Source organism: Myxine glutinosa, chromosome 4 (genome assembly GCF_964187855.1).
Source record: "Myxine glutinosa chromosome 4, kmMyxGlut1.1, whole genome shotgun sequence".
In the NCBI taxonomy this organism is placed as follows: Eukaryota; Metazoa; Chordata; class Myxini; order Myxiniformes; family Myxinidae; genus Myxine; species Myxine glutinosa.
In genome coordinates this window covers 132,003,489-132,057,916 of record NC_136264.1, presented here as the reverse complement: position 1 = coordinate 132,057,916, position 54,428 = coordinate 132,003,489, and the positions used below count along the sequence as shown (strand labels likewise).

General features: G+C 46.6%; 2 protein-coding genes across 6 annotated transcripts; one reads left to right on the top strand and one right to left on the bottom strand.

Moving 5' to 3' along the window:
- Positions 1-17,045: 17,045 nt before the first annotated feature.
- Positions 17,046-23,134, top strand: LOC137425230 (dynein light chain 1, cytoplasmic). 4 transcript variants are annotated; one of them, XM_078776431.1, is made up of 3 exons: positions 17,046-17,195; positions 21,661-21,811; positions 22,473-23,134. In XM_078776431.1, the coding sequence occupies exons 2-3, from the start codon at positions 21,680-21,682 to the stop codon at positions 22,608-22,610; spliced, it is 270 nt and encodes an 89-aa protein (XP_078632557.1). In that variant the 5' UTR covers positions 17,046-17,195; positions 21,661-21,679; the 3' UTR covers positions 22,611-23,134. The 4 variants fall into 4 exon arrangements, with proteins under 4 accessions (XP_078632557.1, XP_067969537.1, XP_078632556.1 ...); XM_068113436.2 differs by having other exon boundaries at positions 17,109-17,225; XM_078776430.1 differs by having other exon boundaries at positions 17,111-17,274.
- Positions 23,135-23,827: 693 nt separating this feature from the next.
- Positions 23,828-53,227, bottom strand: PRKAB1 (protein kinase AMP-activated non-catalytic subunit beta 1). Of its 2 annotated transcripts, none has more exons than XM_068113431.2 (8): positions 52,753-53,227; positions 51,149-51,286; positions 36,694-36,860; positions 36,328-36,421; positions 32,895-33,009; positions 31,169-31,302; positions 30,945-31,013; positions 23,828-25,234 (listed from the first exon to the last, which is right to left on the bottom strand). In XM_068113431.2, the coding sequence occupies exons 2-8, from the start codon at positions 51,278-51,280 to the stop codon at positions 25,157-25,159; spliced, it is 789 nt and encodes a 262-aa protein (XP_067969532.2). In that variant the 5' UTR covers positions 51,281-51,286; positions 52,753-53,227; the 3' UTR covers positions 23,828-25,156. The 2 variants fall into 2 exon arrangements, with proteins under 2 accessions (XP_067969532.2, XP_067969533.2); XM_068113432.2 differs by having other exon boundaries at positions 53,021-53,167.
- Positions 53,228-54,428: the final 1,201 nt, after the last annotated feature.

Below are 54,428 nucleotides of genomic sequence, written 5' to 3'. Positions count from 1 at the left end.
ATATTTTTTACAATCACGGCATGGTCAGTCATACACCGCCTGAAATAACAGGGGAAAATGCCGAGATATATTAAAAATTCGTCCATTTGATGACAATCGTCACGATGAAATATTTAATTTATACGTCGTCACAATAATGTGGAGAGAGGAGCATAGCTTCGTTCACATGTCGCCACACACGGGAAATTGCCGAGATATATTTTCACTTTGCACAAAAATAACATCAAGTAATCGAATCAATCGGAATGTCCTGTGCCTATAACATCGACGTTATAGGCACAGCTGCATCTAGGCATTGTGTAACATCGACGCGGCTTTTGTTTTAATTAAAACTTTTTGTACTTGTTTTTTCATAGGGTGACAAATCATCCATGTGCCTTAGACTCAGGTGCACCTTACACATGGGGATTTACAGCCTGCAAAGGTGCTGACCAACATCCATGAACCATGTTTTGATATCCCTTTCACAGTTAAGAGGTTTAAATTGTAGTTTCGTGTGATGTCAAAATCTATGCACCAATGGCTTACCTTTCGGAGTGCGTAGTTCTTTTACAGACCAACTTTAGCCAGCATGGAAACATGAATGGACCAATCGATTTCAAATAGTTGGATTTGGCTGGAATTGTTTTTTTTTAAATTCTCACTTGAAGACCAGATCCCACTGACTGAAGATTTAAATGGTTTGACATTTTGTGGCACAGCATAGTTTTCTCTATCATATCCACATGCAACGTTTCTGGTGGGGAAACAAAGTTGGCCAACGACCTTAACTCAAACATTAGAAGTTGTATGATAGGTTGGAACAAATTAAATCAAACTATCCTGGAGAACTTCAATTGACATTTCAACAACATCCTTTGGGTGTTGTATATGTAATTGTATATTTGATGTCTTACCCGTATGGGCTGATGCCACATGCCCAAGTTTTACGGTAAATTAATACACAACAGTTAATCTCTGCACTTTGTTTCGAGGCCTGGATATGAATGTTGGTCGAGCTATAAACTTACTGCTGGGAAATGTTTGTCTTCCACCACCACCTTCATGACAAAATTCCCAATTCACATTTACTACAACCAAGGAAAGTGCATGTGTATGTCAGGCAAACAAGCTTTAGCCATTTGGACTGACAAGGGCAAACTTTTGCTGATCACATTAAAAAGGCTGTTTTATGGAGCATTTTTGTTATACATACATGAGGGTGTCAGGTATCAGGCACCTCAACCCCAATTGCTACAAAGCAAACTGGAGAGTTCGGAGAACACATTATTCCACGCCGTCTTGAGAAACAAAGGCATGGGCGAGGTATACGAGCGGCAATTGTATTGGACACGTGGGGGCTTGCCACCCTGACACGTGGTGACGCCCCCCTGCCTCGTGGGGACTTGACTCCCTGCCACGTGGGAACTTGACCCCCTGCCTCATGGCGACTTGCCCCCCTGCCACGTGGGGGCTTGACCCCCTGCCACGTGGGGACTCGACCCCCTGCCACGTGGGGGCTTGCCCCCCTGCCATGTGGGGACTTGCCCCCCTGCCACGTGGGGGCTTGACCCCCTGTCACGTGGGGGCTTGCCCCCCTGCCATGTGGGGACTTGACCCCCTGCCACGTGGGGACCTGCCCCCCTGCCTCGTGGGGACCCGACCCCCTGCCACGTGGGGACTTGCCCCCCTGCCACGTGGGGGCTTGACCCCCTGACACGTGGGGACTCGACCCCCTGCCACGTGGGGGCTTGACCCCCTGACACGTGGGGACTCGACCCCCTGCCACGTGGGAACTTTACCCCCTGCCACGTGGGGACCCGACCCCCTGCCACGTGGGGACTTGACCCCCTGACACGTGGGGACTCGACCCCCTGCCACTTGGGGGCTTGCCCCCCTGCCACGTGGAGACTTGCCCCCCTGCCACGTGGGGACTTGCCCCCCTGCCACGTGGGGACTCGTCCCCCTGCCAGATGGGGGCTTGTCCCCCTGCCACGTGGGGGCTTGCCCCCCTGCCATGTGGGGAGCTGCCCCCCTGCCACGTGGGGGCTTGCCCCCTGCCACGTGGGGACTTGACCCCCTGCCACGTGGGGACTCGACCCCCTGCCACGTGGGGACTCGACCCCCTGCCACGTGGGGACTCGACCCCCTGCCACGTGGGGACTTTCCCCCCTGCCACGTGGGGACTTGCCCCCCTGCCTCGTGGGGACTTGCCCCCCTGCCACGTGGGGGCTTGCCCCCCTGCCACGTGGGGACTCGTCCCCCTGCCACATGGGGGCTTGTCCCCCTGCCACGTGGGGGCTTGCCCCCCTGCCACGTGGGGAGCTGCCCCCCTGCCACGTGGGGGCTTGCCCCCCTGCCACGTGGGAACTTGACCCCCTGCCACATGGGGGCTTGTCCCCCTGCCACGTGGGGGCTTTCCCCCCTGCCACGTGGGGAGCTGCCCCCCTGCCACGTGGGGAGCTGCCCCCCTGCCACGTGGGGGCTTGCCCCCCTGCCACGTGGGAACTTGACCCCCTGCCACGTGGGGACTCGACCCCCTGCCACGTGGGGACTTGCCCCCCTGCCACGTGGGGACTTGCCCCCCTGCCTCGTGGGGACTTGACCCCCTGCCACGTGGAGACTTGCCCCCCTGACATAAATTTTACTCATTAATGTTGCAAACATGGCCTGGAAACCCATCGGACCTGCTCCCCGCGTCTCAGACTCTGACATTACAGGCTAGGGAGTTCGAACACTTGGGACAGGGGAAGTTCCAACGCTACCCTCAAAAAAAATCTATCCCCAACCCGCTTCCTTGCTCTTCAGGACCCTCCATCTGCTCCGCCATGTCGTTCACGTCCGCCATTAGATTATGTGCTGGCCGGCAGATCCCACGTGCGCGCAATTTACCTCAGAAAAAAAAGGAATTTAAATTTAGCGACGCCTTGCGCTCTTTCCCAACACCGATTGTATTGAAAAAGCTTCCAGACCTCACTTCAAGATACGAGGCTTTATTCAAATCGATCTTTGGCATCCTACACAGCAGGCAATAATTTCATCAGTCATACAAAGCTAATAAAGCATTATAAAGCAAAGTCAAGTATTCTGAACATTAGTCATCAATCCCAGTCACTTCTTACCAAGATGATACAGCGCTCATCTCTGTATCTCATTCAGTAGACAAGATAATGGCCCCCTTTCAGACCGAGCGCTTGCCCCTAAATGGGCATTCAATATGCCCCACACATACGAAGGCTCTTCTTCTTCATTTTCACCACACCGATCAACGATAAAATTTGGGCCTCGGCACTACGATCACCTCACCCTCAATGAGAGAAAGACAACCGTTAAAAATTTTGAGTCCAAACGCTGAATGCAATTTGCACTCAGTGGGTGTCGGACTCGTAGCCCTCGAATACAGTGTCCAAATCCCACTACCTGACACCAGTTGTCACGTCCCCGGGGTTAGCACCCCTGGGTGACGGATGGCCAACCGAGCTTTAACTCAGAGGCGAAAATATGGCGGTCCCTTTATATGGCGCGTGAGGGAAACGGCGGTCTCGTCGTCTTAATTGAACGGATGGACGCGACGGGGGTTTTTCGAAACCACAAACAAATAAACGTACAGGACAAGAAAATTCACAATACAAGAATGAAATGCAAAAGCAAAGGATTTAATGAAAATAATTGCAAGAAGATGAAAATGAAAGGTGAGGTAAAACTAAAATCCCTAAATGAGGATCCTCCATCAGACACAATTACAGACAAGGGAATGATGAAGAAATAAAATAATGTTCTTTGTATTTGTAAACTGCCGGCACTCAGTTCTAGTCTATGAGGCTTTTAGGAGTTTGATGGTCGTATCCGCGGTATAGCCACCCCGTGCGGGTAGCACACAAGATGGCAAGGATTCGCACCCGTAGCCAGCCACCGCCGGTGTGAGGCAAGCAGACAGGATAGCCTCCTTTTGTTTGCTCCCTGTCTCCTCCCTCTCCGAAGAGCACAACCGTCAACCAACACCCCCTCTTCCGACGTTGCAAAGGTTCACCTAGCTCCACAAGTTCTCCTCACGATCGCACCTGAGACAAAGCGTGACCGCCCCTGACCAAAGGCAGGACACACAGAGACAGAGACAGAGAGAGAGAAACGCATCTTCCCCTCTTTTCGCTGACGTCGCACTTGAACCAATCCCCGCGCCCCACCACTTCAGTCCATGGCCATGACCAATCATTCCTTTTGGGGCGGGGCCTCACAGCCTTTCTTGACGTCCATCGAGAAAGTTCGGCTGGGTGGGGTGGTAATGTCCGGGTACCGTCGGCGATTATGGTGTTGGCAATTATTTGCCGAGTGCATGGCTGGCCGAGTATGTTTTATAAGAACAAAGGGAAAAATCACAAGGGCAATTACACAATTGGACTGGGAATTTATTCCTTCTGCCCTACCTAATTAGCATAGCTCCACCCCTTGCATGGAGACAATGCTTTCACGGACATAACTTAAATACATGAGGGTTTCTTCTTCGCGGCATTCTGGGCACGCTAATCTTATTATAATAGAGCAAACATATATGATTATGTATATTTCTTTGTATGTATTGTTGCGGAACTGGGGGTCGGCGCTCCCCTTACCAAGGGGGGGTAATCCCCTTGTCTTTTACACTGGCCGATCCTCCGTTCCTGGAAATTACACGCTCCTTTGCGGGGTTGAGATTGACCAGGGTGACTGGTCAACGGGTTCCCAGATACCTTTGCCAACCTCTCCGCAAAGCAGGGATATAATTCCCAGCTCGGACCCGGACAAGATGGAGTTTGCCGAGCGGTTAGCAGTCCGAAATCCGAGCCGTTAGCAATGAAACTAACCCGATCCTGAGCGTTCGCCAAATCGTACCACGTATATTCAATTGGGGACAGGACGAAAGCGATCGGATGAGAAGAAAGCAGATGGGTGAAGGAAGAACACAGAATTGATTGTACATTAATGAAGAGGAAACGAAAGAGGAAGAATATACAAAAGGAGGAAATAAAAGGACACAGGGCAACCTTATACACTCTTATATTATCACTCCCAGGACAGAACAAACACACTTACACGAAAAGGTGGTGGTGGTGGTGGGAAGGGAGAGAAGGGTCCAGGCAGGTGGTAGGTAGGCGTCGATGGTAGGCGGTGAAGTCCGGCTCCGACCTCGCGCTCCGGTCCACGCTCCGGGTGTTCACTCGTACCGCGGCCACGAGCGGCCGGCAGCTTCGCGTGGCGTTTAACGTGAGCGGACAATTATATCGCGGGGGGAAAGACTGGGATGTGGCGTACGTAATACATTGTCCCTTAGCCTTCGGCCAGTGGTGCGCCTCCAATGGTCCGTGACAACGGCAAGCAAGGACTCCTTTCTCATCTGTTCGAGTCGTTCTCCCGGGCACCTCTTTAGGTTTGACTCCTTCTCTCTCCCTGGCTCATCTCATCTCTCTGGCTCATCTCCTGAAGTAGTCCCACACACCCGCTTATATTGCCCACTCACGTATAAAGCCGCCTGCCTTTTGGATCCGCCTACCGGTGAGCTGGCCTCGGCCCTGACTGGTTGATGAGGGCTCCTTGGCTCCACCTTTGACAGCCAGTTGACAGGGGGCCACGCCTCCTCCCAGCGCTCCGCCCTTCTTCTCCAAGATGAGCACATGTCTAATGGCGTTTTGTGCAGCAAACGCTGCTAATAAAATCACGTGAGAGCATTGGGAGGGACAAACCCCGACTGTAGGTGCTACTGGCACTTTGGAGAGAGAGAGATTGGGGGTAATTAAAGGGGCCTAGGTTATTTGATTAATACAACGCAGATTCAACTATTGGGAACAGATCCTTACCTGAAACACATACTAACGAAATAACTAAAGAAGATCCTATGGTGTGCTACGTGTTGCTCGTGGCCTAACTAAGGTGTGACCTTTGACCTTTTACACCAAAAAATGGGAATATTTACAGGGGATTATTTATAAGGGATTATTACAAATATTTACAAAGTGGAGGGTTCTAAAAACCGCAACACAGCACCCTCATTACCTCCAGGGCCGGCCCGGCCCGACAGAACTTTAACTTAGTGACACTCAGGTGTGGTAACCCTCTACTATTAACTTCACCCTGAGTGCGACATTTTTAAAACAACTAAGTATGTCCCGCCTGCTGCGTTGCATTCTATCTATCAGACTCACGCCCACAGAATAACCGAATTACGGAATTAATTTTCAAGCTAAGCATTGACGGTGGGGAGCATTATTTACAAGAACACTATTTGGTATTTACAAAACTACACCCACAGGACCTGTCTTTTTGGGAAACAAAAAGAAGATGTTTTGAAAAGAGGAAAGGCATAGACTGCACTGCACCGATACCACCAGCACCAATAAGCACCAATACGCAAAAAGCACCAATATGCACAAAAAGGACCATCCGGTGCACAGTCATACATTTCAAATAATAATCAACAGATGACGTCTTCTCTGCTGGGCCGATGTTCTTGGCTGTTGGGCCGATGTTCCTGATGACTTCTTGCTTGCTGCCTAGTTGGTAATAAAAGGGCACAAAACGCGTCCACTTTTAAAAATTATGGCCAGCAGGGGCCAACTAAGGGTGGTCCACCTGCATGGCTTAGGTGCCACCTTTACCGTGGTCCGCAAGCAAGATCTCCCTGGCCACATTGGCCGGTCCCCAGCAGAGGTGCCAGGCCCCAAAACGTGGGGTCCATAAATGTGGTGCTCGGCCACAGACCTGTGGTCCATACAGTGGTGCTCGGCCACAACAACGTGCGGTCCATAAGTGGGGTACCGGTCCAGGCAGGCAGCAGCGAGGGTGCGGGCACACAACTGCGGGCACCTGCACACTTTCCCCTCGGCACACAAAGACCACGGTCCATGAGTGGGGAAGGAAGACAAAGCAGGGTTAGTGGTGTGCAAGGGCGCAAGAGTACACATTAACACAAAGTAATGCAGAGGTGAGGTGCGCAGGAGAGCGAGCTGAGAAAGCTCGTCCCTACCGTACGCCTCCCCCCCCCTCCCCCCCGTCACCTAATCTACCCTTGCCCTTACCCCGTATTTACACAATTTACAAATCCGTCGCTACGTCCTGTCTTCCCCATATCTCCCCTAATCCAAATTCGTCAACAATCCCTCTAAACCCAATTTGCCATTAATCAATTCATCATCAATCCGTCCTAAGGAGGAAGAGATGGAACATCAGCACAATGTCACCCCCACGTCATGATGCGTCTTCCATACCAGACATTTGCAAACAACGGTGGTGTGGAGTCCTGTCACCTTAGTGAGTGGATGCGGATGGTGCGAAGAGACTTACAATCCTAACTACCTTCTAAATGACTTTAACACACTTTACACTACCCGGGGTCTTTCCCTGCCAAACCATTGGCCATTTTACACTATGTGGTTCTAAAAACCAATTCCCATTGACCAAACTGTGGTGCTCACCAATTTGGGGTCTCACTCCCCCGATTCTACTCCCGGTGCCCTCACACAATTTCCGGGCTGGGTTGTGTGGTGCTCCCAGCAGGTCCACTCACCTGCACACCTCCGCCACTGCAGATGTCTCCCGAGCTTACCTGCTCCTCACTCTAACCTACCTGGGGAAGGCCCTCTCACCCCCTACCGCCCTCTCTGGCATCGGGCTACCCGGGTCCATCCTCCGGATCCTCGGGCCCCATTGAACAGCTACTGGCTCCCAGAGCCTACCTGCGGCCTCACCTGGCCGACATACTAACAGTGGCGGAGTGCCCATTTAATCTTTCTCACTAACAGGCCACACGCCCAGCCAATTTACTCCACTAATGCACCCATCCAAGCAGTACTCTGCTATTCTCGCACCACAGATACCAATATCCAACCACAATTTACCTACTCCCTCTACCTACTTTTAAGCTACCCTCCCCGGGTACTCGTGAGGGGGTCCATCCTGTCCCCACTCACCCTTTCGCACCACCCACTCCACTCCACGTATTCCACACTACTCACTCCACACCATTAATTCCATACTCCATTTGTTCCAGACCATTCATTCCATACTCCATTTGTTCCAGACCATTCATTCCAGACCATCTATTCCATGCTCCATTCTCACTTGCCACCTGTATTCCGCTTGCACACCTGGTGCCCACACACCTGGTGGCACTTGCACCCTCCTTTCCTCCAGGACCATTCACTCAATATCATGCCAATCATCATGCTCACCACAAATACTCGCGTTCAATTTCTCATTTCATCACTCTCACTCCAAACACATAGCATCATCTAGCTGGCTACTCCCTTCTGAAACTCGTGCTCCCCGTCTTCCCTTATACTATGCACTCCCTCGTCGTTATTATCCAACTAACCTATTCTACGTCCCCTCTACAGGTATGATGTCGCTACTTAAATCTACTGTCCCCTATGGTCACTCTAGATCCCTAATCAATAACCAAGCCCTCCCTGGCTAGGTTTTCACCACCATACCCCATAAAACTATAGCTCCTTTGCCCCCACAAAGTGTGAGGGATGGTAGGGATACCACCCCCCGACACTGGGTATCAATTTCCAATTTCAAATCCCTATTACCAATTTCAAATCACTATTTCCAAATACTATTACCAATTTCAAATCACTGGGTATCAATTCCAAACCAAAACACTATCATCATCACAGTCCGCCATATCTGAGCCTCCTCGGTACGTCCATGCATTCTTTACAGCTCGGCTTCGCAAAGCCGAGCAATGCATACGGGTGGTTTGGTCTCCTGTAGGTTGAGTCCGTCCGGCATTCGGTTCAGGGGAGGAGGTTTTGTCGGGCCAAGGTTCCAAGCACCATCCTGGTGCAAGGCCTTGCGCTGCCAAGCGCAATGGCCCAGCCTTACCCGGGTGGAGTGCCGCCACCACAAGGGGGCGCCATTCCGACCCCTTCTACCTTCCCTTGAACCGGGCCGCCCGCTTTGCCTGTCAAAGCGCGGACTCGATCGTGCAGGGCGGAGCCCGGCCCGAATCGTGCACGGCGCCCCGAGCAGGAGCGACGCGGCCCCGAGCAGGAGCGACGCGACACTGATCCCCGCCGGCTCCCGCAGCACATAACGAACAACACGCACCGAGCTCGCGTCGGCTAAACGTCGGCCTAAACACTGTCCCGGTCAACGTCAATGCTTTCCTTACATGCTCGCACGCATACGCGACCCGTTCCATACTCACGTTCGCACACCAAGTCGTCCTCCCGCCTTCCATACACTCCAGGCATTCCGCTCACGCACTCTATCATCACACACTCCGTAACACACCTCTCCAGCGCACCGTCTTGCGCACACTCTCCCGGTACGTACTCTGTACCACTCACGGGTGTGTACTCCCGCATACACCCACTCAGCGCACACCTACCCGGGGGTGTGCAATCTGTTGCACACCCAATAACGCGCTCCACAACCAACTCAGGTGTGCATCCCCGCACACTCTCTCCATCCATCTCACTCTCCGTGTCACAATCACACTCTGTCGTGCATTCATTCTCACTCACTGTAACACACTCGCGCTCCGGCGCTATCCGCACACGCGCGCCGTTCACCTTCACACACCTTTTCCTCACACGCGCGCCATTCGTACCGCAGCACACCAAGGACCTTCCACCAACGCCCGGGTGCTTTCGCGATCCCAAGCGCGCGAAAATTCTTTTCGCGACAAACACTTTGCCGAAAAATCTCTTCGCCCCATATACCAACCAACTCACCTTGGTGCTTCTTCTTCCTCCTCGCTCCAACACCTGCAAATCTTTATCAGGATTAAGCACGGCATCATGATGCGAGCACGGACTTTGCACATATTCCATTCCTTCACCCCACGAGTGCTCTTCTGAGTCCGGCGTCTCTTCCATTCCAATTTCGACTATAATTTCCTTTTCTTTATTCAGCTTGACGACCGCGGGCTCACATGAATTTGCCTTGTCCAATTCGGCGGCCATCGGGTTTTTCACACCCCGTGTCGCGATTTCTATCCCGGTCCACCCGGCTGTGCTTTGCTCAACGTCGCTTTTCCCGCGCTCCTCAAGCCTACCTCGGTCCTACCTCGTCGTGTACAAATGCGCTTTTCCGCCCGACCTGCGGTTAACCTCCCTTCCACACTCCCTTGCTTCATACCGGGCTTTGTCCCTCGCTAGCCCCTCATTAATTTCTCGGGCTTGGCCATTTATGCCCTCCAATTTGCTTCTGAATCCCTCCAATTTGCTTCCTAGCCCCCCAAATTTGGCTTCTAGGCCCCCAATTTGATTCTCTAGGCCCCCAATTTGGCTTCCCATGTCATTCCTCAGTCCGCCAATTTGGTCTCCCATATCATTTTTCAATTCCTCATTCCCCATTCGTATGGCTGCATAGATCTGCACCATGAGGTCCTGCACATTCATTCCCTCGACTTGTGCAACGGGCGCGGCCCCCGCCGCCATGTGCGAGGCGCCGCCATTTTGTGCTGCCATGACCACGTGCGAGGTGCTGCCATTTCACGCGCCTGCAACCCCCTCTACCACACCTTCTTCAACCCCCTCTTCTATTGCTCCCACTTCTTCCCTGGGGTCCTGGGTCGATTCTAACCTCTCTTCTATCTCCCACACCGGCATCCGATCGCCTTGATTATCCATGGCACGATACAATTTGGTTGTTAATAAAAATAATTTTGTCCGCTCCTAATTTTGACCAATTATTTTTTAGATGTTATAAAAAATTTGGTTCGGGTCCTATCCCACTCCCCGACACCAATTGTTGCGGGACCGGGGGTCGGCGCTCCCCTTACCAAGGGGGGGTAATCCCCTTGTCTTTTACACTGGCCGATCCTCCGTTCCTGGAAATTACACGCTCCTTTGCGGGGTTGAGATTGACCAGTTTGACTGGTCAACGGGTTCCCAGATACCTTTGCCAACCTCTCCGCAAAGCAGGGATATAATTCCCAGCTGACACACACTCCATCCCTGACAAGATGGAGTTTGCCGAGCGGTTAACAGTCCGAAATCCGAGCCGTTAGCAATGAAACTAACCCGATCCTGAGCGTTGGCCAAATCGTGCCACGTATATTCAATTGGGGGCAGAACGAAAGCGATCGGATGAGAAGAAAGCAGATGGGTGAAGGAAGAACACAGAATTTATTGTACATTAATGAAGAGGAAACGAAAGAGGAAGAATATACAAAAGGAGGAAATAAAAGGACACAGGGCAACCGTATACACTCTTATATTATCACTCCCAGGACAGAACAAACACACTTACACGAAAAGGTGGTGGTGGTGGTGGGAAGGGAGAGAAGGGTCCAGGCAGGTGGTAGGTAGGCGTCGATGGTAGGTGGTGAGGTCCGGCTCCGACCTTGCGCTCCGGTCCACGCTCCGGGTGTTCACTCGTACCGCGGCCACGAGCGGCCGGCAGCTTCGCGTGGCGTTTAACGTGACCGGACAATTATATCGCGGGGGGAAAGACTGGGATGTGGCGTACGTAATACATTGTCCCTTAACCTTCGGCCAGTGGTGCGCCTCCAATGGTCCGTGACAACGGCAAGCAGGGACTCCTTTCTCATCTGTTCGAGTCGTTCTCCCGGGCACCTCTTTAGGTTTGACTCCTTCTCTCTCCCTGGCTCATCTCATCTCATCTCTCTGGCTCATCTCCTGAAGTCGTCCCACGCACCCGCTTATATTGCCCACTCGCGTATAAAGCCGCCTGCCTTTTGGATCCGCCTACCGGTGAGCTGGCCTCGGCCCTGACTGGTTGATGAGGGCTCCTTGGCTCCACCTTTGACAGCCAGTTGACAGGGGGCCACGCCTCCTCCCGGCACTCCGCCCTTCTTCTCCAAGATGAGCACATGTCTAATGGCGTTTTGTGCAGCAAATGCTGCTAATAAAATCACGTGAGAGCATTGGGAGGGACAAACCCCGACTGTAGGTGCCACTGGCACTTTGGAGAGAGAGAGATTGGGGGTAATTAAAGGGGCCTAGGTTATTTGATTAATACAACGCAGATTCAACTATTGGGAACAGATTACCTGAAACACATACTAATGAAACAAGTGAATCCTCTTGGATTGCGCTGAGGTTCGGGCATGGAATTTCGAGCCTCGATCATGGTTCGAGCCTCGATCTTGTATACAAAAATAATAATAATAATAAGAACCTTGGGCCGAATCTCGCGCTTCACCAGTGCGCGTGCGCGAATTTACGTCACGTCGGCAGCGAGAAGGGGTTCCCCAACACGAACCAATCAGGAACTGCCACGTCACACTTATATGATCTCAGAATTCCTGTGACAGGAATTCGCGTTACACTGGCTGCAAGTCATTCGCTAGAGGCGCTTCCTCAGCGCTAATAACTAAAGAAGATCCTAGGGTGTGCTACGTGTTGCTCGTGGCCTAACTATGGTGCGACCTTTGACCTTTTACACCAAAAAATGGGAATATTTACAGGGGATTATTTATAAGGGATTATTACAAATATTTACAAAGTGGAGGGTTCTAAAAACCGCAATAGTATGTATGTTTAAATACGACCAAACGTCTTCTTCTTCAAAAAAAATGAACACCCTCTTACTTACATTTAGACTGCTGAGACCCCTCAGACCTTTGACGACCCTTTAAGTTCCTTAAGACCACCAACACCCCTGAAGACCCAAAATACCCTTAAAGACCCCAAAGACCCAAAACACCCCAAAGACACAAAATACCCTAGAAGGCCCTGAGGCTCAAAAAGACCCTGAAGACCCAAAAGACCCTTAAATACCCTGAAGACCCAAAACACCCTGAAGACCCTAAAGACCCCGAAGACCCAAAACACCCCGAAGACCCAAAACACCCCGAAGACCCAAAACACCCCGAAGACCCAAAATACCCTTGAAGGCCCAGAGGATCCAAAAGACCCTGAAGACCCAAAACACCATAAAGACCCTGAGGAACCAAAAGACCCTTGAGACCCAAAAGCCCCTGAAGACCCGAAAGACACCGAAGACCCAAAAGACACCGAAGACCTAAAAGACACCGAAGACCCAAAAGACACCGAAGACCCAAAAGACACCGAAATGGTCAAATATGCTTATCCCTCTGAAACGACGTGTGGTGAGGCGCACAGAGCATGCCGAGTCACACTAGTCTATACAATTCTATCTGGACAGTATCATTACCAACCCCCACACACGTAACAGTATCAAACAAGCCCGGCCAAGCCACTGTTAGACTTTCGGTCTTGTTTTTTTGTCAATTGTGTCCTCGTCTTTGAAAATCAAATATGGTAACCCTACTCTTGAGACTCTGTTAACCAACAACGATGCATCGTCATCCTCTTCCCCCTGACATATTTTTCATCGTCCCCACACCTGAGGAAATAGAGTTTTGGCCACCTGCCCAGTAACACCGATCAGTCCGAGCTAGAAAGAGGGAAGTAACGAAACACGTAATACCGGAAGAACCAGAAGCACACTCGACCTGGAAACATCACGATCTCGCAACTGCTGTCCCACACCACTTGTCCTGTTTTTTTTGTTTTTTTTGTGTACAAGATCGAGGCTCGTGTAAGAGCTAACATTAATCACAAAAAGATAAACTGACACATAAAACATATAGTCAGGTTCACTATGTTAACAAATATAATGTCGTTCAAAATTTTGGGAGATTAGCAAACCTATACATTTTTGGAATCATCAGAGCATGGAGAATCCGAAAATCAATGTTTGCATTTGCACAGACACCTGCATGGCCGCCATTTCGGATTTTCAAAATGGCCGCCATAAAATACATATTTTGCGCTATCTCGGCTTCTAGTCAACCTAGAAACTTAATTAAATATGCTCATCCTATGTTTTCTGGGTCAAGGAATCCAATAAAGGCCTCAAAATAGTGCTCAGGATTATAGAAAAGCAACAAACAAAGGTAATTGAAAACCATTGTCTTTATATTTGTGATATAACTGTATTACATCATACATGATATTGCAAGTCCTTTGAAGTTATAGGTATGGGTTTATAAAGCAAGAAAGCAGCCTTGTTAGTATCAGATTGAACTATAAGTCCTATACACAGGACCTACTAGGTCTATACCGTTCAGGAATATGCTTTTACAGATCTTCATCACTGTCCTGAGTGTCATTTTCGCAAAGGTGTCTACGCAAATGTAAACATTAATTTTTGGATTCCACATGCTCTGAGTATTCCAGAAATGTATAGTTTTGCTAATCTCAAAAATGTTGAACGAAAAAACATAGTGAACCTGACTAATATGATAAAGGGAGCGGGGGAGAAGATGGGCAGAGAGAGGGAAGCACACAAGTACAACATTTGAGAGCAGGGACATCAGGAGATCTGTGGGATGGAGAGGGCTTGGGGGGAGGAGACATAGGAAGGGGGGAGGGGGAGGTTGGTGGGAGAGGTATAAAACACATTGACACTGGTAGGACTTCCAGGAAAGAAGTCCGTATTTCAAAAAAGTGTATATGGGGTGAATTAACGGTGGTAGAAAAGATCAAGGTTTTGGATGAGGGAAGATAAGAGATGGTGGTGAACAGCTGTTTTAAACACCTGGAAGGAGAACAGGGATTGAAGAGAGTGTGGGAGTTTGTTCCAGAGGTGGGAGAAAAGGGGAATGAAAGAGTGAAGGTGAGCAGAGAGTCTTGATTTTAGCAGTTTAACCATAAGAGGGTTGCAGGCAGATCTTGTGCGACCTGTAGGAATATTTGGGGGACTGAGCACAGACAGAGCTGGGGGAGCTAGGCCGGAGAGGAGTCGGTAGCAGACAGAAAGACCACCAACCTGTCTGTGGTGAGTGAGTGAAAGGCCCTCAGTTAGCTTCATCACGAGAGATTCCAATGATTCTGAAAGCTTTGGTTTAAACAACGTGAATACGAGCTAGGTGTGAGGCAGGAGCACCAGCCCAGAGGGGAGAGCAGTATTCCATTGAGCTGCGGATGAAAGCCTTGTATGTGGTGAGGAGCTCAGGTGTGCCAAGGAAGGACCTCGCACGATGGAGGATGCCCAGTCGGCGACTGGCTTTGGAGGCCAGCTTTGAAATGTGGTTTTCCCAGGAAAGATCATGGCAGATAGTGAGACCCAAAAGCTTGAGTGACAGAACTTGTTTGAGAGGATTGTTCAGAAAGTGGATGGGAGGGTTGTCCAATCGGTCTTTTCGGAGAGACATAGTGAGAGTGTGAGTTTTGTCAGGATTGAAAGACATGTTCCACTTGTTTGCCCAGTCTGTGATTTTGTCCAGGTCTGCAGAGAGTGAGGAGTCTGCAGACTGCCGATCTGAGGGATGGAGTGGCAGAGAGTGGAGTCAATAGGAAAGAGATAGAGAGCATTCTTCAGTCGGAAACATCATTGACGACCAGAAAAAGCATAATTTTTCTTCCTTCTTGTGTCTTTTATCGCTAATCATCAAGTATTGCCTCACTAGTCATTAGTCACCAGAAGAGTATTGCATTTGGGTCCGATTTTTAAACTTTTTTTCCCGTTTGTCTGTTCGCACAAGGTTTGATGGTGATGATGGGAATAGAGCCTGTGATTGATGCTGTGAAGAGGAACAGGTTGAGATGGTTTGGTCATGTGTTGAGGAAGGATGAAAGTGACTGGTTGAGAAGAGTGATGGAAATGAATGTAGAAGGAAGTAGAGGACGGGGAAGACCGAGAAAGACTTGGCTAAAGATGGTGGAAGAAGAAATGCGGGCAAGGGGGTTAACAAGGGGAGATGCAGAAAATAGGGCAAAATGGAGAAGATCGTCATGGGGACCGCAAGGGTAACCCCCGCTCTAGCAGGGAAAATGGCCTTAAAATGCCTGTTGTTGATGTTTGTTTGTCCGGACAGAATAATTACGATTTTCTCTGCAACCGTTGGTCCGATTGACAGGAAATTTTAATCATAGGTGTACCTCCACCTGAAGAGTTTGAAAATGATAATTATGATGTCATAGGTCAAGTGGTATGGGCGCCATCTTGGAAAACCGAAAAACTTTGCACCTCGATATCTCCAACAGCACTGCAGAGAAAAATTGAGACATGGCTCATTGTAAAGAACTCTCCATGGGGAATAACATGTCAATGATGATGTCATAGGTGCTTCCATTATGACATCATAATTCGACAAGCACAAAACTTCATCCGATCAAGATGAAATTTCTTGAGCGTTTTGGGATAAATTGTTGGGAAAATATTAATAATAATCATGACGTCACCGGTCACGTGCTTCGGCCGCTATATTTGTTTATTTTAACGCAAAAGCCTTAAAAACCACTAAAAACACGTCCTGGTGAGGGTCTGCAATCTGCTTTTTCGTGTTTTGAATTGTCGTGGACATGGGGTTCATACACATTCTAAACTTCTCAGTCTGTTGTGTATTGTGGTTGAATTATCGAGCCAATAAAACCTTGGAAAACGGAATATTTTACGAAAACAAAAGAGAATATGGCCGTTATTTTGAGTCAGCCATTAATGGGTTAAAAACTCAGAATCGAATGTGGCAAAACTTTTTTCAAAATGTCCAAAACTAAACTAAAGCGAGAAATTGATCTAATTTAAACAGTTGTGGGAATAAAACCAAAGGTCCGGATATAAGGAAGAATGAGTGAATCGCCCAGGTTGGTCCCACCAAACCGCCGCCGAATACCTCACCTGGATCCCAATACAGCATTATACCTGTTAAGGCCTCCACGCTATTTATAACCCCAACCCACGCGGGAAATTGAAACTTCGCGCGAATCGCGCGCGATGTGGCAATGCATTCTGGGACGGAACAGATTGCTGGTGCAGAGAGCAGACAATGTCGCAGCGATTCTCGACCAATGAGAGCTCTGCGTGGGCGAACCTCGACCAATCGGTGTCGCGGTCCCCGTTGTGGACGTGCGCGTCAGCTCACGTCCAGACTCGCCTACCCCGAAACCGCGTTGGTCGATAACAGCTTTCCCGCCCTCGGGTGCCGGTTCCTTCCAACTTTTACTTCACCTATGAGAGAATACTTCACCTTCCAATCGATGACGTCATGTAATTGCAATTATGAACAAACTGATTAAAAACGACGCAATAAGCAAACAAATCATATGGCGGAATCGTGCGAATGTAATTTTCTGATGATCAGAGAAGGGCGGTTTATGAGGCTCGGGTGGTTTATGGAAGGGAGTGGTTGCATGGTGCGCACACCCACACGTGCTTATGATTGGCGGCGCACACGAGGAAGTAGCACTTTCCCTAAATCGTTCTTGAAGTTTGCTTGCGATCTTGGAGAGTCGAGTCGAGTCGGGTAAAGTAAACGTACCGGGTACCTGGTGTGTTGGAAATCATCCGCCGCGACCTTGAATCGGTGCTTTTGCTGAGGTGTGTGTGTGTGTGTGTGTGTGTGTGTGTGTGTGTGTGTGTGTGTGTGTGTGTGTGTGTGTGTGTGTGTGTGTGTGTGTGTGTGTGTGTGTGTGTGTGTGTGTGTCGAAGTGCAGTTTGATAGAAAGGTAGGTGGTGTGGTCATGCTGGTTGGTAGATTGATGTATTTAAGGGTAAGATGTGAATGATTTAAAGATATTATCGAGTGTGGAAGGAAAGTTATAAATATATGATAACACATTAAATCCTATTGCGAGTAAAGTTGGAATAAGTGATGTTGCATTGATGGGTAGACTGACTGCCTGGACGCAACTGAGGTTGTGGATCCATGATCGAGGTTGTGGATCCGCCGTTTGGAGAGGTCCTGGGCTGAAAGGATCGAAACCTCGAGGAAGAACGGTGCCCAGCTGATGATCCGTGCAGTCGGGAAACTAGTCAGTTGCTTACGGGTTAAGGTTCTTGCTTTAGGTGGAGAAACGATGTTTGAGGTTTACAATTTAAATAAAGTTGAATATGGGATGTTGTGAAATTAACATCATTTACAGCAATCCTTTAAATTATTTATATTTAAGTTTAGGAACAACCGATACTGTACAAGTGTGTGTGTGTGTGTGTGTGTGTGTGTGTGTGTGTGTGTGTGTGTGTGTGTGTGTGTGTGTGTGTGTGTGTGTGTGTGTGTGTGTGTGTGTGTGTGTGTGTGTGTGTGTGTGTGTGTGTGTGTGTATAAAAGAGATCGAATTTTGAGGAACAAATGAAAAAACGAGGTGTGTGTGTGTTACTATGTATGTGTGTTACTATGTGTGTGTGTGTGTTACTATGTATGTGTGTTACTATGTGTGTGTGTGTGTGTCTGTGAATAAAAGATAGAATTTTGAGGAACAGAAATGAAAAAACGAGGTGTGTGTGTTACTATGTATGTGTGTGTGTGTTACTGTTACTGTATGTGTGTTACTATGTATGTATGTTACTATGTACGTGTGTGTGTGTCTTCGTCTTCGTTTCTGGGGTGTGTCGGGGTGTTGATTGCAAGTTTGTTTCCCGCGGGTTTTTGGGTGAGTATTCAGTTCTTCGCTCCGTGTCTTGACCAACGAACGCTCTTTGATTTCATTAAATGTGATGGATTTGTCATTATTGATATGTGTACGGTGGAGGTTTTTTATTTTTCCATCCTAATTTGGCAGCAGCCAGCACTCCTTGTACGTGGAAAGGGAAGTAGTGCGTGCGACTAAAGATTGAAGGGCAGTCTATCTATTACATACTTTTCGGTTGGAACGGCGACTGAGAAAATGGAGAAGGGAAAAGTTTTGGAGAGTGAAGAGATACTTAATAATAGATGTTAAAAATTCCGTCATGCTATGTTTGTATGCACCACAGTTTGCCCATACGATATTAAAGTGCAGGTGTGTTTATCTACTAGAGGCTGTGTAACAGTGTACCTGTTGTCTGTTGATTATTACTGCTTGGGATATCGAATTATTGCACTCCTTGTCGGCTGCAATCATGGACTCTATTTGACCGGACGGAGCGAGTGTGGTTCATGATAACCCTTCCATGCCTTTGGTCCATGTGACAGTGACTCTTACAAGATTATCTTATTCAATTAAAGGACATGATATATGACACCTCCTTTGGTGCATTAGCTTAACTAGTGAGGCACCCTTGCGGGAGGCCAGAAGCAAACAGACAATGCAGAAACGGCGAATGCGGAAGCATGAAACCAATAAATTCCACATTGCTGTAGCACCTTCAGTCGCACGTCAGACATGGACAGCAAGTTCGTGAAGGATTTCCATGAAAAACGTACCCGTTCGCCAACAAACCAGTACGTTTGTTCCATACCCAGTCAATGGCGAATCTGCATATGGCGATCCGCGAATTCACGTTTAGAAAGTAGAAACCATCACGGCATTTCGTCATTCACTTGCACTCGATATATCTTTTTTTTCATTCCAAACAGCACAACTCCAATCACAAATGAAATAACATTGATATATAAAAAAAATCAACTTTTAACAACATTCGTGACATAAATATTTAAATCCTGATGTGAAGTTCCGTACGGTTGGGTGAACACAATTACGAATTCAAAATCGTAATTGTATTCACTCAATTCCAATCATCAATTGATACTTTAACAAAACGATTAACACGATTAACGTTTAACGATTTAACATTATGATTGAATGACGGTTGTATTTGGATATTATCAAACCTGCGCATTGCCGTCATCTGTCCACTTCTGCATTCGCGGCAGGTTCATTGTCATCAATCTAACATTTCTGGACAAAATCAAATCTAACAAAATCTGGACATAGATGGTGAGATTTCTAAACTGCAGGTGCCACTTGGTGATCACAATCGCAGATGGTTCCATTCCGAGGCCATGCACCGGTTGTCTGCTGATTCCATAACTTCTGCGTGCACAGCTACTGATGTAATAATGCCCCTGTAGGTTTGCTGAACTAACTTTTAGTTCAGGATAACTTTGACACTTTTCCCCTTCCTGCTCAATTACCTTATCCCCACACTTTAAAAAACAAACGGGATATTGGAATCCGTCACGCCATCTCTTCCTAAATGGTTGGACAGAAATTCACTAAACTTGGTAGATATGATCACGACATGGCAATAAGATACAAGAGCAGTATCATTTTGGAACCGCCTCAGGGGTGGGGTCAAAAACCCCAAAATGCAATTTAGAGCACATTTTCAATGAAATGTTGTGTATGCAATAAACAATCGGGGACATCAGATATGTAACGATTTTTGGAATTTGAACCCTGGTTCATGCCCCAGGGGGTGGGGACTTGGAGTCACAAAGGTCAAAAGAGAAGTTTTTTTTTTTTTAATGCCTCCACCCCCGTAGGTGGCCGGAGGCATTATTTTTTCGGGTTGTCTGTCTGTCCATCCAGGCTAAACCTCATTTTTCTCAGCAATCATGTCTGAGATGAATTTCAGGGTAGGAGTGACACGCATGCAGAATTTTATAATTGTGACATCATAGGTCACGTGGTATGGCAGCCATCTTGGACTAAACACAAAGAAATTTTTTTTTTTTTTAAACTTGGCACATTGTCAAGTACTCCCAATGAGGAACAAAATCATGATAATGACCATGGGTGAAGTGGTATACCAGCCAAAAATGTTTTAATCTAATTCCTTATCCTAAAAATCTGAAATTGCATGCACATGATTTATGACCCATTCATACTGAAATATTAAATTATGACATCATAGGTCACATGGTTTTGCAGCCATATTGGATTTAACCTAAAACCTTCAAAAAGCATCTCCCAAACCACCAAATCGATTTGACTCAACTTTACGTGTCATTGACTAGAAATGTCGATTAAAAGTTGATCATGAAAATATCATTGGTTACGGTGTGGCAGCCATATTGGATTGAAGGAAAATCTAACACTGAAGGGGTAACATAGGCTAGGTAGGCGTGGCCTCAATCGGGGATGTAGGGGACCGGGAGAGGGGCGTACCGTGTAGCGCCACCTGGTGATTGTGGCAGAGGGTATTACAATTTCCTTTTTATACCTGCGCAACACAGGTTATGGAGCACTCTTTGCATCGGAAACTTTTTCCTCCTTCCCTTCCTCCCCTCCCCCAAAACGGCAGGGCCTGTCAAAGCCACCCTCACCCCCCAAAGGATGTATATGTAGTACTTCTTTCCCCTCTCCCATTCCCCTTCCACTCCCGCCTCCCTCTCCTGCTTCCTCCCCACCCTTGGCAACACCGGGTACTCCTGCTAGTATTAAATAATTATATCTCTGAAACTGCTTACGCTATAGATGCAAAATTTTACAAATGTCATCTTACACCATTGTTGCATATAGTTTGAAAATGATAGTCGTAGGTCATGTGGTTTGGCAGCCATCTTGGATAGAAAAACGAACCTTTTCCGATCAACACGAAACTTCACAAACGTGATCCCCTACCCATACATATGCAGTGTACATTTTAAAGGTCATATGTCACATGGTGTGGCAGCCATAATGGCTTGAAAGCAGATACTTTAAAAAAATCCCTTCTCCAAAACCGCTTCACCAATCGATATGAAACCTGTCCTGTCTGGTGAAAATGTGATACTTGAAAACAGCTGAAGGGATTTAAATCAAACGTGTTTATTTTTAGTACAGCGAACGAGGACATCTACCCGTTGTCACGTGCGGGGATTCTGCGAAGGCATATTGGCGACAGTCGCATTGCTGTAGTTTTTTTTTCAACTTACAGTTTTATATTGGGTCAATCCTGGAGGTACTTTTTGCCATCAATTTTGCTTTAAGTGGGAAGTGTGTGGATTTGCGATGGCCTGCCATCGACTTCGCTCTTGTAACCTGATTGTTGCCAAATGCTTTTCCCTTGACGACCTTGTAGGAATCGATAGATTTCCACAATGACGGAGCAAAAGCCAGTGATCAAGAATGCTGACATGTCTGATGACATGCAGGAGGATGCTGTAAGCTTTGCCAAGCAAGCCTTGGAGAAGCACAACATTGAAAAGGACATCGCCTCGTTCATTAAAAAGGTATAGGGGCAGCAGTTGTGTGAGCAAAGCGACTTGGTGTAACATACTGGTGCTGGTGATGTCCACGATGCAAGTGAGCCTGTTGGAGATGACAAGTCAGTTACTTCGAGAAAAGTTGACCTTGTGGAAAAAAAAAAAAAAAAAAATTTAAATTGGTGAAAATCAGAATGAGGTGGTCACATGGACAAACTGCTATTGCTTCCCAAATTTAACGAAATTACAAATGTCTGGATCATTGATCATGACGTCATGTGGCTAAAGTGTCATCTTGAATACGCATGGATGCACCACCTTCTATTTGACAGTAGAGTGACCAGTACTTGACACCAAGAGAAATGTGATAAATACCTCTGGCCATCCAAATGGGGACAACGTGTAACCTTGGCTTATTGGACTCCATCATGAATCTTTTGGAAAATTGGATTGTGGATGTGGGCTTGTTCAATCTTTATTGTGCCTAATATGATCAAAACACTGGGTTTGTATTTTGACAAGATAAGGTTGAGCTGCTCATTTTGCTTCCTTCAAACCATTGCTTGAGTTGATTTAAAAAGATATATATATATATTTTTTAATGCTTAAGTGAAAGTTGACGAGCTTAATTTTAGTAGTGCTGCTTCTGGTTGGTGGTTGAGAAATGAGATGATGTTTCACGTTGTAGGAGTTTGACAAGAAATACAACCCGACTTGGCACTGTGTCGTCGGCCGCAACTTCGGCAGCTACGTGACCCACGAATCGAAACACTTCATTTATTTCTATCTGGGCCAGGTCGCCATCTTGCTCTTCAAGTCCGGGTAACTTCAGCATGATAAAGTTCAAGAGCGATGATGTATCTGTATAACCAGGCCTCTGGGAATGTTCTTTGAAATGAGGTGTGCGTGCATGTTGGATTGATTCATTTTGATTCGCATGTGCCAGAGATTATACAGTTATATTACGTCCACTTGCTTTATGCGAATTTCCAAGTGGAGGATACTTGTTTTGTACAATTCCAATCATGTTAATAAAATAAATTCTATATTTGATGCCATTGTGTGAGGAATAGGCAGAATATGAATGTCATTGCCTTTTGTCATAAATAGCCTACGACTAACATTTTTCATTTGTGGCCCACTGTAAATTCATAATGATCATGAACCTGTTCATTTGAGTTGCCTTGTTTGCTACCATCCTTACATATTTATCCTGGTTCAATTTAATACACCACAGGTGCACTCTTGGTATTTGTGTAGAGCACTCAATTTTGGCCTGTATTCCACCATATTGGATTTTTTTTCATGAACCTTACCCTCAGTACGAAATAAATTCCTCTTTCCAAACTAGAGCTTGTCTGACTTGAACACCATTTCACACTCACCACTGCGATGATTACATACGATGCCGAATATGTACAGGTGATGTTAAGCAATCTCTCTGTCCATCTTCAAGTTTTCCAAGTGACCAAAATGTATGGGGTCAGCCATTATATGCGTTCTTATATCAGCAGCTCCTGGGAATGATTCAACGAAGACTTGCTATCGCACCCAACCATCCCTTTCTGCAAAGAGATCTCCTGTCCTTTCAAACAGAGCAATTTGCCTTCAACATGAAAGGTCAAATCAACCGAGGGAAGCATAAAGTTTGTTCTGAAAGTCATGCCAGCCTCACCAACAATCTGACCCAAGCTTGTGTCCTTCCGGCCTAGTAATTTGCCTGTGGAGTCCGAGAGGAGCTTGGGCAGACGTTTTACTTGCAGGACAAGAACACCAGGAGACATGCTTTACATGGATGAATCAACACAGTACAAGCAATATGAAGGTGAGGCATCATGGAATATGCACACCAAGATGGGACCAAACAGGACAAGCCAACCCTTATCTTTATGATGTTCCGTGGCATCTTCTCTACATATCACAGCTTGTATATCTGTTTAAGAAGAATCCTCTAAAAAAGATTAGACTAAGGGGAGACAAAATGTATTTCCTTGTTCTCTGCCAAATCTGATGGTTTCACTACTAAGCAGTATTAAACCAACATCTGACCCAGTCAATTTTATTTGCATCAACTTGCAATACAAAACAGAGAAAAGACATTTAAAAAATGAACTTCAGATTTACATTAAATCGCAAATTAATTCGTATTTTGATCAAAGGTCTAATCTGTGCAAATCCAAGTCGCAAAATTTTTATTTATTTATAACAAACCATACACAGGCCCAGAATGAATAACACGTCAGCGAGATGATTAAAACCTTCATAATTATCCACAAATCAGTTCGGCCTGGGAAAACAGGCTTGTCCTACAAAAGGTGCTTTTACATCAAAGACAACGTGGATTTTAGTCAATGCCGCAGACGCAATTCGGTCCCAAATTGCGTGTGTGGTTTTTAATCGCAATGCTTCATTTCGGGTTTTTTTTTTTAGTTGCTATTTTGTGTTCATGATTCAGCCTTCCAGGAAAGGCAAGATTGGGAACTGGTGCAAAATTATACCTGAGAGCTATAGCATCTTGAAACAAATACTTCAACTGAAATGAACAAAATGATATCCCACCATGAAGGATATTTTTGGGCAAAAAATGTTCATTTGTCAATTTTTTTTTTTTTTAACTAAATAAGTTCACCTGCCTCAAGTTGAGGCTTATTACCTGGATATCTCCCAGGATGTCAGTATTCCACATAGTATGTTCCTATTGTGTTATGGCTTATCCTGCTTTCCCAAAACATTAAACAAATGTTTGTCCAAAGTAAAAACATTTTTCCTGCTGCTTCCAATGATGATAAATGCTTGTGATGAGGTGTACGTAATAAAGGTGACACCCAGAAAGGGGCATGGAGTGTAGGAGAGGGGTGACGTGCACTTGAAAATCTGAAACATTTGTTCTATGCATGTTCAATCATGAAATACATTAATCAACAAACACAAACGTGCCTTAGCAGGAGTTAACCAAACGAGCAGGGAACGCGACTCGTACATTCAAGCGTTCGGCTGCTCTAAAGAGCAGATACAGCTTGTGTAAGGGTTAACTAGTTACAAGAGTTCCAACCAGCAAAACCTTTTACCAACCACCCCGTCTCATTTTATGTACATAAACGATAATGGCGGTTGGAAAATGCAAAACCATACAAGGAAACCCTTCAGGCCACAAATGGAGTCATCCATAGCGAGCTATGTAAATGGGAGTAACCTCAAGCTTGAGCCTTATCACCATACGAGTCGCAATTACACGTCTGACCTATGTACAATTATTATCCACACAAGTGTGCAAATGTTTGGCTGCTTTGCCAATGAGGCAGAAAAGTACAAGCTTCGATACCGTTCAGATCACTAGGCATGCGGGACTGTTGAAGAGGGCAGCAAGCAGCATCAGATAGGTTTGTACAGCAGTGTTGTTACGTATTTCTTCTTGTAGCGATGCGTGGCACTGAGTACCATGACTCCATCCTAAAAAGCAAGCACCAAGGTTACGTAACCAGAATGTGTTTTTTTTTTTTTTTTTTTTTAAATATTCAACGAATGTTGCACATAAACACTGTTAACTTGTTTATGTCAATTAGATATATGCATCCAATCCATATAGAGCAAATGCTTTGGAAAGTCGAACATACTTAGAACACCTTACCACATGCAGTCTTGAGATAAAGGACATTGGAATGGTCTTTCCAACTCTTAATTTTTGTTTGTGAGCATGATCTGTATTAGTTTTGTTCATGAACTCTGAATAACAGGAGCAATGGTATCCATATGCTCGGCACCGCCATATTTGTCTGAATGCTGAATCTCAGTTACTCTGCCCTCAGGGCATGAAACGGCATGAACACTTTTCCAAGTATTGCGAAACAGAAGGGTTTTGAAAGTGCCAAAAAGGTGTTCTAGTGTTCAAGTATATAATTCAATTGAAACAAAATAAATGTTTTAAAAGCTGTAGAAAAAAAAAATATTTTTTACACCACCGTATGTACCAAGCTAATTTAGTTATTTGTGCATGTTTGCGCCCTTTATGCAATAGAGTTGACATTCTGTACATTTTGACAAATTCAGAGCCAAAGTACTGCTAAACTGCGGGTTCGTGTTCCGATTCAAGTTAGTGTTCAAAATATAAAATACATTGTAAGCTTGCATTATAGTATGGGTTCTTCTTACCTCCACCACCGAATGTGGATGGAGGTTATGTTTTCACCAGTCTGTTTGTTTGTGAACAAGATATCTCGGAAAGCTGTGGGCGGATTCAGACTAAATTTGGTGGAGAGGTTGGGTATGTGACAAGGACGAAATGATGAGATTTTAGTGAATATCCGGATTCGGATCTGATGATTACCTCTGCCAAAGGTGTATGGAGGTTATGTTTTCACCCCTGTCTGTCTGTTTGTCTGTCCGTTTGTGAACAAGATATCTCAAAAACTTGTGGATGGATTCGGACGAAATTTTGCAGCGATGTAGCGTATGTGACAAGGACGAAATGTTTAGATTTTGGTGAAGATCCGGATTCGGCTACTAGAAATTCTTCCTGGTGTGTATCCCAGTTTAGAATAGGTACACAGTATCCCTACGGTTTAGAATAGGTACACAGTAAGAGGCGACGAAAATGGTTGGCGTCATGAAGGGCATCCGGCCATAAAAACATTGCCTCAAAAAGGGAACCATGACGATTACAATGACATATGGGCAGGGTACAGCCCGAAGGACTCCGTGAGGGACCCCACTCCCTCTCGTCAAAACTCAAGGTGGGGAACCCGATCGAAGCAAGGGTGGAAATCACTCCATTTATGATGACAATGTCTGATGCCCGACGTGGAGATCGGTTTCTGAGGTTTGGGACATGGAATGTAGGGACAATGACAGGAAGATCAGAAGTGGTGGAAGTATTGGGCAGAAAAAGAGTGGACATATGTTGTGTGCAGGAGACAAGATGTAAGGGAAGTGAGTATTATATGGTGAAGGGTAGGCAGGGACAGAAATACAAATTTGTGTGACAAGGGTGCCCGGAAGACATGCATGGTGTTGGTGTCCTGCTTTCTGAGGAGTTTGTAGACAGTGTGGTGAGTGTGACTAGAGTGAGTGAAAGGTTGATGATGGTGAGAATGATGATTGGAAAGATCTTAGTGAACGTCATCTGGGGATATGCTCCGCAGGTCGGTCGGAGCGATGAAGAGAAGGACAAATTCTGGTGTGCGATAGAGAAGCTGATGGAAAACGTGAAAGATGAGAGGGTTGTTGTGGGAGGAGGAGACCTAAATAGACATGTGGGAAGGAGTATGGACGGTTTTGAGGGAGTTCATGGGGGTTACGGATATGGTGTGAGGAATGGAGAAGGTGAAAGGACTTTGGAGTTTGCTGATGGAGCTGGTTTGTTGATTTGTAATACTCAGTTCCAGAAAGAGGATAATAAGCTCGTTACATACACGTCAGGTGGGGCGAAGACAACCGTTGACGACCTGATGGTGCGTAGGCGAGATAGGGGGCACCTCCGGGACACAAAGGTGATCCCGGGGGAGGAGGCTGTTTCACAGCACCATTTGGTTGTCTGCGACATAAGGGTGCGAGGAGAGCTCGGTGGGTGAAGTTCCAAATGAGAATGAAGGTGTGGAGGTTGAAAGAGGTGGCAGTGAGGGAGGCATTAAAAGAGAGGCTGCATATGGTGGAGGATGATGTGGTTGAGCTTGAAAGTGGTTGGATGTCAATGAAAGATGGTCTGTTGGGAGCCGTTGGTGAGGTATGTGGATGCACAAAAGGACCACCGAGGCACTCGGAAACATGGTGGTGGGATAATGAAGTTGGAAAGAGGATTGACGAGAAGAGGACGATGTTCGAGGAGTGGCAGAAGGCGAAGGGTACGGGTGCAGAAGAGACAGAGCATGAAAGTTATCAGGAAGCCAAGAAGGCTGCAACGAAAGAGGTCGGAAAGATGCAGGAGCCATGTGGGAAAATGTTCGGAGAACGCTTGGATTCGGAAGAGGGTCAGAGAGCGGTATTCAGGATTGCAAAGCAGATAGCGAAAGAGGTGTGATGTGATGGGGGTGAGTTGCTTGAAGGATGAAGTGGGACAAATCGTTGTGGACCCAGATGGAATTAAAAGAAGATGGAAGAGATACATGGAAATGCTGTTGAATGTAGAGAATGAATGGGATGGCAACATAGAGAGTAACCCAGTTTTAGGACCGGCAGAGAAGATAACTGAGAAGGAAGTTGAGGAAGCGATAAAAGCAATGAAGAGTAGAAAAGCGGGAGGGCCGACGGGAGTTGTGGGAGATATGTTGAAGGCAGCGGGAAGTTGGGGTGTGAAGCGAATGACAGAGATCTGTAATCTGGTGGTGAAAGAAGGCTGCATTCCAGTGGATTGGGAACTGAGTACCCTCGTCCCTCTATACAAAGGGAAAGGTGACCCTCTGGACTGTGGCTCATATAGAACGATAAAGTTATTGGAGCATGGAATGAAGGAATTGGAAAGGGTGTTGGAGAAGAGGATAAGGAAGAAAGTGAAGATCGACGAAATGCAGTTGGGATTTATGCCAGGAAGAGGAACGACGTACATGCTTTTTATTGTAAGGCAGTTGCAGGAGAAGTACATGGAGAAGAGGAAGAAGTTGTTCTTGGGTTTGTTGATCTGGAGAAAGCATTTGATAGGGTTCCACGTGAAGTAGAGACATGGGCGTTGAAGTTAGAAGTGAAGGAATGGTTGATCAGTCAGAGTAGTGATGGCAATGTACGAGAGAGCGCACAGCTGTAAGGACGAAGGACGGGAACAGTGGTGAGTTTGAGGTGAAGGTGGGAGTGCATCAGGGGTTGGTACCAAGTCCACTACTATTTGTAGCTGTGATGGAGGTGCTGGCTCGGAACGTAAAGGAGGGTTTACGGTGGGAGTTGTTGTATGCAGATGATCTGGTATTGATTGGGGAGAGTATGGATGGACTGAAAGAGAAGATGAACAAGTGGAAGGAATGTTTGGAGGCAAAAGGTCTGAAGGTGAATATCAGAAAGACGAAGGTGATGGCAAGTGGTAAAGCATGTGGTGAGGTGGAAAGAACTGGGAAGTGGCCGTGTGCTGTGTGCAGGAAGGGTGTTGTAATGAACTCCATTCAATGTACAATGTGCGCTGAGTGGGTTCATCCAAAATGTAGTGGTCTGAGAGGGTCATTAACCAGTGTGGCAGCTACATTCAAGTGTAAGGTGTGCATAGAGGGAGCTGCAGATGGAGGAAATGTTGAGTGGGATATTGGAGATGGCGTGAAGCTGGAAGGTGTGAAAACATTTTGCTACCTCGGACACATGCTGAATGGAGAAGGTGGATCAGACTCGGCAACGGTTGCTGGAGTGAGATGTGCATGGAAGAAGTTTCTGGAACTGAGTGACGTGTTGACGAGGAGGGGAGTGTCGTTGAAGCTGAAAGGAAAGGTGTATGCTGCATGTGTGAGAAGTGTTATGATTTCTGGGAGCGAGACATGGGTAATGAACGTAGAGCAGCAACGAAGGCTGGAAAGGGTGGAAATGCGAATGGTTCGGTGGATGTGTGGAGTATCGTTGAGAGAGAGGAAGACAAATGATGAATTGCGAAAGATGATGGGAATAGAGCCTGTGATGGATGCTGTGAAGAGAAACAGGTTGAAATGGTTTGGTCATGTGTTGAGGAAGGATGAAAGTGACTGGTTGAGAAGTGATGGATATGAATGTAGAAGGAAGTAGAGTACGGGGAAGACTGAGAAAGACTTGGCTGAAGGTGGTGGAAGAAGAATGTGAGTAAGGGGATTAACAAGGGGAGATGTAGAAAATAGGGCAAAATGGAGATTGTCATGGGGCCCGCAAGGCTAACCCCCACTCTTGCAGGGAAAATTGCTTTCAAATGCATGTTGTATTCACCGTTGGGAGATAGGGCCAAAAACGATACATAGCAGGATATCTCAAAAGGTTATGGATGGATTTGGACGAAACTTGGTGGAGAGGTTGGGTGTGTGACAAGGAAGAATCGATTCAATTTTGGTGAAGATCCAGATCCGGATCCAGCTGGTAGAATTTTTAAAGTGATTCTTCACCATTGGGAGATAAGGCCAAAAACGATACAAAGCAGGATATCTCAAAGTTGTGGACGGATGATTTTGATTAAATGTGATTCTATATTGTGATTTTCTGGTCTACTCTGGGATACAAAACGTAAACTGTTCACCTGGCGGAGGAATGCTCTCTACTGAGTGCCGTTCTAGTTAAATATATGCCTCGTCTCCACCGGCACATTGCCACACCATGATGAGAGATGCTTTACCAATCCAAAGAAAAGCATGTCAGGCTAAGTATGCTCTTTCCGGTTTGATTAAAAATCGGTCGTGTAAGACTGTACACACTGGTGGTTGACTTTGCTGCCTTATTTCCTGAACAATGGATACTCCCATCCACCTTTACCTACTGACAAATATCTCAATAGTCATCTGCATGGTGTGTGTGAACTATGGTTCTTCGGAATGGGGAAGAGTTAATAATCGAACAACTGATGAAAAAAGGCCGAGTTTGTGAAGCCGTCGAAGCCAAACACAATTTATTGTTATGGGTCTTGTGGAACGGGAAATGGAAGTCACAATAAAAACTAGTGACGTCACGACATCGACTGATGTGCCCTCTATCCACATTATTACATCATTATACATACTTGTACTAAGTTTGACTTCATTACCTTCAGCTGTTCTTAAGTTATCATGGTAATGAAAACCTCCTACAGACTCTGACCTCTTGATGTCAACATGTAATCAGTTCATCTTTGCATCATTGTATATACTGGTACCAAGTTTGGTAAAAATCCCATCACTGGTTCACAAGTTAGCTCAGTAACAGAATCTTTACCTAACGGGACTTCTGACTTTTGATCTCTTGACCCCATAATCTAATCGGTTCATCTTTACTTCATTATACATACCTGTACCAAATTTGACTAGGATTCCTTCAGTCTTTCTCAAGTTATCGTGGTAACGAAAACCTATCACAGATAGACGGATGGACAGCCCAAAAACATAATGCCTCCGGTGACTTCGTCGGCGGAGGCATAAAAAAATCCCTCAGGATCAAGTTGATATTAATCAGACATCAATGCTACAAAGTGTAATGAAGTCTGGTGTGAAGCTAAACCATCAAACATTTAATCACGTGTAAAATAAAAATAAAAAGCACCCACCTTTATTGAGAGAGCATATAGATGGTTGAGCATCACGTGGTTGGGCTCGGGGAGCAGGGCTGGGTCACACTGAAACACACGCACGCACACGGTTCTGCATCCAAGTTTCAGCGAATGGTCCAGCACACGTTAAACAGGACAGCCATCTCAGTTGGTTTACGATACGAGCATAACAGTGTTTTCTTTTCATAAAATGGTGATGTTCTCGTTCTCTTGACACTCACCGAGATGTTGGTGTCTTTGTTGAGGATAACCTGTAGAAGATGAGGCGGCAAAATGGGAGGCACTTTGAATCTTTCCTCTGGCTTGTACTGGTGTACCTCTTGGGAGTACAGGCCAGGTGGAGAGCTAGATATGTCTGAAACACAGATTATGGGCTCAGGGGTCGTGCTTGTGGTGAAACGTTCATGAACACAAGCCGTCTCAATTGTCAGCAATCATCTATTATTAAGTGAGATTAACTACAAGTGCAAGACATCGATCAAGCTCAAAAATACTCGAATATTTTAACTTACACAGTGCAAAAGGTGAGCATTTAAGAAGGAAAAAGGATTTGGAATTTTCTGATGTTGCTGTGATTACGATACACGACCGTGTCAAATTATTTGTATTTGCCTGTTTGCCGTTCGTCTTTATCGCATCACATGGTTCATGAAAGGTCGAGTCCAAGCTTTAAATGAATGAATGATCGTTTCAAGGCCATTTTCCCTGCTAGAGCGGGGGTTAGCCTTGTGGGCCCCATGACAATCATGGTTCCCTGTTTGAGACAATGTTTTTATGGCCGGATGCCCTTCCTGACGCCAACCCTTGGTCACGCTCTTACGATACGCAGGGATACGGTGTACCTATTCTAACCCGGGGTACACACGGGGATCATTCATCCCAGCAAGCCGGTACTCAATTTGCCGACCTCGGAAGGATGACAGGCTGAGTCAACCCCCCTGGCGTTAATTCAGCGATCGACCGGGATTCGAACCCAGGATCCGAGGATCCCAAGCCAGCACCCTAACCGCTAAGCCAACACCAGGCTCGAGTCCAAGCTTTAAATGCCACAGAATATTGTTTGTCTGCCGTTTACCATGCATCCTTGTAAGAGGTGTAAAACAAGCTCCTCCGTTGTTGTATGGTCTGTTTCGAAATGTTTGACAATTTTGTGAGAAGAGGTTATTAAAAAGTGGTTGAGGAGAGAAATTAACCAGACAATAATTAGATTCCGAGTTAAAGCTGGACAACTACAGTCTACACAAACCAAACTGTGCTTTTCACCAAGAGTGAATGGAGTAGCTTCATACGCGTCAAATGACAACAAAAACTATAACGGTACTCGGTAGAGCGTATACCTCCGCCAGGCTGAACAGTTTATGTTTTGTATCCCACTGATAGGCCGGATCTGGATTCAGACCTGAACCAAAATCGAATCGCTTGTTCTCGTCACCTAACCAACTCGTCCCCCAAGTTTAGTCATAACTCGTCCATAACTTTTTAAAATATCATGTTATATATCGCTTTTCGCCCGATCTCTCAATGGTGAAGAACCACTTAATTGAATCGATTAGTCCTTGTCACACACCCAACCTCTCCACCAGGTTTCGTCCAAATCCGTCCATAACATTTTGAGATATCCTGTTCACAGACAGGCAGAAGACAGACAAACAGAGAAAACAGACAGGGGTGAAAACATAACCTCCTTCCACCTTCGGTGGCGGAGGTAAATATGGTACGTAATTGACGCATAGAACCAATTAAAATCATGAAACATTAAAATAAAATTAAAACTTGGAAGACTTCCCACAGGCCTTTGTAAACACAGCAAAGGCACTGCAGGGATTAAATCATTGCCAAGGATCCAAAGAGGTTTGTTTCATTTGCAATTCCAAGCAACACCTTCGCTCACACACTGGAAGCAGGCAGTGATAAAAGACTCGCCGAGGGTTCGGACGTGACCGTTACCTGTGGCTTCGGCGCACTCGAGCGAGTCGACCTGCAGAGCATCCATCACTTCAAAATCTGACGGTTTGACGTGGATGACATTGTTAACGGTTCCCAGAGAGCTCGTCATTATAGGCTGGAAAAAGAACGTCAAAGTATGGGGAGATGTATGACGAGTGGTAAGTGGTGGTGAGGGAGAGGAACGGGTGGATGGGTAAAAACATGGAGAGGCAGAAAATTGACATGGAAAGAATAAAAGAGGGAAGGAAAACGGAAGCACAGCAGATGAGAGGAAAGGAAAATAGGAAGGAAGGAGGGTGGGAGCAAAGCTGGAGGCAGTAAAAAGGAAAAGGTGAGCATTTAAATAAATGCACAAGGTGTTCTACAGGTCATACTTGTTAAATAAATGGGAATGCAATCACTGGCATTCTTTATTCGTTTTAAACAGCAACAAATTATTGCAGATAATTGCAATACTCCATATCCTCTCGAGGTGAAAATTCAAGGCTCTGGTGTCAATCGGTTCACAGGTAAATTTATAACTGACAGTGCTATCAAAATGCCATTTGTATACCAACACACAAAATGACGACGAAACAAAGTAACGCAACCATCCAGCTCAGGAGCTGCTTTCAACTGCCACAGTAGCTACGTTACTTGCTCTCGTTTGCTCCAGCCAAGTAAAACTCGAATCAAAGTTAGTATCGAGAGACACCGTCTATGCAGCATTTAATGAACACTAAATTAAAACCTCACCCATGGATGGCAGAGGCATCTATAGTAGCAGAGCAGTTAAGAGGAAGCATCGTTCATTTTTTCAGGAAAGCACCAAATTTGGCACAGATGTAGTATGGAACTATACAATTGTTTTCCTGAGGGGCGCCCAAAAATTCAGAACCCCTGGTGGCCGCCATATTGAAGTTCAACATGACCGCCCTCTGTGACCTATTTCCCTCAATAACTTCTATACTATGAGTGGTCTTGGTCTTGTATTGTGGTCTTGGCAATAGCACACTACTTTACCTACCAGTCACACGGTGTGGAGGAACTCTGGATTGCCATTTGCACTGGTAAAAGCTACCGCTATCTTGCCATCCATAAAATTGCCACCGGCCTTGGCCGCAGGAAGTCCGAGTCTTTGCCATTATTTCATGCCTTCACTGGCTGCGACACAGTGTCATTTTTTGCCCAAATTGGGAAAAAGACAGCCCGGAAGGCTTGGGAGGCATACCCCAGCATCACGCAGACCTTTCATGCTCTCGCTTATAGGCCATCTGTGGACGCTATTACTATGGAACTACAGAGCATAGAAAGATATGTTTCCATCCTCTATGACCGGACTACCGAGATAAAGACAGTGAATGACATGCGCCGACACTTGTTCACGAAGAAGGCAAGATCGATTGATCACATTCCCCCAACAGCAGACGCCTTCGAACAACACCTAAAACGTGCATGTTTTCAGGCTGGACACGTATGGAGTCAGGCACTTGTGCCCTACCCAGAACTTCCATCACCAGCTGATTTGGGCTGGATGAAAACAGGGACTTCTTGGACACCAATTTGGACCACAATACCACTGATACAGGAGGCATGTTCAGAGCTTACAAGCTGCCATTGTAAGTCGGCCTGTAAAGGCAACTGTAAATGCTCCAGGGCAAATCTGCCCTGCACATCATTGTGTGACTGCGATGGACAGTGCTTGTAGTACTACGCGTCTGTGCGAGAGCCTCCACCTTCCAAGTGCCCACAATATTTTAAGTTAAAACTGCAACTGTGTATAACTTTGATTAATTAATACAATTCCATTGTTATCAGAGACCAATAAAACAATGTGTATCACTTGGAATTGAAATTTTACCTAAAATACTATGAGAGATTCAAGGAAAATGGAAACACCATGGCGGCCAACTTGAAATTAAAGATGATGGATGCCAATCTTTATGCAATTGATCCCATTGGATTCAGAGACCATGAAAACATGGGGTAAGACACTGGAACTGTGGTGTTATCACTCATAGTATGGAAGTTATTGAGGGAAATAGGTCACAGAGGGCGGTCATGTTGAAATTCAATATGGCGGCCACCAGGGGTTCTGAATTTTTGGGCGCCCCTCAGGAAAACAATTGTATAGGTCCATACTACATCTGTGCCAAATTTGGTGCTTTCCTGAAAAAATGAACGATACGCCCTATTTTTCGGTCTTAACTGCCTAAGTATAAGGAGACTTTGATTGCCTGAAGTTGCGCCATTTGTAATCCTCCCGGAAACCGCCATTTTTGATCCAGGTAGCGGTAAAATGGCAGTAAACTACAGAATTCATTTATTTATATGATTTTTACTATCTTTATTTCACTTAAATTGACTTATATACTTGAACACTGCAGACTACAAATCGCCTTGTAACTTCCAATAACGTCCAGTTTGGCAGTACTGGGACATGTTAAATAGGGTAGTGAATAAGGGCGATGCATAAACTTCAGTAACGCTTGAGTAATGCTAGTGGACGGATGATTTTTAGAAACTTCTAGAAATTTTTTAAACGATCTAAATTATTTTTAACGCCGCACTTACGGAGGGTTAATATCATTCTTTTATTAAAATTGATGTATACACTTAAACACTGCACGTGGTATCGTTTCCTATGAACTCTCTAGTTACAAACAGTATTGCCAAAAGCAAGCATGTGCATAGAAAATGTGTCAATTTCCTCACCCACACACAGTATGACGATGTGCAAGTCGCAACGCAACGCCCACAACGTATGATGACGCCAGCCTCGGGACAAATTAATGATATGCAGAGTTCAAATTGCATCTTCTCTAGGGTGGGATAAAACCTGTGCGCACCTGCTGGTGGACATAAGTGACTTCAGAAGGGAACCTGTACAACTCGGCTATCCTTTGAGGAATCGGATAAATCGGTGAGGATATTCAGCGAGACAAGAACTGACGATGCTGGCTCCAGTAGTGCAGCTAACAATGAGACGAAGCTTTTAAATAAGAAAAAAAATCAGGCCGAGTCCCATTTAAGACAGTTTTCAGCAGTTGGAAAGGTTTGATAATTGCATGAATAAGTGACAGTTCGAAGCACCGGAGTTCGAGTAATTTCCTGGGGATTGCAATATCCGTTATACTTTTTTCAGCATGAAAAATCACATATAAACCAAGTGAAGAATCATTTGCTTTGCTCCCCCAAAAAAGGAATGTGATTTGCTTCAAATCCATGCTAAAAAATACACTCACGAACTGCATTCCCCATGCCAATTTGGGAGATTACAGTCGCAAATTCACTTCCACCAGTCAAGAGTCTACTGTACCCGAGGGTGGCATCTGTTGTTAGCAAGGCATCAGGAATGCAGCCCAGTGAATGCATGTCTCATAAGAAGAGCTGTAGGTATTAGGGAAATGCATTTGCTGAACATTTGTTTTGTACAATGTACAATGATCCCCACCTCATTCGCATCATGGATCCACTGACCATCAACATAGAACTTGTACTGATGATCACCCTCGGGCAGATCCAGAATGGCCACAAAATCATTGTGACTGTGGAACACAAAAAAGAGGGTAGGGCGTCTCAGTGACATCAGTTTGGAGTCTCCTTTTGGCCCTATTTTTGTCTCACCAAAAATACATCAACCACCGTCTTATACTTTGATAAACTCTGTCTAAACAGATATGAGGAGAGTTCAGCAACAAAAAAATTGAAAATGATCGTTGACAAATGTTCAGAAATAAAGGAGCTCAACTGCCATGATCCAGGATAACTGACAGAAGGTAAACATCGGCAAGACAAGGGATTGCGACGTGTAGCATACCTTTTTGCAAGAGGAATCTTGGAATGCCAGTTGTCAAAGGAGCCTGCGAGACGGACGTCCTTTCCACCACCGGGCCAGCGAAACACTGTTGGATGTGCCTGAGTTGGAAGCTTTTGAGACAGCTCCATGTCCTGCTGCCAGGCAGCAAACTCCTTATCTGCAGAAACCTGGAACAAAGACACAAAGGACGACAGTGTGAGAATGACACATATGTTCCGATGTACGAGTAGATACAGATACGATTATTCTGATCGCATCAGGTCGCCATTGAAATCGCATCACCAATGCCACCAGATGGTGACTTGCCGCCGTGACGCCATAAGCTTCAACACGTGGAGAATCAAGAACAAAGCCACATCCATTCTTATCTGATCAGTGATGAAGGAGTTGAGATGTTGATGGAGTTGGTGAAGGGAAACCCTTGAGAAACTCATTCTTCAGCAGGGAACGTTGCATGCTTGACATAGCTGGTTTGTGCATTAAATTGATGAACATTGAAATGATGGGGGTGTGATGTGATGGGGGTGAGTTGCTTGAAGGATGAAGTGGGACAAATCGTTGTGGACCCAGATGGAATTAAAGGAAGATGGAAAAGATATATGGAAATGCTGTTGAATAGAGAGAATGAATGGGATGGCAACATAGAGAGTAACCCAGTTTTAGGACCAGCAGAGAAGATAACTGAGAAGGAGGTTGAGGAAGCGATAAAAGCAATGAAGAGTAGAAAAGCGGGAGGGCCGACGGGAGTTGTGGGAGATATGTTGAAGGCAGCAGGAAGTTGGGGTGTGAAGAGAATGACAGACAACTGTAATCTGGCGGTGAAAGAAGGCCGCATTCCAGTGGATTTGGAACTGAGTACCCTCGTCCCTCTATACAAGGGGAAAGGTGACACTCGAGAGTGTGGCTCGTACCGAGCGATAAAGTTATTTGAGCATGGAATGAAGGTATTGGAAAGGGTGTTGGAGAGGAGGATAAGGAAGAAAGTGAAGATCGACGAAATGCAGTTTGGATTTATGCCAGGAAGAGGAACGACAGACGTGCTTTTTATTGTGAGGCAGTTGCAGGAGAAGTACATGGAGAAGAGGAAGAAGTTGTTTCTTGGGTTTGTTGATCTGGAGAAAGCATTCGATAGGGTTCCACGCAAAGTATTGACATGGGCAATGAGGAAATTAGGAGTGGAGGAATGGCTGATCAGAGTAGTGATGGCAATGTACAAAAGAGCGCGCACAGCTGTAAGGACGAAGGACGGGAACAGTGGTGAGTTTGAGGTGAAGGTGGAAGTGCATCAGGGGTCGGTACTAAGTCCACTACTATTTGTAGCTGTGATGGAGGTGCTGGCTCAGAACGTAAAGGAGGGTTTACCGTGGGAGTTGTTGTATGCAGATGATCGGGTGTTGATTGTGGAAAGTATGGATGGACTGAAGGAAAAGATGAACAAGTGGAAGGAATGTATGGAGACAAAAGGTCTGAAGGTGAATATCGGAAAGACGAAGGTGAAGGCAAGTGGTAAAGCATGTGGTGAGGTGGAAAGAACTGGGAAGTGGCCCTGTGCTGTGTGCAGGAAGGGTGTCGGAGTGAACTCCATTCAATGTACAATGTGCGCTGAGTGGGTTCATAAAAAATGTAGTGGTCTGAGAGGGTCATTAACCAGTGTGGCAGCTAAATTCAAATGTAAGGTGTGCACAGAGGGAGCTGCAGATGGAGGAAATGTTGAGTTGGATCTTGGAGACGGCGTGAAGCTGGAAGGTGTGAAAACATTTTGCTACCTCGGAGACATGCTGAATGGAGAAGGTGGATCAGACTCGGTAACGGTTGCGAGAGTGAGATGTGCATGGAAGAAGTTTCGGGAACTGAGTGGCGTGCTGATGAGGAAGGGGAGTGTCGATGAAGCTGAAGGGAAAGGTGTATGCTGCATGTGTGAGCAGTGTTATGATTTATGGGAGCGAGACATGGGTAATGAACGAAGAGCAGCAACAAAGGCTGGAAAGGGTGGAAATGCGAATGGTTCGGTGGATGTGCGGAGTATCGTTGAGAGAGAGGAAGACAAATCATGAATTGCGAAAGATGATGGGAATGGAGCCTGTAATTGATGCTGTGAAGAGGAACAGGTTGAGATGGTTTGGTCATGTGTTGAGGAAGGATGAAAGTGACTGGTTGAGAAGAGTGATGGAAATGAATGTGGAAGGAAGTAGAGGACGGGGAAGACCGAGAAAGACTTGGCTAAAGATGGTGGAAGAAGAAATGCGGGCAAGGGGGTTAACAAGAAGAGATGCAGAAAATAGGGCAAAATGGAGAGGATTGTCATGGGGACTGCAAGGCTAACCCCCGCTCTAGCAGGGAAAATGGCCTTAAAATGCATGTTGTTGTTGTTGTTGTTGTTGTTGTTGTATTGCAATCATCTTCCATCTGCTTGGAAATCAGCCAACATCACCGCTTTGCACAATAAAGGTGCAAAAACAGATCCTAGCAACTACAGACCAATCAGCCTTCTCCCAATTATCAGCAAAGTCATGGAATCCATCATTGCTTCAGAAATGAAATCTTTCCTCTTCTCCAATGGCTTGATCTCTGATCATCAATTTGGTTTCAGACCTGGTCACTCTACTCTGGACATGCTGCTTCTGCTTTCTCAACAATGGATGGAGGTCCTCAATGCCGAACAGGAAATTAGAGCTGTCTCCCTTGACATATCACATGCCTTCGATACGGTCTGGCACCCCGCTCTGCTCACCAAACTCTCCTCCTTTGGTATCCATGGAAATCTCCACGCATGGCTGGCGGACTTCCTCTCTAGTCGTAGTCAACGTGTGGCCCTGAATGGGTTTCTCTCATCTCCTCTTCCTGTTCAGGCTGGAGTTCCCCAAGGCAGTGTTCTGGGCCCTGTGCTTTTTCTGGTCTTCATCAATGATCTCTCTGACTCTCTTGAAAATCCTCTCTATCTCTTTGCTGATGACTCTACTCTCTGTCGCTCCATTCTTCATCCCTCAGATCGGCAGTCTGCAGCCTCCTCACTCTCTGCAGACCTGGACAAAATCACAGACTGGGCAAACAAGTGGAACGTCTTTCAATCCTGACAAATCTCACACTCTTACGATGTCTCTCTGAAAAGACCGACTGGACAACCCTCCCATCCACTTTCTGAATAATCCTCTCCAAAAAGTTCTGTCACTCAAGCTTTTGGGTCTCACTATCTGCCATGATCTTTCCTGGGAAAACCACATTTCAAATCTGGCCTCCAAAGCCAGTCGCCGACTGGGCATCCTCCGTCGTGCGAAGTCCTTCCTTGGCACACCTGAGCTCCTCACCACATACAAGGCTTTCATCCGCAGCTCAATGGAATACTGCTCTCCCCTCTGGGCTGGTGCTTCTGCCTCACACATAGCTCGTCTTCACGCTGTTGAAACCAAAGCGTTCAGAATCATTGGAATCTCCCGCGATGAAGCTAACTCCAAGGGCCTTTCACTCACTCACCGCAGGCAGGTTGGTGGTCTTTCCGTCTTCTACCGACTCCTCTCTGGCCTTGCCCCCCCAGCTCTCTCTGGGCTCTGTCCCCCAAATATTCCTACAGGTCGCACAAGATCTGCCTGCAACCCTCTTATGGTTAAACTGCCAAAATCAAGACTCTCTGCTCACCTTCACTCCTCTTTTATCCCGCCTCTGGAACAAACTCCCTCACTCTCTTCAATCCCACTCCACCCTCCAGGTCTTTAAAATAGCTGTTCACCACCATCTCTTATCTTCCCCCATCCAAAACCTTGATCTTTTCTACCCCCGCTAATTTCACCCCAAATCCACTTTTTTGAAATACCAACTTCTGTCCTGGAAGTCCTTGGTGTCCTTGTGTTTTATACTTCTCCCACCCCCCCGCCCCCCCTTCCCACACCTCCTCCCCCCAAGCCCTCTCCGTCCCACACATCTCCCTGCCCTCAAATGTTATGTTTGTGTGCTTCGCCTTCTCTCCCCATCTTGTCTTCCGCTCCCTCTTTTTATATATCTTGTTTGTCTGGTTGATTTGTTTGTGAAATAAATGTTAGCTCTTTCACGAGCCTCGATACAGTATACAAAAAAAAAAAAAAAAAAAAAATTTTTTTTGCATGTTTTAAACGTTTAACAATACGGTACTGTATAAACAATACGGTACAGTATAAACAATACGGTACTGTATAAACAATACGGTACTGTATAAACAATACGGTACTGTATAAACAATACGGTACTGTGGAGGAATGGTTGATCAGAGTAGTGATGGCAATGTACAAAAAAGCACGCACAGCTGCAAGGACGAAGGACGGGAACAGTGGTGAGTTTGAGGTGAAGGTGGGAGTGCATCAGGAGTCGGTACTAAGTCCACTACTATTTGTCGCTGTGATGGAGGTGCTGGCTCAGAACGTAAAGGAGGGTTTACCGTGGGAGTTGTTGTATGCAGATGATCTGGTGTTGATTGTGGAAAGTATGGATGGACTGAAGGAAAAGATGAACAAGTGGAAGGAATGTATGGAGACAAAAGGTCTGAAGGTGAATATCGGAAAGACGAAGGTGATGGCAAGTGGTAAAGCATGTGGTGAGGTGGAAAGAACTGGGAAGTGGCCGTGTGCTGTGTGCAGGAAGGGTGTCGGAGTGAACTCCATTCAATGTACAATGTGTGCTGAGTGGGTTCATCAAAAATGTAGTGATCTGAGAGGGTCATTCACCAGTGTGGCAGCTACATTCAAATGTAAGGTGTGCACAAAGGGAGCTGCAGATGGAGGAAATGTTGAGTTGGATCTTGGAGACGGCGTGAAGCTGGAAGGTGTGAAAACATTTTGCTACCTCGGAGACATGCTGAATGGAGAAGGTGGATCAGACTCGGCAACGGTTGCCAGAGTGACATGTGCATGGAAGACGTTTCGGGAACTGAGTGGCGTGCTGATGAGGAGGGGAGTGTCGTTGAAGCTGAAGGGAAAGGTGTATGCTGCATGCGTGAGAAGTGTTACGATTTATAGGAGCGAGACATGGGTAATGAACGTAGAGCAGCAACGAAGGTTGGAAAGGGTGGAAATGCGAATAGTTCGGTGGATGTGTGGAGTATCGTTGAGAGAGAGGAAGACAAATGATGAATTGTGAAAGATGATGGGAATAGAGCCTGTGATTGATGCTGTGAAGAGAAACAGGTTGAGATGGTTTGGTCATGTGTTGAGGAAGGATGAAAGTGACTGGTTGAGAAGAGTGATGGAAATGAATGTAGAAGGAAGTAGAGGACGGGGAAGACCGAGAAAGACTTGGCTAAAGATGGTGGAAGAAGAAATGTGGGCAAGGGGGTTAACAAGGGGAGATGCAGAAAATAGGGCAAAATGGAGAAGATTGTCATGTCAACATGACAATGACATGTCATTGTCATGTCATGTCAATTTTCATTGTCAACCCTAACCCTGAAGCAAGGCTAACCCCCGCTCTAGCAGGGAAAATGGCCTTTAAATGCCTGTTGTGTTGTTGTTGTATAAACAATACGGTACTGTATAAACAATACGGGACTGTATTAACAATACAGTCTTCTTGGGGACAATACAGTCTTCAATACAATACAGTCTTGGGAACTTCCGGTTATTCGGGCGAGTGAGGCGTGCTTCGAGCTCTCCACGGCATCGAAGTTTGAGTGTTTTCCCATTCTTGTCTTTGTCAAATTTCCACTGGTTATTTTGCTGTGTACGTGTTATTGTGTGTTTCTAGTTGGTGTTGGTTTGTGGTTCGTGCAAACTTGTGTGTAATTAATCGTTTTCTGGGTCGTACCTCGTGCGCGGCCTGGTGACTTGGGGCTTCCCTCCCCCCGTCGGTGTTTTGTCGGTTTGGGTTATTTCCTTCGCTGTATTGCTTGTTTCTTTTATTTTGTTTTCTCCCCCTCACCTCACCTCCCGAGACAAAGAATTCTATATTGATTCTTTCTCTCCTCCCGGACACGTGCTTGTTCGCTCTCCTCCTCGTCTCGGCTTGTGCCCCGCCCCCTGTATCTCGTTTTTCTTCCGCCTCTGCTCCTTCTTTCTCAAATCCACGTTCTCGCTTGGAGACTTTTCCCGGATTGTTTTTCATGGTTTTCATGGTTCTGTTTGGATATTGTTGGAATAAGTTTAAACCGCAGCCGTGATGCTGACGCCGCCCCCCCCCCCCCCCCCCGAATTTCCATGTTTTAAACGTTTCCCAGTGTGTACCCTGGTCAGAATAGGTACACCGTATCCCTGCATGTCGTAAGAGACGACTAAGAGGGTTGGCGTCAGGAAGGGCATCCGGCCATAAAAACATTGCCTCAAAAAAGAGAACCATGACAATTACAAGTACATATGGGCAGGGTGCAGCCCGAAGTGGAGATCAGTTTCTGAGGTTTGGGACATGGAATGTAGGGACAATGACAGGGAGATCAGGAGAAGTGATGGAAGTATTGGTCAGAAGAAGAGTGGACATATGTTGTGTGCAAGAGACGAGATGGAAAGGAAGTGGTGTGAAAATGGTGAAGGGTAGGCAAGGACAGAAATACAAGTTTGTGTGGCAAGGGTGCCCGGAGGGCGTGAATGGTGTTGGTGTCCTGTTTTCTGAGGAGTTTGTAGACAGTGTGGTGAGTGTGACTAGAGTGAGTGATAGGTTGATGATGGTGAAAATGATGATTGGAAAGCTCTTGGTGAACGTCATCTCGGGATATGCTACGCAGGTTGGTCGAAGCGATGAAGAGAAGGACAAGTTCTGGTGTGCGATGGAGAAGCTGATGGAAAACGTGAAAGATTAGGAAGTTGTTGTGGTGGGAGGAGACCTGAATGGACATGTGGGAAGGAGTATAGATGGTTTTGAGGGAGTTCATGGGGGTTACGGATATGGTGTGAGAAATGGAGAAGGTGAAAGGATTTTGGAGTTTGCTGATGGAGCTGATTTGTTGATTTGTAATACTCAGTTCCAGAAAGAGGATAATAAGCTTGTTACAAACACGTCAGGAGGGTCGACGACAACCGTTGACTACCTGATGGTGCGTAGGCGAGATAGGGGGCACCTCCGGGACACAAAGGTGATCCCGGGGGAGGAGGCTGTTTCACAGCACCACTTTGTTGTCTGCGACACAAGGGTGAAAGGTGCGAGGAGAGCTCGACGGGTGAAGTACCAACCAAGAATGAAGGTGTGGAGGTTGAAAGAGGTGACAGTAAGGGAGGCATTAAAAGAGAGGCTGAGTAGGGTAGAGGATGATGTGGTTGAGCTTGAAAGTGGTTGGATGTCAATGAAAGCTAGTCTGTTGGGAGCCGTTGGTGAGGTATGTGGATGGACAAAAGGACCACCGAGGCACTCGGAAACATGGTGGTGGGATGTTGAAGTTGGAAAGAGGATTGACGAGAAGAGGAAGAAGTTCAAGGAGTGGCAGAAGGCAAAGGGTACGGGAGCAGAAACAGCAGAGCATGAAAGTTATAAGGCAGCCAGGAAGGCTGCAAAGAAAGAGGTAGCAAAGGTGCAGGAGGCATGCAGGAAAATGTTCGGAGAACGCTTGGATTCGGAAGAGGGTCAGAAAGCAGTATTCAGGATTGCAAAGCACAAAGCGAAAGAGAGGTGTGATGTGATGGGGGTGAGTTGCTTGAAGGATGAAGTGGGACAAATCGTTGTCGACCCAGATGGAATTAAAGGAAGATGGAAAAGATATATGGAAATGCTGTTGAATACAGAGAATGAATGGGATGGCAACATAGAGAGTAACCCAGTTTTAGGACTGGCAGAGAAGATAACTGAGAAGGAAGTTGAGGAAGCGATAAAAGCAATGAAGAGTGGAAAAGCGGGAGGGCCGACGGGAGTTGTGGGAGATATGTTGAAGGCAGCAGGAAGTTGGGGTGTGAAGAGAATGATAGAGATCTGTAATCTGGTGGTGAAAGAAAGCCGCATTCCAGTGGATTGGGAACTGAGTACCCTCGTCCCTCTATACAAGGGGAAAGGTGACCCTCTGGAGTGTGGCTCGTACCGAGCGATACAGTTATTGGAGCATGGAATGAAGGTATTGGAAAGGGTGTTGGAGAGGAGGATAAGGAAGTAAGTGAAGATCGACGAAATGCAGTTTGGATTTATGCCAGGAAGAGGAACGACAGATGCGCTTTTCATTGTGAGGCAGTTGCAGGAGAAGTACATGGAGAAGAGGAAGAAGTTGTTTTTTGGGTTTGTTGATCTGGAGAAAGCATTCGATAGGGTTCCACGCAAAGTATTGACATGGGCATTGAGGAAGTTAGGAGTGGAGGAATGGTTGATCAGAGTAGTGATGGCAGTGTACAAAAGAGCGCGCACAGCTGTAAGGACGAAGGACGGGAACAGTGGTGAGTTTGAGGTGAAGGTGGGCGTGCATCAGGGGTCGGTACTAAGTCCACTACTATTTGTAGCTGTGATGGAGGAGCTGGCTCAGAACGTAAAGGAGGGTTTACCGTGGGAGTTGTTGTATGCAGATGATCTGGTGTTGATTGCGGAAAGTATGGATGGACTGAAGGAAAAGATGAACAAGTGGAAGGAATGTATGGAGACAAAAGGTCTGAAGGTGAATATCGGAAAGACGAAGGTGATGGCAAGTGGTAAAGCATGTGGTGAGGTGGAAAGAACTGGGAAGTGGCCGTGTGCTGTGTGCAGGAAGGGTGTCGGAGTGAACTCCATTGAATGTACAATGTGCGCTGAGTGGGTTCATCAAAAATGTAGTGGTCTGAGAGGGTCATTTACCAGTGTGGCAGCTACATTCAAATGTAAGGTGTGCACAGAGGGAGCTGCAGATGGAGGAAATGTTGAGTTGGATCTTGGAGACGGCGTGAAGCTGGAAGGTGTGAAAACATTTTGCTACCTCGGAGACATGCTGAATGGAGAAGGTGGATCAGACTCGGCAACAGTTGCTCGAGTGAGATTTCTTTTTTTTTCTTTTTTTTGTATACTGAATCGAGGCTCGTGAAAGAGCTAACATTTATTTCACTAACAAAACAACCAGACAAACAAAATATACAAAAAGAGGGAGCGGAAGACAAGATGGGGAGAGAAGGGGAAGCACACAACCACAACATTTGAGAGCAGGGAGAAGTGTGGGAGGGAGAGGGCTTGGGGGGAGGAGGCGTGGGAAGGGGAGTGAAAGGTATAAAACACAAGGGGACCGAAATTAGCGGGGGTAGAAAAGATCAAGGTTTTGGATGGGGGAGGATAAGAGATGGTGGTGAACAGCTGTTTTAGAGACCTGGAGGGTGGAGTGGGATTGAAGAGTGAGGGAGTTTGTTCCAGAGGTGGGAGAAAAGAGGAATGAAGGAGTGAAGGTGAGCAGAAAGTCTTGATTTTGGCAGTTTAACCATAAGAGGGTTGCAGGCAGATCTTGTGCGACCTGTAGGAATATTTGGGGGACAGAGCCCAGAGAGAGCTGGGGGGGCAAGGCCAGAGAGGAGTCAGTAGAAGACGGAAAGACCACCAACCTGCCTGCGGTGAGTGAGTGAAAGGCCCTTGGAGTTAGCTTCATCGCGGGAGATTCCAATGATTCTGAACGCTTTGGTTTCAACAGCGTGAAGACGAGCTAGGTGTGAGGCAGGAGCACCAGACCAGAGGGGAGAGCAGTATTCCATCGAGCTGTGGATGAAAGCGTTGTATGTGGTGAGGAGCTCAGGTGTGCCAAGGAAGGACTTCGCACGACGGAGGATGCCCAGTCGGCGACTGGCTTTGGAGGCCAGATTTAAAATGTTGTTTTCCCAGGAAAGATCATGGCAAATAGTGAGACCCAAAAGCTTGAGTGACAGAACTTCTTGGAGAGGATTATTCAGAAAGTGGATGGGAGGGTTGTCCAGTCGGTCTTTTCGGAGAGACATCGTAAGAGTGTGAGATTTATCAGGATTGAAAGACATGTTCCATTTGGATGCCCAGTCTGTGATTTTGTCCAGGTCTGCAGAGAGTGAGGAGGCTGCAGACTGCCGATCTGAGGGATGAGGAATGGAGCGACAGAGAGTAGAGTCGTCAGCAAAGAGATAGAGAGGATTTTCAAGAGAGTCAGAGAGATCATTGATGAAGACCAGAAAAAGCACAGGGCCCAGAACACTACCTTGGGGAACTCCAGCCTGAACAGGAAGAGGAGATGAGAGAAACCCATTCAGGGCCACACATTGACTACGACCAGAGAGGAAGTCCGCCAGCCATGCGTGGAGATTTCCATGGATACCAAAGGAGGAGAGTTTGGTGAGCAGAGCAGGGCGCCAGACCGTATCGAAGGCACGTGAAATGTCAAGGGAGACAGCTCTAATTCCCTGTTTGGCGTTGAGGACCTCCATCCATTGTTGAGAAAGCAGAAGCAGCATGTCCAGAGTAGAGTGACCAGGTCTGAAACCAAATTGATGATCAGAGATCAAGCTATTGGAGAAGAGGAAAGATTTCATATCTGAAGCAATGATGGATTCCATGACATGACATGACAGGAACATGAAGAGGGAGTGAAAGAGCGGAAGAACATGATTTTAGGACCCGTGGGCTGATGCCGTCAGGACCAGTTGCAGAATCAGAGTCGAGGGTTGACAGAAACTTTTCCACCTTGTCAGGAGGAAAGGACACAGAGTCCTGGAGCAGCTGGGTACGACTGGGTACGGTGGGTACAGAGAGGGATGGGTTTGGGACACAAGATTTAGAGGCAAACACAGAGTTGAGGCATTCAGGTTTTTCACGTGCAGAGTCAGCCGTTAAGCCATTTGAGGTGAGGGAGGGGATGGAGGGGGAACAAACACCAGAAACAGATTTGACCAGACGCCACCAGGATTTGGAAGAGGGAGACAGATAAGAGAGTTCGGTCTTGAGAACGGTGAGATATTGTTTCCTGGCTCTCCTGAGGGTGGACACACACTTGTTTCGGGCTTTGTGAAAGGAAATGAGATTTCCTTCCGTTGGATTTGCTTTCCAGGAGACGAAAGCAAGTTGTTTCAGGGCAACAGCCTCACCACAGGATTCCGTGTACCATGGACGGGAGGAAGGGTATGACAACTGAAGACGAGATGGGATAAATCTGTGCATGAGAGAGAGCAATTTACTTTGAAAGAATTCCCAGGATGAGTTGATGTCAGAGGCGGTAGAGATGGGAGACCAGTCCAGATGATTGATGGCTGCTTGAAGACCGTGCCAGTTGGCCTGAGTGAAATGCTAGACTCGTCGACGCTGAGGAGGCTCTGTGAGAATGGTCAGAGAGATGTCCACTTTGACAAGCACATGATCAGATGAGCCGATTGGAGCAGAAGAAGAGCAGCAGACATTTTCAGGGAAGTTAGTCATAACCAAGTCCAGAAGAGAAGATGCTCCGTTGACTGAGATCCGGGTCGGGAAATTGACAGATTGTGTCAGTCCCAGTGAGTCGCAGAAGTCCTTTGCTGAAGAGCCATGGCTGGTGAGAGAGGTACCCACACCCAGCCAACTGGCATGGTGACAATTGAAATCACCACATATGAGGAAGAGAGAGTTGGGATGGGTAGATAGAAGTTGGTCCATATTATCAGACAGCGAGATGTAGATGGAGTCATCACTGTTTGGTGGACGGTACAACACACATATGAACAAAAGGTGGGAGCGAAGGGGAAGCCGTAGCCAAAGGTATTCCTGGGGGTGAGGTGGAGAGAGGGCAGTGGAGGGCGAGTGAGGAAGAGAGTTTTTTATAAAGATAGCAACCCCACCTCCAGGACGAGGCTCAGGTCTATCATACCGGAGGAGGGAGTAACCTGGGAGAGATACCAAGGCATCAGAGACATCATGAATGAGGAAAGTTTCTGTTAAGCAGATCACATCTGGTTTGTCATAAGCAACCTGTATGGAGAGATCAGTCAAGTTTGAGCGAAGGCCCCGGATGTTTGAGGTCCATACCGTTAATGAAGAGGAAGGGGGAGCATCGGGTACAGAACAGGGGGGGGGGGGGGGAGGGGTAGGGTAGGATGTGGAAGAGGAGGAAGAGGTAGGGAGAGCTGTTGAAGGTGTGTCAGAGATTTCATAGATTTCAGAATAGCTTGGAGAAAGGGAAGAATGGGGCGGACAAAGGGTTTGATGGAGATTGGGTGAGGCACAGTGAGGTGTTATTTGAGGAGGGGGAAGAGCGAGGCAGAAGGTTGGGGGAGATGAAGGTGAAAGTTGGAAGGGGGAAGAAGCAGGGAGGATGCTTTGAGGAAGAGGGGTGAGAGGGTAGTCTAGGAGGGGAGGAGCGAGGGAGAGTCTCGGAGGGGAGGGGTGTGGGAGAAGTTTAGGAGGGAGGGGAGGGAAGGGGCAAGGGGGGAGATTTGAAAGCGATGGGTGATGGGGAGGATTTGGAGGGAAGGGGGGATGGGGAAGATTTTGAGGGGAGGGGTGAGATTGGATTTTGAAAAGTGTACGATTCATGGGAAACGAACATTTTTTGCAAAATGAGTTTGAGACCTTCGAGTCAAAAATACGTTTGAGGACGCTGAAGGAGGGGTGGAGTTCTGGAGAGTTTAGGGAATGTAGAAAAGAGGAACTGTAGGAGATGGTATTATTATTATTTTTTGGAATGAATAGATTTGGTGAGCAAGACGAAAGCATCCTTTTGTAGGAGAAGAAGAAGAAGGTGTTATAATATATGAGAGAAAATAGTTGTTCAGGGGAGAGATTATACATTTCTAACCACGTGATCGCGTGATCGCGAACAACGTGAACGAAGAACGAACGAACAAATAAGAACAATTAAACGCATAAGACCTGAGAAGGAAATAATTTTTTTGGGTTTTTTTTTTTTTGAGTAGAGATATTAACAAGGAGGTATGGGGTGAACGACTGGGACGAACAGAGAACGAAAATAAATGCAGCGCATTCGACGAACCGCTGAGAGAAAAACAAAACCACAAGGTCGGAGACGGTACGGTAGCCTAAGCCTACGAGTACTTGGCCTCAGAATACTCGATACGTAGTAACCGACGATTGTGTATACATGTACGAAAAAATTAGCACCGAAAATTTTCCAAAAGATACGCTATAGGTACACACACCGAAAGATAGATACAGTCTCGACAAAAACACAATTGTGAAAGATTACTTAGCTTCGAAAGCGTGAGCGCATGGAACAGCTTCGAAAAGCAGCTGCTTCGAAAGAACAGCTTCGAAAAATTTATACTTAACTTAAACTGGGAAAAGCAGAGAATGAAAGTTATTTGAGCATAAAAAAGACAGACCGCTGAGAGAAAAACAAAGCCTCAAGGTTGGACACTGTACAAGGCCTCAGAAGACACGATACGAATTAACACGATTTTCTGTACAGGTATGAAAGATTTGCACGGAAAAAACTTTCTCGGGACACAATATAGGTACACACACCATAAAATAAATACAGTTATAACGAAAATACAAATGGGAACAATTACTTAACTTCGATTTCGATGGACAGTGTGGAGAGCTGCGAAAAAACGAAACCTCGCCGGCAAGACCGGAAGCGGAAGCCGAGCGGAAGCCGAGATGTGCATGGAAGAAGTTTCGGGAACTGAGTGGCGTGCTGATGAGGAGGAGAGTGTCGCTGAAGCTGAAGGGAAAGGTGTATGCTGCATGTGTGAGAAGTGTTATGATTTATGGGAGCGAGACATGGGTAATGAACGTAGAGCAGCAACGAAGGCTGGAAAGGGTGGAAATGCGAATGGTTCGATGGATGTGCGGAGTATCGTTGAGAGAGAGGAAGACAAATGATGAATTGCGAAAGATGATGGGAATAGAGCCTGTGATTGATGCTGTGAAGAGGAACAGGTTGAGATGGTTTGGTCATGTGTTGAGGAAGGATGAAAGTGACTGGTTGAGAAGAGTGATGGAAGTTAATGTAGAAGGAAGTAGAGGACGGGGAAGACCGAGAAAGACTTGGCGAAAGATGGTGGAAGAAGAAATGCGGGCAAGGGGGTTAACAAGGAGAGATGCAGAAAATAGGGCAAAATGGAGAAGATTGTCATGGGGACCGCAAGGCTAACCCCCGCTCTAGCAGGGAAAATGGCCTTAAAATGCATGTTGTTGTTGTTGTTGTATAAACAATACGGTACTGTATACAAGCTGTACTTCGACTCTACTCAAACACTACCAAATGCAGAACAACCATTCAAGATGGTGTCAAATCTATGGTGTAACACGATTCAAACGATACATCAAACATGCAAGTGTTTTAGGTGTGCAGGTAAGCAGTGGATGCTGTCAAGACTCGTGAACGATGCACCTGTGGAAGATCACAAAACTCCGGATTTAAATACCACCTTTGTTGTTGTTTTGTATGCAACCCGTGGCTGCTGGTTGCATCATTGCTGGGAGTGTGGCTGTGCCGCTGATGCAGTGGTGCTCCTGTTTCCCAGAGGCTGGTACTCATTTTGACAGGCTGAGCCAAAACACGTGATTTAACACTGACAGGGGCTCAAACTCAAGACCCTAAGATCGTAATCCAGCCCCTTAACTGTTAAGCTAACAGCAGGCTTAAATACCACCTCAATATTTCATTTTGCAGGTAGCGTCCCACCTTAAGATGGTCCGTCTGGAAGAGGTACGGCGCGTCTGGGCTCTCCACTATGATCTTGGAAGCATCGGACTCTCGGTTGTCTCGCCGTGGGGTCTTCGTACTTCCCTGGCGCTCGCTTGTTGTGTTCCCCATGATGACCTAGGGAATACGGTCACCAGCCTGTCATTTATCAAAGGAGCTGACGGATATTGGTAATTCCCCTCCCTGACTGTCCTTGTGTAAATGTTGAAGCAAAATAACTTTCATAACTACAACGGCACTCAGTAGCGAGCAAACCTCCGCCTGGTTGGCCATATCACTCAATGGTGAAGAAAAACTTTTAAAATTCCACTAGCTGGATCCAGATCTGGATCTTCACCAACATTGAATCAATTCTTCCTTGTCACAACACAACTTGTCCAACAAGTTTCTTCCAAATCCATGCAGAACTTTTTGAGATATCCTGCTATGTACCGTTTTTGGCCCTATCTCACAAGGGGGAAGAATCACTTAAAAAAATAAATAAAATTCTCATATCCGAATCCATATTCAGATCTTCACCAAAATCGAATTGTTTCTTCCTTGTCACACACACAACATGTCCAACAAGTTTCGGCCAAATCCATCCATAACTTTTTGAGATATCCTATGTACCGTTTTTGGCCCGATCTCCCAATGGCGAAGAATCACAAAAAATTCTAGTAGCCGGATCCAAATCCGGATCTTCACCAAAATCTAATCATTTCGTCGGAGTCAGATACGCTACATCTTTGCCAAATTTCGTCCGAATCCGTCCACAACTTTTTGAGATATTTTGTTCACAGACAAACGGACAGACAGACAAACAGACAGGGGTGAAAACATAACCTCCTTCCACCTTTGGTGGCGGAGGTAATAAGCCTGCCGTCTCACTTTCATCATCAACCACTCTTCCTGAGCTATTCCTCAATGATGTAATAAAAATCCAATTAAATCCCATGAGCGACGTTTCCATCACACAAGACTCAAGAATAGGTCTCAGTTAGGTAGTTCTGTCGCCTCCACCTATAGGGCAAAGGGGGGCATTAAGCTCCAGGGGGCATTAGGCTCCACTACATTGTAAATGCATATTTACCTTCAAGATTTACCATGAAGTGGAGCCTAATGCTCCCTGGAGCTTAATGCCCCCTTTGCCCTACTCCTATAGTTTTCATCCCCCTTATTTAGCACCTCAATCCTAAAACATTCCGAATTAATTTGTTTATATCAAGTTCGGATTAATCCTGCCCACAGAAATGTCACCAAAATGCAATTGGGCGGCCAGCACAGCCATGATAGGTGCACAGGCCGTCATTTCTACGATCAAACAGTATACGAGCGCGCGCACACACACACACACACACACACACACACACACACACACACACACACACACACACACACACACACACACACACACACCCTCAGTCAAAGACTCGAATCAACAGACTACTGTACTACTGTATACACTATACATAAACATAAACACAACATGGCTGTCCGACCGACTCTCGTTCCCATTTATCTCTACCTGTCCATTAATGTGAGGAAACAACAATCTTTTGAAAATACTGACTGGACTTCGTATATTCCGTGCGTTTACGAACCTGTCAGACTCGATCGGAGACACCGTTTACGAACCTGCCAGCCACTGTTCCCGTCAACCTATTATTCCTAATCCGCTTCTTCTTCTTCTTCCAATCCTACCTCTTATTGGTCTCCTTCTTCGCCGCACTTTTTCTTTTGATTTTAATAGCGTTTTCAGAGCCGCGAGGCTCCACATACGCCACACACCGAAACAATTCACCTGAAGCAAACAAGTAATGAGGACTTTATATTGTTTGCTCCGTTTCTTTTATCAATTGTAAAACCTACTTGCTGAGTTGAGGGTGCTTTTGGGTTCAATCGGCACAGTCAGTGTATGCGGTTCCACCACCACCGGCACCACAACAACTACTACTACTTTTACTTCTTCTTCCTCTTCCTATTTTTCTTCTTCTCCTTCTTCCACTACATATTATTTTCCACTTCCTTTTCTTCACTATGAAAAATACATCATAATGTAAACCCCAAGTTTGGACTGGATTTTCGGCTATTAATAACTTTTATTAGACGAGTTCATTATCGACTATGCGATACATTATCCATTGAACGTTTTACAAAAAACAAAATAATATGTTGACACTTATCTAGAACATACACGCTCTATATTTAACGTATCGTATTTACGAATAAATGCTTTACCATCCCAAATATTGCACAGGAAAAGCAAAACATAGCAATAAGGTATCACGAAGTAGTGTAAAGAAAAATATAAAATAAAATAATTTGCACGGGTGGCGGAAACATTTCTTTAATTTCAAATATAAAGGTTTTTCAACACGGGATATTGAAGTGTGGAGCTGCGCACACAACTTGCTTGCCAAAGAGGTAGGCCACAACGCGTTTGATAACCAAAAGAGTCTTTATTAAGAAAGCTCAAACTGCAGCACTGGGCGTGGGCGGGCTCGAGCTTGGAGCCCGCATATATGTGCCGAGGCCACGCCTAGTCCCCGGGTGTGGCCGATCGGTCGATAGGCGGGGCATGCCTGCCAGTTCCCCGCCTGGACGTTCCCGCCACCTGCTGGTGCGCTGAATTCGTGTCCTCTTGCTTGTGTCCGCCACACGCGCCCCCCCCAGAATTCCCGCGCACGGCGCACCTGAAGGGTGAGTTTGCGGGGAAGCCGGATGACCCGGCCGAAACTCCCCTTGGCGATGGGTGCCGGTCTGGGAGGTGGCGGGACGGCGGGGCTGGGGGGTGCCGGGGGTCCGACCGCCGGGGGGCGGCCTCGACGCGGAGGAAGAGCTGCTGGCGGGGGTGCCGGGGGTCCGACCGCCGGGGGGCGGCCTCGACGCGGAGGCAGAGCCACTGGCGGGGGGTGGTCCGGATCGAGGTGGGCCGGCTTGAGGCGGTCCACGGAAATGCGATCCGGGGCACCGCGATGTCGACCGTGAAAAATTTGTCCCCGATCTCCAACACGCGGAAGGGCCCGTCGTACGGGGGCCGTAGCGGTGCCCGGTGGGCGTCGTGCCGGATGAACACGTACTTTGCCGTGCGAAGCTCCGGGGCAACGTGGGAAGGCGGGCAACCGTGGTGTGCCGTTGGCACCGGGGCGAACCTCCGGGCGGTCTCCTGAAGGGCGGAGTGCTGTTGTGCCGCGGACCAAGGAGCCGTGGAGTCGGGGATAAATTCACCCGGTACCCGCAGGGGTTGCCCGAAGACCAGCTCCGCCGAGGACGCGCG

Coding starts and splice junctions, on each gene's coding strand:
- LOC137425230 (XM_078776431.1), top strand. CDS start 21,680: ATGACGGAGCAAAAGCCAGTGATCAAGAATGCTGACATGTCTGATGAC. Junction 21,812..22,472: donor TCGCCTCGTTCATTAAAAAG/GTATAGGGGCAG, acceptor TTCACGTTGTAG/GAGTTTGACAAGAAATACAA.
- PRKAB1 (XM_068113431.2), bottom strand. CDS start 51,280: ATGGGGAACACAACAAGCGAGCGCCAGGGAAGTACGAAGACCCCACGG. Junction 36,861..51,148: donor TCCAGACGGACCATCTTAAG/GTGGGACGCTAC, acceptor TCTTTGTTCCAG/GTTTCTGCAGATAAGGAGTT. Junction 36,422..36,693: donor AAGATTCCTCTTGCAAAAAG/GTATGCTACACG, acceptor TGTGTTCCACAG/TCACAATGATTTTGTGGCCA.